This window comes from Triticum urartu, chromosome 5A (genome assembly GCF_056163025.1).
Source record: "Triticum urartu cultivar PI428250 chromosome 5A, HENAU_Tu73, whole genome shotgun sequence".
Taxonomy (NCBI): domain Eukaryota; kingdom Viridiplantae; phylum Streptophyta; class Magnoliopsida; order Poales; family Poaceae; genus Triticum; species Triticum urartu.
Window position 1 is genome coordinate 71,272,513 of NC_141877.1, and position 72,089 is coordinate 71,344,601.

The window sequence follows — 72,089 nt, forward strand, 5'->3', positions numbered from 1 at the left end:
TAAAACGTATCTCGGCCGGCGTACTTTCCATCTTTCCCTTATTACATGGAATATGCTTCTTTTTTGTCTGCGTATGTGTCTTCAACTCGTGTTATTGGGCAGTAATTGTTTCCTTTCTACCTCCTTTTGCAAACAGGGCTATCCATTTCACCTCGTTGCTATTGCGACCTTTTGGTGAACTGCACAAATCATTTTTTTCTTAAGAGTGTTTTGTGAAGTTCCGCCAAAATGTCACACGGGCAACATTTTTACACTTCTGTGGGACTGCAGAAAGGGAGATTGGTTTTGCTATCCTCCTCATCCAACTTTGTGCATAATCTTCTCCAACAAGTAGTTAGTCCTAAAGAGAGATCGCAGAGGTGATCGGATTCTATTTGTGTGTGTTATGTTTCATCATCTAGTTCCACTATTATTGTAATCACACTGACTGAATATCTTTGCAAACAGGGATGATCAGCTCGATTTTAGTGGAGCTGCATAAAATGATCGGATTGTGATATCCTCCATACACCTCATTTTTCACTACGGAGCTGGGTGAAACTAGCTGCCAACCAATGAACACTGTGCCTAGGAAATGGAGCCATGCCTATGAACAACATCGATCAATTATATATTTTTCTTTATTTGTACACCTTCTCACAACTTTGTCTTCAGTTGTGATGTGAATATTGGCGCTGATCTGCGAACCATTGAGATGCAATAGTAGCCATGGTAGTTTCATTTGTATTTGATGGAATGTTGTAACGAGACAATCTTGAGTCAAGAGGACACACGAATCCTATGTTGAGACCTTTTTTTCCTGCGGGAACCAAAGTCAAAACATTCATAGCATCACAGTACAATTTCATTAAAATTATGCGTACATATAATCAAATCTTGAAGGATTGATAGCAATGCTAGAAACAATTCAACTTCGTTTCGCCGACATGTGGGACATCCTTCATCCGGCTCCACCTGCCATGCAACAATATTGAATGCACAACTATAGGGAAAGATTCACCCCGGTCATTGTGCCGTAGTAGTAATGACTAGTGAGCAGTCAAATCACAGAGCCCCACCTTCGCCACAGTAAGTTTCTCGGATGAAGCAATCATCATTTCTCTATCTGTTGAATCCGCTAGTACTCCCATATTCCCAGAGTAATAAGTTGCTTGGGCGAAGCAACCATCACTTCACCTTTCCCACAGTAAGTACTACCTCATTTTTTATTATTCTAGAAACAACCACACACGAATATTGGAAGGTAGCAGCACAACAACTGAATCAAAAATCGAAACTAACCAATGAACTACCGATAATGGTGAGCATTTGCTAGTATCATGTACTCCGTTTGTCCACATATCTAGGGCTTAATGCGTTTTTCGAGACTAACTTTGGCCCTGTTTGTATCCATGGGTTAGAGTTAGTTTGAGCTAGTTGGGGCGCAAATAGCCCTAAGGTATCCAAACGTGAGGGTTAAATTGGAGCAAGTTTCACCAAACCCACCAAAAAAAACTATCCCACCCAAGAGGTGCTAAGTGGAGATAGTTCTCATTGGGCCCACTGAAAAATCACTTTTCTCTCTCTATCCCACCAGCCAAGTGGTGCTAGTTGGAGCTAGTTATCGTGAGGCCCACAGAAAATCACTTTTCTCTCGCCATCAAGTGCATTTATTGTCAATCTAACCCTGTCATCCAAACACCTCTTTGGCTACAGTTAGTTCAGGGTTAGTCATGAGTTAGTCTAACCTCTAGCTAAGTTAGAGTATCCAAACAAGAGCAGTATAGGACATGCAAGTTGCTCAAAGCATATCGTCAAATTCGTACGTGAAAGGATCTTTTTTTGAAACAGAACGTGAAAGGATCTTTGAATCATATAGTTTTCAAGTTATATAAAATCTTATCAGTAGTCAAAGGCAACATCGAAGAATACATTAGGCCCTATATAAAATCTTACTCATCAATAGTCAAAACCAAGTGTTACTACTACACCAAACAAGTTCAAAACGAGAAACTGGACCCACTCACGGCACGACACGACTGTCTCGTTTGGTTTGTCAGCAAAAGCGCATCCTCTTCTTGGCATAACAATAGAGTACAATATATTTTTAGAATGCTCTTGGCACGTCGCTAACATGTGATGAGTTAACCGACCTCAATAGACGGCAAAACCGCCAACCGGCCGCATTTTGAGAGAGAGGAGGAGCGAGAAGCGATACAGGCTGGTGGATTACTAGAGCTAGGTGTCACACGGAGGCCAAGAAATATGGTGATAGCATGGGTTGTCCATGTATGATGTAACTACACTGGGTTGCCGTGTTTCAGACTCTTCTGGTCTACTATGGAGAAGATTGGGTAGATTTGATATCACCGAATAATAAAGAGTCCAGACGCTCCACCGCAAGGTTTCTTGCTCCTTCTTGGTCGTCAAAAGCATTCTTCTAAGTTTTGTCGACACGTGGGACATCCAGCATCCAGGTCCACATGTCATGCAAGAAAATGGAGTTAAGTATAGTAGCAGAGACTCACCAACGGTCACGAATGTAGGTGGAGTACGTGCACGAATCACCCGAAAAAAGGAATACAAGCATGAAGAGAAGAGGTGCAGGCACCGACGCAGGTACTCTTTGCCTCTTTCCCTAACATTCACGCGCGGGTACACAGTGAGCTCATTTCTGTACGAAGAGGAAGCTCATCAGATAATTTGGCGAGTGTATTACGTAGTTGTTGCTACCTCTTGAGCATGCGTTGGTTTTCCCTTGAAGATGAAAGGGTGATGCAGCAAAGTAGTGTAAGTATTTCCCTCAGCTTTTGAGAACTAAGGTATCAATCCAGTAGGAGACAACACACAAGTCACCTAGTACTTGCACAAACAATAAAGAACCTTGCAACCAATGCGATAAAGGGGTTGTCAATCCCATCAAGGTCACCCACAAAAGTGAGATCTGATAAGGATAGTAAGATAAATATTTTTAGTATTTTTGTAGTATAGATTGGAAAGTAAAGATTGTAAAATAGTAAATGAGATGCGATGTAAATAAAAGAGATGCAATATAATAAGAAAGAGACCTGGGGGCCATAGGTTTCACTATTGGCTTCTCTCAAGATAGCATGTATTACGGTGGGTGATCAAATTACTGCCAAGCAATTGATATAAAAGTGCATAGTTATGAGAATATCTAGGCAATGATTATGAATATAGGCATCACGTCTGTGTAAAGTAGATCGAAACGATTCTGCATCTACTACTATTACTCCACACATCGACCGCTATCCAGCATGCATCTAGAGTATTAAGTTCATAAGAATAGAGTAACACATTAAGCAAGATGACATGATGTAGAGGGATAAACTCAAGCAATATGGTATAAACCCCATCTTTTTATCCTGGATGGAAACAATACAATACGTGCCTTACTGCCCCTACTGTCATTAGGAAAGGACACCGCAAGATTGAACCCAAAGCTAAGCACTTCTCCCATTGCAAGAAAGATCAATCTAGTAGGCCAAACTAAATCGATAATTCGAAGAGACTTGCAAAGATATCAAATCATGCATACAAGAATTCAGAGAAGAACCAAATAATATTCATAGATAATCTTGTTCATAAACCCACAATTCATCGGATCTCGGAAAACAAAGCGCACAGACTATTACATCGAATAGATCTCCAAGACCATCGAGGAGAACTTTTTATTGAGAATCAAAGAGAGAGAAGAAGCCATCTAGCTAATAACTATGGACCCGAAGATCTGTGGTAAACTACTCATGCTTCATCGGAGAGGCTATGGTGTTGATGTAGAAGCCCTCTGTGATCGATTCCCCCTCTGGCAGATCGCCGAGAAAGGCCCGAAGATGGGATCTCACGGGTACAGATGGTTGCAGCGGTGGAAAGGTGGTTTCGTGGCCCTCTACGATCGATCTAGGGTATAAGAGTATATATAGGCGAAAGAAGTACGTCGGTGGAGCTACATGGGGCCCACGAGGGAGGGGGTGCACCTCCCCCCTGAACGCGCCCTCCTGCCTCGTGGCTGCCTCACAGAGTTCCAGACTTCCACTCCAAGTCTCCTAGTTTGCTTTCGATCCAAGAAAGATCATCGTGAAGGTTTCATTTTGTTTGGATTCCGTTTGGTATTCCTTTTCTGCGAAACTCTAAAATTGGCAAAAAAACAGAAACTGACACTGGGCCTTCGGTTAATAGGTTAGTCCCAAAAATAATATAAAATAGCATATTAAAGCCCATTAGACATCCAAAACAGATAATATACTAGCAAGGAACAATCAAAAATTATAGATACGTTGGAGACGTATCAAGCATCCCCAAGCTTAATTCCTACAAGTCCTCGAGTAGGTAAATGATAAAAATAGAATTTTTGATGTGGAATGCTACCTAACATAATTATCAATGTAATTCTCTTTATTGTGGCATGAATGTTTGGATCCGAAAGATTCAAAACAAAAGTTTAATATTGACATAAAAATAATAATACTTCAAGCATACTAATAAAGCAATCAAGTCTTCTCAAAATAACATGGCCAAAGAAAGCTATCCCTACAAAATCATATAGTCTGGCTATGCTCTATCTTCATCACACAAAATATTTAAATCATGCACAACCCCGATGACAAGCCAAGCAATTCTTTCATACTTTTGATGTTCTCAAACTTTTTCAATCTTCACACAATACATGAGCGTGAGCCATGGACATAGCACTATAGGTGGAATAGAATGGTAGTTGTGGAGAAGACAAAAAGGAGACGATAGTCTCACATCAACTAGGCGTATTAACGGGCTATGGAGATGCCCATCAATAGATATGAATGCGAGTGAGTAGGGATTGCCATGAAACGGATGCAGTAGAGCTATAAGTGTATGAAAGCTCAAAAATAAACTAAGTGGGTGTGCATCCAACTTGCTTGCTCATGAAGACCTAGGGCATTTTGAGGAAGCCCATCATTGGAATATACAAGACAAGTTCTATAACAAAAATTCCCACTAGTATATGAAAGTGGCAAAATAGGAGCCTCTCTATCATGAAGATCATGGTGCTACTTTGAATCACAAGTGTGGAAAAACGATAGTAGCATTGCCCCTTCTCTCTTTTTCTCTCATTTTTTATTTTTATTTGGGACTTTTCTCCTTTTTCTTATGGCCTCTTTTTTCATTTTTTTTATTTTTCGTTTGGAGTCTCATCCCTACTTGTGGGGGAATCATAGTCTCCATCATCCTTTCCTCACTGGGACAATGCTCTAATAATTATGATCATCACACTTTTATTTACTTACAACTCGATACTTAGAACAAAATATGACTCTATGTGAATGCCTCCGGCGGTGTATCGGGATGTGTAATGATTAAAGAGTGACATGTATGAAAGAATTATGAATGGTGGCTTTGCCATAAATACGATGTAAACTTCATGATCATGCAAAGCAATATGACAATGATGGAGCGTGTCATAATAAACGGAATGGTGGAAAGTTGCATGGCAATGTATCTCAGAATGGCTATGGAAATGCCATAATAGGTAGGTATGGTGGCTGTTTTGAGGAAGGTAAATTGTGGGTTTATGGTACTAGCGAAAGTTGCGCGGTACTAGAGAGGCTAGCAATGGTGGAAGGGTGAGAGTGCGTATAATCCATGGACTCAACATTAGTCATAAAGAACTCACATACTTACTGCAAAAATCAATTAGTTATCGAAACAAAGTACTACGCGCATGCTCCTAGGGGGATAGATTGGTAGGAAAAAAGACCATCGCTCATCCCGGACCGCCACTAATAAGGAATCAAACTACATGCTCCGACTTCATCACATAACGGTTCACCATACGTGCATGCTACGGGAATCACAAACTTTAACACAAGTATCTCTCAAATTCACAACTACTCAACTAGCATGACTCTAATATCACCATCTTCATATCTCAAAACAATCATAAGGAATCAAACTTCTCATAGTATTCAATGCACTTTATATGAAAGTTTTTATTATACCCATCTTGGATGCCTATCATATTAGGACTAATTTATAGCCAAAGGAAAATACCATGCTGTTCTAAAGGACTCTCAAAATAACATAAGTGAAGCATGAGAGATCAATAATTTCTATAAAATAAAACCACCGTCGTGCTCTAAAAAGATATAAGTGAAGCACTAGAGCAAAATTATCTAGCTCAAAAGATATAAGTGAAGCACATAGAGTATTCTAATAAATTCCGATTCATGCATGTCTCTCCCAAAAGGTGTGTACAGCAAGGATGATTGTGGTAAACTAAAAGGCAAAGATTCAAATCATACAAGATGCTCCAAGCAAAACACACATCATGTGGTAAATAAAAATATAGCCTCAAGTAAAGTTAGCGATAGACGAAGAAGAAAGAGGGGATGCCTTCCGGGGCGTCCCCAAGCTTAGGCTTTTGGTTGTCCTTCAGTTTTACCTTGGGGTGCCTTTGGCATCCCCAATATTTGGCTCTTGCCACTCCTTATTCTAAAATCCATCAAATCTTTACCCAAAAACTTGAAAACTTCACAACACAAAACTCAACAGAAAATCTCATGAGCTCCGTTAGTATAAGAAAATAAACCACCACTTTAAGGTACTGTAATGAACTCATTCTTTATTTATATTGGTGTTAAACCTACCGTATTCCAACTTCTCTGTGGTTCATACCCCCCGATACTAGCCATACATGCATCAAAATAAGCAAACATCACACAAAAACATAATCTGTCAAAAATAGAACAGTCTGTAGCAATCTGTAGGTTACGAATACTTCTGTAACTCCAAAATTTCTGAAAAATTAGGACAATTTGTATATTGATTAATTGGAGTTGGAATTTGTAATTTGTCGCTCTCTGGTAAAAAATGAAAATTATTTTCGTGAGCGCATACTTTCTGTTTTTATCAGCAAGATCAAACAACAATCACACAAGAAGATCCTAAAGGCTTTACTTGGCACGAACACTAATTAAAACATAAAAAGAAAATCATAATAGTGGCTTGATGAATTATTTATTACTAAACAGGAACAAAAAGTAAAGAACAAAAATAAAATTGGGTTGCCTCCGAACAAGCGCTATCGTTTAACGCCCCTAGCTAGCCATAAAAACAAGAATAGATCTAGGTACTGCCATAATAATGATAAGGCAAATCGCGAAAACCCATCTCATACTCCCTACGTTCAGAAGCAAGTTTTCTCTGTGGCAAGCAAAAGTAATCAAAAGGACTAAATTTAATGGGACAAAAGTCCCCAAGATCAAGCTCGGGGGGGATTGGTTCCTCCTTTGGCCCCTCATATTGCACAACCAATTCATCATTATAAGAATTCTTTTGGAAAAAAGTCATGAGCCTTTGTTCAAGAGTAAAACCTAGCCCATTGTTCTAAATAGGAAAATTATCATTAAGTTCAGAAATCCTATCAACTAGAACATCGGTAGGAACCTTTTTTCTAAGGTTTTCATTATAAGCAACATGATCTCAAGATCGTAAACGCATTATGTCTTCTTGATAAAAAAGGATTGCTTCCATGGGAGGACGGCCAGCATCTACCCTATAATGCGCAAATATTTCATTGGCCTCCTTTATTATAAATCTGAACTCATGAGCTAAAAAGATGGTAGCCGCTCGCTTAATAGAAGAATGCTCAATATTGGAAAATTCTAGAATAATCCTTTGTATGAAAGGATGCATGTGGATAAATTGTCTTTCAAGATCAACTACGAGCAAAGATATAGCATCCGCAACACTACTAGTTCTATGATGAATAGACCCACCCATAGTGGGCAAAGCACCGGCACAAGTAAAGAAATCTTGAATAACTCCTTTCCCAGTAATATTACCACTACCAATCTGAAACTTTTTAGTGTGTAAGATAGTAGGTTCTTCATGAGGATTATCAGAAGCATCAAAGTTTCCCCATCGTTACTATTATCCTTTGCAATGATAACCTCCCCAGTTTCAGACATGATGGCAAGAAACCGAACGAACACACAAGAGGCATGCAAAAAGAGGTGAATGGAAAAGGGGCAAAGAAAAGGCAAAGGTTTTTTAAAATCGTTTTAGAAGTGGGGGTGAGCAAAACGAGAAGCGAATGGCAAATAATGTAATGCGAGGGAGAAGAGTTTATGATGGGTACTTGGTATGTCTTGACTTGGCGTAGATCTCCCTGGCAACAGCGCCAGAAATCCTTCTTGCTACCTCTTGAGCATGCGTTGGTTTTCCTTTGAAGAGGAAAGGGTTATGCAGCAAAGTAGCATAAGTATTTCCCTCAGTTTTTGAGAACCAAGGTATCAATCCAGTAGGAGACGACACACAAGTCACCTAGTACCTGCACAAACAATCAAGAACCTTGCAACCAATGCGATAAAGGGGTTGTCAATCCCTTCACGGTCACTCGCAAAAGTGAGATCTGATAAAGATAGTAAGATAAATATTTTTGGTATTTTTGTTGTATAGATTGGAAAGTAAAGAATGAAAAATAATAAAAGAGATGCGATGTAAATAAAAGAGATGCAATAGAATAAGAAAGAGACCCGGGGGCCATAGGTTTCACTAGTGGCTTCTCTCAAGATAGCATGTATTACGGTGGGTGAACAAATTACTGCCGAGCAATTGATAGAAAAGTGCGTAGTTATGAGAATATCTAGGCAATGATTATGAATGTAGGCATCGCGTCCGTGTCAAGTAGATCGAAATGATTCTGCATCTAGTACTATTACTCCACACATCGACCGCTATCCAGCATGCATCTAGAGTATTAAGTTCATAAGAACAAAGTAACGCATTAAGCAAGATGACATGATGTAGAGGGATAAACTCAAGCAATATGATATAAACCCCATCTTTTTATCCTCGATGGCAACAATACAATACGTGCCTTGATGCCCCTACTATCACTAGGAAAGGACACCGCAAGACTGAACACAAAACTAAGCACTTCTCCCATTGTAAGAAAGATCAATCTAGTAGGCCAAACTAAATCGATAATTCGAAGAGACTTGCAAAGATATCAAATCATGCATATAAGAATTCAGAGAAGAACGAAATAATATTCATAGATAATCTTGTTCATAAACCCACAATTCATCGGATCTCGGCAAACACACCGCAAAAGAGTATTACATCGAATAGATCTCCAAGAACATCAATGAGAACTTTGTATTGAGAGTCAAAGAGCGAGAAGAAGCCATCTAGCTAATAACTATGGACCTGAAGGTCTATGGAAAACTACTCATGCTTCATCGGAGAGGCTATGGTGTTGATGTAGAAGCCCTCCGTGATCGATTCCCCCTTCGACAGATCGCCGGAAAAGGCCCCAAGATGGGATCTCACAGGTACAGAAGGTTGCGGTGGTTGAAAAGTGGTTTCGTGGCCCTCTGTGATCGATCTAGGGTATAAGAGTATATATAGGCGGAAGAAGTACGTCGGTGGAGCTACGTGGGGCCCATGAGGGTGGGGGCGTGCATATCCCCTGGGCGTGCCCTCGTGCCTCGTGGCTGCCTCACAGAGTTCAAGACTTTCACTCCAAGTCGCCTGGTTTGCTTTCAGTCCATGAAAGATCATCAGGAAGGTTTCATTCTGTTAAGATTCCGTTTGGTATTCCTTTTGTGCGAAACTCTAAAATAGCCAAAAAAACAGAAACTGGCACTGGGCCTCCGGTTAATAGGTTAGTCCCAAAAATAATATAAAAGAGCATATTAAAGCCCATTAAACATCTAAAATAGATACTATAATAGCATGGAACAATCAAAAATTATAGATACGTTGGAGACGTATCAGTTGTTCATGGGAACCACGCGTGGACGAATCAAAGTTCGATCATGACGCGGTGGCGCGTTTTTTATAAATTAAGTTATTCTATTTGATGTCACGTACGCAACATTATCTATATCTATACAACTATATAGTGTACGAGTTTTGAATTGTCTCATCGGCATCAATCCTAGCCATTGGTCTCATAAATCTAATGGTTGAGACTGAAAGGATTTGCAAGGAACAGTAGCCCACAGATGCATCTGCTCATGTCTGGAACAATTGCGTCACACCTCCCCTCTTCTCGCCATGTTGCATGTGCCAGTGCGTCAGGCAAACAGCCGAGACAGGGGCGGAGACAAGTGAACATTTTAGTGAGATGTATACTGTACATCCGCTACTGGCCGCAACTAATTGCATCATTAGTCCAAATAAAAACGTATTCATGGAACCAGCTACACCGAATATAGAGAAGACCAAAGCCTAGCAGCTCATATATGTAGGTGTGGCTAACTATTGTTTTGACCTTGGACAATATTGATTGGTCCGATAGATTGATTCATCCACGTGCATGTTCGGCTGGACCATTTGGGGCGTTTTCTGTTGCAACCAAGTGAAATGCAAAAGACCACCACAATAGCGATTTTATTAGCAGAAAACCACCACTTTATAATTCATGACAAAAATCACCACATGGAAGAATTAACAGCGGTAAAAAACACTGATGATAAATGCTAAATTGCTTTAATTATCTTCAAGACATGTTTTTGAAATAGAATAAATACAATTTTCTTTGACATTGTATGATTGTAAAGAAAAATAGTTGTGAGTTTGACATTATCAACTTGTTCAACACTTGTCATTGTAGAGCTCAAATTAAGTTACTCCCTCCATTTTTGTATACAAGGCCACTATCAAAATTACAATTTGCAGCTATACAAGGCCACTAACACCAATCGAGATAAAATTTATGAGGTTTGCCTTGTACTAGGAACCGAGGACATTAATACCCAATGCATGCATGTGAGTGTGAGAAGGTTGGTTTTAATGCATCGCATTAATCAACCAACGAGGAGTGAGAGACTGGTCTTGTTGTGTGTTGGAGAAAAAAATATACATTAATTAACACGTCAAGCGAGGAGAAAAGACTAGTTTGCAACATTGGCTTAAGTGGCCATTAGTTTCTACCTTGGTGCCTGTAATATTAGTTTGTGGCCTTGTATATAAAAACTAAGGGAGTAACAGATATGTAACATTCTTTTGTAGTTCCAAATATATATTATGATGATTTGTCATCAATGCTATCACGAGACTTAGTATATCGTTATGTTCCGTAACATTTGTGAACATTAATTTTTTGCCTCCCTCATACCCAAATCCTGTCTCCGCCCTTGTCCGAGAGTACTAGAGATGTATGGTTTGAGAGGAGAAACAAAAGCAAACAATTTGTGGGTCCACGTAAATATTCATGTTTTCCCTAGGGAAATTTATGGGTGTCATTAGTTCACAAAATTTGTATCATGTCAGTTACCAATTTTCATACATACACTAGCAATATTTATTTTACTTTGAATTCACCGTAGAGTACTATATGTTTCTTACTAGAATCATAGGAACAATACTATTAAGACGTGCATTGCACGTGTATACATACTAGTTTTCTCAATGGAACATGAATCGCGCACGCACTGAATGACGGAGGACGAGGAGAAGCTTTTGCTTTACGATAGTGTATAGACGGTGGACGTGTCGCAGTTCATTCGGTGTCAGATTGCCAGAAGTATCTATACTGTAGTACCATCATCATTGTTTCGACTTCCGGAAGAGGTGAAGAGCCAAGTGCACGGTAACCTACTCACAGTATAACCGGCCATGTTTGCACGAATTTTTTAACGTAGTACAATCTGAGTGGATTGCTCTAGTGGCATCACACGTGAGCCAATCGATTTGCACCCTTCCGCGCTCCATTTTGTCTTGCATTCCTTCCTCTATCCAACATGCTGACAAGTGGGCCCCATGCTCATGTATGCCAACGTTGTAGTCAATTATTTTGCCAGAGTCAGCTATCACATCCTTTCGATGCCATGGCAATGTACCCACTAAAAACAAGTTAGACTTGTTCGGTTAAACCACCTCCCTAGGTGTTTCGAGAGGAATTGGCTATCGTGCAGCGGTTCTGTAGGTGGGCAAGCGGCAAAAATAGGGGAAAACGCGCGAACCAGGTAGAGAGAGATTTGGTTGATTTTATATCGCTGAATAATATAAAATATTATGAGTGCAGATGCTATACCGCGAGGTTCCTTGCTCCTTCTCGGTCGTCGGGAATCTATGATAATGTTTGGTTCATGTCCACACCACGTAGAATCTATGAGATGAGTGTTTGGTTCAAGCCACACCTTAGTCAAGCCACACTTGGACCCCACATGGCATATACACACAAAATATGGTAAGATTCCCCTAGGCTTGCCAACTTGTGGCTCTCATTTTGATGAACTAACCTTAGGAAAGCTTAGCAAAAATGTGTGTTGAAGTGTGGCAATGCTAGGCCTAGAACCAAACAACCCCTTTACCACAACTAACCTTAGGCAAAGTGTGGCTGCCAAAAAAATTGTGGCTATGGCCACCACAAGTTTGGCAAGATTTGGCAAATAACTAAGCCTATGACATGTGGACCATATAACTAGAGAAGGGTGGCAAGCCACAAGTGTGGTAATGAACCAAACACATGTCTAAGATGTTGTGGCATGACTAAGGTTAGACGTGACAACCTTAGGATGGGAACCAAACATGCCCTATGTTCTTCCACTATTTTGTTGACGTGAGATTTGTTCATCCTTTTGCCAACACGTGAGACATCTAGATGCGGGAGTAATGAGCTACGAGCTAAAACATATTGCAAACGTCAGAAATAATATAATGGGATTAATATATATCGCACATGTGCGTTCTATTTCTCATGAGGCGCAAAAAAAATTAAAAAGGGAATGCAACACGAGGACTTCCCAGGAGGTCACCCATCCTAGTACTACTCTCGCCCAAGCATGGTTAACTTCGATGTTCTGATGGGATCTGGTGCTTTAGTGCTGGTATGATTGCATCCAACATGTTACCCACGGCCTGTTGATGGTGATGATGAAGTTACAGACGCAGGGCTTCGCCTAAGCACTACGACAATATGACCGAGGTGGAAAACTATGGAGGGGGGCACCGCACACGGCTAAAGATCAACTTGTGTGTCTATGGGGTGCCCCCTCCCCCGTATATAAAAGAGGGGAGGAGGAGGAGGGCCGTCCACAAGGGGCGCACCCAAGGGGAGGAATCCTACTCCTAGTAGGAGTAGGTTTCCCCCTTTCCTAGTCCTAGTAGGAGAAGAAGGAAGGGGAGGAAGAAGAGAAGGAAAAGGGGGGCCCGGCCCCCTAGCCCTAGTCCAATTCGGTTTGGGCTAGGGCGGCACGCGCCACACCTTGGCCTGCCTCCTCTCTTCCACCATTAGGCACATGAGGCCCAATAACTACCCGGGGGGGGGGGTCCGGTAACCCCCGGTACTCCGAAACTTATCCGAAACAACCCGAACCATTCCGGTGTCTAAATGTAGTGTTCCAATATATGAATCTTTATGTCTCGACCATTTCGAGACTCCTAGTCATGTCCATGATCTCATTCGGGACTCCAAACAACCTTCCATGCATCAAATCACATAACTCAAAATACATATCGTCATCAAATATTAAGCGTGTAGACCCTACGGGTTCGAGAACTATGTAGACATGACTGAGACACATCTCCGGTCAATAACCAACGGTGGAACCTGGATGCTCATAATGGTTCCTACATATTCTACGAAGATCTTTATCAGTCAAACCGCACAACAACATACGTTGTTCCCTTTGTCATCGGTATGTTACTTGCCCGAGATTCGATCATCGGTATCATCATACCTAGTTAAATCTCGTCACCGAAAAATATCTTTACTCATTACATAATGCCTCATCCCGTGACTAACCCATTAGTCACATTGCTTGCAAGGCTCATAGTGTTGTGCATTACCGAGAGGGCCCAGAGATACCTCTCTAATACACGGAGTGACAAATCCTAATATCGATCTATGCCAACTCAACAAACACCACCGGAAACACCTGTAGAGCATATTTATAATCACCCTATTATGTTGTGACATTTGATAGCACACAAGGTGTTCCTCCGGTATTCGGGAGTTGCATAATCTCATATTCTGAGGAACATGTATAAGTCATGAAGAAAGCAATAGCAATAAACTAAACGATCATAGTGCTAAGCTAACGGATGGGTCTTGTCCATCACATCATTCTATAATGATGTGATACCATTCATCAAATGACAACACATGTCTATGGCTAGGAAACTTAACCAACTTTGATTAACGAGCTAGTCAAGTAGAGGCATACTAGGGACACTTTGTTTGTCTATGTATTCACACATGTACTAAGTTTACGGTTAATACAATTCTAGCATGAATAACAAACATTTATCATGATATAAGGAAATATAAATAACAACTTTATTATTGCCTCTAGGGCATATTTCCTTCATCCGGTGCTTTAGTGGAGGTATGATCAACATCCGACATGTTATCCCAGTTTCATTCCTTATATGCTTCCCACTCCTAGGTCCACTACAAAGACGACCATACATTCTTACTACCATTACAACCATCGCCTAATAATGGATAATTCCCTATACTACTTACTCTCTCGCTGAACTACGGAGACGAGTTTACCACGGTTTCCACCCCTCCCTCTATACCGCAGCAACACATATTTTACACCCCTTTCAGAACGCGCATTTTGCGCCCCAACTCCACCTAGACGCGTGACTAATGAGCTGCAAGCTAAAACATATCGCAAATGTCAAAAATAAGATAACGAGGTTAATATATATCGCGCATGTGAGTTCTGTTTCTCACGAGGCAGAAAATAATAATTAAAAAGGGAATGCAACATGAGGACTTCCCAGGAGGTCACCCATCCTAGTACTACTCTCGCCCAAGCACGCTTCATGAGGCGGAAAATAATAATTAAAAAGGAAATGCAACACGAGGACTTCCGAGGAGGTCACCCATCCTAGTACTACTCTCGCCCAAGCACGCTTCAAGAGGCAGAAAATAATAATTAAAAATGGAATGCAACACGAGGACTTCCCAGGAGGTCACCCATCCTAGTACTACTCTCACCCAAGCATGCACGCTTAACTTTGGATTTCTGATGGGATACGGTGCTTTAGTGCCGGTATGGTCACATCCGACATGTTACCCCTGGCTTCATCCCTTATGCTTCCCACTCCTAGGTCTTCTACAAAGACGATTATACAACCATTACAACCATTGCCTAATAATGGATAATGTCCTATACTACTTTCTCTCTCACTCAACTGTGGAGATGAGTTTACCCCGCTTTCCGCCCCTCCCTCTATAGCGCAACAACACATATTTTACTCCCCTTTCAGAACACGCTTTTCGCGCCCCAACTCCCCTAGACACATGAGTAATGAGCTGCGAGCTAAAACAAATCGAAAACGTCAAAAATAAGATAACGGGGTTAATATATATCATGCACGTGCGTTATGTTTCTTATGAGGCACAAGAAAATAATTAAAAAGGGAATGCAACATGAGGATTTCCTAGGAGGTCACCCATCCTAGTACTACTCTCACCCAAGCATGCTTAACTTCAGGGTTCTAATGGGATCCGGTGCTTTAGTGCTGGTATGATCGCATCCGACATGCTACCCCTTCTTCATCCCTTATGCTTCCCACTCCCAGGTCTGCTACAAAGACGACTGTACATTCTTACTACCATTACAACTATTGCCTAATAATGGATAATGCCCTATACTACTTACTCTCTCGTTCAACTACTGAGACGAGTTTACCACGGTTTCCACACCTCCCTCTATACCGCAGCAACACATGTTTTACAACCCCTTCAGAAAGCGCTTTTCGCACCCCAACTCCCCCTAGATGCGTGAGTAATTAACTGCGGGCTAAAACATATCGCAAACGTCCAAAATAAGATAACGGTGTTAATATATATCGCACATGTGCGTTCTGTTTCTCACGAGGCTCATAATAATAATTCAAAAGGGAATGCAACACAAGGACTTCTCTTCGGAGTTTTGATGGGATCCGATGCTTTAGTGTTCGTATGATCACATCCGACATGTTACCCCCGACTTCATCCCGTATGCTTCTCACTCCCAGGTCCGCTACAAAGACGGTTGTACATTCTTACTACCATTACAACCATTCCCTAATAATGAATAATGCCCTATACTACTTACTCTCTCGCTCAACTACGGAGACAAGTTTACCACGGTTTCCACCCCTCCCTCTGTACCGCAGCAACACATATTTTACACCCCTTTCAGAACGCGCTTTTCGCGCCCCAACTCTCCCTAGACGTGTGACTAATGAGCTCCGAGCTAAAACATATCACAAATGTGAAAAATATGATGGCAGGCTTAATATATATCGCGCACGTGCGTTCTGTTTCTCACGGGGCGCAAAAAAATAATTAAAAAGGGAATGCAACACGAGGACTTGAGTTCTGTTTCTCACGAGGCGCATAAATAATAATTAAAAGGGAATGCAACACGAGGACTTCCTAGGAGGTAACCCATCCTACTACTACTCTCGCCAAAGCACGCTTAACTTCGGAGTTCTGATGGAATCTGGTGCTTTAGTGTTGGTATAATTGCATCCGACATGTTACCCCCGGCTTCATCCCTTATGCTTCCCACTCCCAGGTCCGCTACAAAGACGACTGTACATTCTTACTACCATTACACCCGTCGCCTAATAAAGGATAATGCCATATACTACTTACTCTCTCGCTCAACTACCTAGACGCATGAGTAATGAGCTGCGAGCTAAACCATAACGCAAACATAAAAAATAAGATAACGGGGTTAATATATATCATGCACGTGCGTTCTGTTTCTCATGAGGCGAAAAATAATAATTAAAAAGGGAATGCAACACATGAGGACTTCCTAGGAGGTCATCCATCCTAGTACTACTCTTGCCCAAGAATGCTAACTTCAGAGTTCTTATAGGATCCAGTGCTTTACTGCTGGTATGATCGCATCTGACATGTTACCCCCGGCTACATCGCTTATGCTTCCCACTCCCAGGTCTGCTACAAAGACGGCTGTACATTCTTCCTACCATTAGAACAGTTGCCTAATAATGGATAATGCCCTAAACTACTTACTCTCTTACTCAACTACAGAGATGAGTTTACCACGGTTTCCACCCCTCCCTCTATACCGCAACAACACTTATTTTACACCCCTTTCAGAATGCGCTTTTCGCACTCCAACTCCCCCAAGACGCGTGAGTAATGAGCTGCGAGCTAACACATATCGCTAATGTTAAAAATAAGATAACGGGGTTAATATATATCATGCACGTGCGTTCTGTTTCTCACGAGGCGCAAGAAAATAATTAAAAAGGGAATGCAACACGAGGACTTCCTAGGAGGTCACCCATCCTAGTACTACTCTAGTCCAAGCACGCTTAACTTCGGAGTTCTGATGGGATCCGGTGCTTTAGTGCTGGTATGATCGCATCCAATATGTTACCCCCGGCTTCATCCCTTATGCTTCCCACTCCCAGGTTGGCTACAAAGATGGCTGTACATTCTTACTGACATTACAACCGTTGCCTAACAATGGATAATGACCTATACTACTTACTCTCTCGCTGAACTACGGAGACGAGTTTACCACGGTTTCCACCCCTCCCTCTATAGCACGGCAACACGTATTTTACACCCCTTTCAGAACGCACTTTTCGTGCCCTAGCTCCCCTAGACCCATGAATAATGAGCTGCAAGCTAAAACATATCGCAAACGTCAAAAATATGTTAACGGGGTTAATATATATCGTGCACGCGCGTTCTGTTTCTTACGAGGCGCAAAAAATAATTAATAAGGAATGCAACACGAGGACTACCCTTTAGATTTCTGATGGGATCCGGTGCTTTAGTGCTAGTATGATCGTATCCGACATGTTACCCCCGGCTTTATCCCTTATGCTTCCCACTCCCAGGTCCGCTACAAAGACGGCTGTACATTCTTACTACCATTACAATTATTGCCTAATAATGGATAGTGTCCTTTACTACTTACTCTCTCGCTCAACTATGGAAACAAATTTACCATGGTTTCCACCCCTCCCTCTATACCGCGACAACACGTATTTTACACCCCTTTCAGAACGTGCCTTTTGCGCCCCAACTCCCCCTAGACGCTAGAGTATTGAGCTGCGAGCTAAAACATATCGTAAACGTTAAAAATAAGATAACGGGGTTAATATATATTGCGCACGTGCGTTCTGTTTCTCACGAGGCGCAAAATAATAATTAAAAAGGGAATGCAACGCGTGGACTTCCCAGGAGGTCACCCATCCTACTACTACTCTTGTCCAAGCACGCTTAACTTCAGAGTTTTGATGGGATGTGGTGCTTTAGTGCTAGTATGATCACACCCTTATGCTTCACTCTCCCAAGTCCGCTATAAAGACGTATGTACATTCTTACTACCATTACAATCGTTGCCTAATAATGGATAATGCCATGTACTAGTTACTCTCTCGTTCAACTATGGAGACGAGTTTACTACGGTTTCCACCCCTCCCTCTATACCAAAGCAACACGTATTTTACACCCCTTTCAGAACGAGCTTTTCACGCCCCAACTCCCCCTTGACGCGTGATTAGTAAGCTGCGAGCTAAAACATATCGCAAACATTAAAAAAAAGATAACGGTGTTAATATATATCGCGCACGTGTGTTCTGTTTTTCACGAGGCGCAAAAAAATAATTAAAAATGGACTGCAACACGAGGACTTCTCAGGAGGTCACCCATCCTAGTACTACTTTCTCCCAAGCACGCTTAACTTCATAGTTCTGATGGGATCTGGTGCTTTAGTGCTGGTATGATCGCATCAGACATGTTACCCCCGGCTTCATCCCTTATGCTTCCCACTCCCAAGTCCACTTCAAAGATGGCTGTACATTCTTACTACCATTAAAACAGTTTCCTAATAATGGATAATGCCCTATACTATTTATTCTGTCGCTCAACTACGGAGATGAGTTCACCTAGATTTAAACTTTGCATCATAGTAGGTTGTCTAGATATGCAACTAGGTGAGCAACCTATATGATGCAACAACAATAAGTACACAAGCAAGCAAGGGATGTAACACAAGATAAGCGTGCACGAGTAAAGGGCAGATATAACCAAGAGTGGAGCCGGTGAAGACGAGGATGTGTTACCGAAGTTCCTTCCCTTTGAGAGGAAGTACCACTGCTGCACGTCGGTCCTAAACAAACAGTTTAAAACCCCTTTCCGCGAAGGCATTTGGAACCGTCGCTAAGTGAGTGTGGGCGATAGGGCGTCCTTCCCACACGACCCAGAAACCGTCGGGGATAGGGCCCCTATAGTACTCCTACTCGTTTCTGCTCGCATTTCCATCACAATCGGTATTCTGTGGTACTACGTTTACGATGCGCGGCCCATCACAAATGGTTCACTATTATAGAACGTGTATGATGAGCAGTCCATCACAAACGGTTCACCGTTAAGAAGATTAGCTAATCGTCTTATGAGTGTCGGACAGGATTACGAAACGTCGGACCGTCGTAACATCGTCGTAGTCGACAACTATCACACACGCTATTCTGTGGTGCAACATTTACGATGCATACTTCATCAGAAACATTTCATTGTTGAGAATCATGTACGATAAGGCAACTAAGACAAACGTTCAGTTTGCCCGCACCATTTGTGATATTGTCTGACATCGCACACACTTTGCAAACGGCAACTGTGTGCATGCCTACACACCTTTCCTCCCTGTGAACCGTCTCAGATTATGGTGCATATCGCAAATGTTTGTGTTTTACCAACTGTGTGTGCCGTAAAAACTTGGAGAGCATAATTTCACTGTAATTTAAATGCTTCTTTTCCAAATTGTACCGGATTTGGATTTGAATTTGAATTTGAATGCATGCTACAGCTTTATACATATCCATTAGGTTCAAACAACCAATGCATTATTCGATGCATAGGTACATATGTTCAAGAATTACATAAGAACCAAATAAAGAATGATGAACCACAGTTGTATACTTGTACTATTAAAGACGGTAAATAAAGAGGCGAAATATATTCTGGTTGCTGAACAAGGTGAAGCAGAATGCCCATATTGTGCCCTCCTCCATGCCGAAGGCACGCACGACTCTAGTCCAACCCCTTGTGATGGTCGACTGCCCATCCTTCACGGTCTTCATGAAAACATCTAGATAATCATCATGTTCTGGTAGAAAAACTTAAACTTTGCATGCCCACCAATCATGTAGTGTGAGAGGTAATCTTGAGTAATCTGGTTTGGCAACCACTGCAAAGGAATAAGATTTCAGACATTGTCATCTAACACAATTCATTATGGGCAGTAAAAAGAAGGCTGCAGAGTTCTTAATTACCATCCCGCAGTTCGCTGTTGTCTTGGATAAAGTGTAAACAAATAGTTTAATTGCCATCTTTGGACCCATTTTACTAACAATCTTTATCATCTTCCTCACTTGATGCTGGTTCATCGATATCTCATTGCCCCATACGCAAAAAGGGTTGAAACGCGGATCTTTACCAATGACATGTACCTAAAAGCACCAAGTTAATATTAGAAGCTAAACAACAATGGCTCAATGATGTAGTACAACACTCTTTTATAATATGTCTATATACATTTGTATGTGGTAGTCCCTTTGAAATCCCTAAAAAGAACAAATATTTAGGAACGGGGGGAGTATCTTATAACATCCAATATACTCACATATTTGATGAATTAATGTCTTATATTTTGGGCCGGAAGGAGTTTAGTTCATTCTTAAAAATTATCTGCTACTGTATCCACGGGTTACAGTTAGTTTGAGCTTGTTCGGGCTCAAATAACCCTAAAGTATATCTAAACATGTGGGCTAGTTTGAGCTAGTTGCATCTATAACCCACCCAAAAAAACTAGTATCCAACCCAAGAGGTGCTAATTGGAGCTAGTTCTCCTAGTGCATTTATTGTCAATCTAATCCTGCCATCCAAAAAACTCTTTGGATGGAGTTAGTTCAGGGTTAGTAATGAGCTCGAAACTAACTCTAACCTCTAGCTAAGTTGAGTATCCAAACATGGATGTGTTGTTGTTGTTGTTGCTGCAGCTGCTCTTCTACGTATATCTAGACATCATTAGAACATTAATGTAACACTCTTCCTTGTTGCTATGTAGCCTAGGATTGCATATTTAGACATTAAGTACAGTGCATGTTGCTATGTAGCCTCAGATATATTACATATGGCCCTAGTTAACCTAAGGAAAAAAGGGTTGCAGATATATTCAGTTAAAAGTCTGATTCACCGATTAGTCCCTTATCAGCCGCCGGCCTATATGGTACCAGCAACGGATATCCTGAATAGTGAGCAGATATAAGCCATGGGATGAAACTAACCTCGACGGAAAACAACAGTCGTTCCCAAAATTGTTCTGTGTAGGTACATCAAGAAGCATGTTAAGCACAACAGGCTAAACATCAACCAAAATTACACATGGCAGACAAAATAATCTCCAAAAGATAGCTTCAGTGTGCAGGTTTAAGCACGCCAGTAAAGCAAAACAAGTGGAAAGGTGTGCTAACTGCTACAGACCTAACATTTAACAACAAGCAAACATGGTCATTCAAACTAGTATTGTGCCGGCCTAAGTACACTGGTTATGGTTAAATAAAAATGGAAAGGCGTGTTAACTATAAGATGCAGCAACCAAATGTAGTCATTCATAGTGGTATTGTTGAAATTGGTACTGATGAAATTGAACTGCATAGTTTATATTTGCACATATAGAACATCACGTTGTGAATAACTGGAATAAACAAGGCATACTACGAACAACCAAAGATAGCATTTGAAACTGAACATATGCTAACTACAAACAACCGAACAATCAAATTTTTTTAAAAGAGGCATATGCTTGCTATAACAGGCTTAACAATATGCAAATATATGCATTCCTATTGGTATGTTTAAAACTAGATTGATGAAATGTACCGCACAGTAAATAATTGCACATATAGAGCATCACATTGTGAATAACTGAAATAAACAAATCATGGGTTTCCTCACTTGTCATAGATGGGCTCGTTCCCGTGGGAAGAGCACGGACCCTGGATGCGCTCCATGTTGTCACAGATCGGCTCCTTCCCCTTGGAAGAGCAGATGGGCTCTTTCCCCTTGGAAGAGCCGGAGAGGGTGCCCTCCTCGTGGTCGCCGTCGATGAGGTCTGACTTGGAAGCTGTGGATCCCAAGCCAGTGTCGCAGAATGTGTCCTTCAGAAATGACAAAAGGGGCTCGATGGCGATGTAGAATGGCAAATTGTTGACAGCGAGCCAGAGGAGATCAGTGGCGGGGCCATGGATGCGATTGACGGAGGTTGAACCCGAGGGGTTGGGGGTTGGCCACTTAACCTGTGACACAGCCCGCCTCAGGGCGTCGCTGTCAATGACCTCGATGTCATAGGTGGGGGACGAGACATGCCCGCGTACTCTATATCGCTTGTCGGGTGGTTGGTGCGACATATGCCAACGGGTGGCTTATCATTGTGGGAGCCAATAAAACATCGTCGGTGCCTGGAAACGGGATAAGGCGAAGACATGCACGCCGGCGAATCTTACCCAGCTTCAGGGCTCTCCGTGGAGATAACACCCCTACTGCTGCTCTGCGGGGTCTCCGCATGGTCACTAGATTGGCAAGTAGCTACAAGAGGCTCCTTGAGCTGTTTGGTGAAAGGATGAAGAGGGGTAAGGCTTTCCTGCTCCTCCTCTCACTACGGTGTCTAAAAACTATCCAGAGAGAGATCTCCCCTTGCATGGGTGCCCTAGGGAGTTTATATAGGCCTACCCCCAAGGGTACAATGGTAATCCGGTGGAGCGCGGGCCCCAGCCATCTATTTCTACGCTGGCCGGCTTCTCCGCCGACCGATGGGCCCGCCAACTGGTAGGCCCCGCCTGCTGCCGGCCCTCTGGTCGACAGGCCGGCCCCACCTCTCGGGAGTCTTGTCGGAGGCTGGTTACTATTGCCTTGCCTCTAGTGACGAGGGCTTTGTCGTGGTAAGCATGGCTACAGTGCCGCCACGGGGCGGCCCATCACTGTAGCCTTACCTTGTCTTATCTCCTTAAGGAGGCACCTCCTTCGAGGGAGAGAGCTGGCCGGCTATCGGGAGCCGGCCGCACCCCTGGCCGACTGTGGGAAGTCTGGCCGCCTTTGGGGTCTCCCTGACTGAGGGGGCCCGCCACCCACGGGTCGTACTGACCGCTCGCCATGGGTGACGTCATGATCAACGTGGCAACAGTGCCACGCCAGACAGGTGATGGCCGCCCCGTACGGCGCACTGTAGCCATGCATGCCCCGGGATTCGGGGGTGGCAGGCTTCACTGTAGCCACGCCCCGTCTTGTCGCCGTTATGTGGGTGCAGACTTTGAGGGCAAGATCTTAGCCGCCTGCTGAGGGGCCGGCTCCTGGGAGTCGGCCTTATCATGGCCGGCTTCTTGAAGTCGGCCTTCTCGTGGTCTTGATTCTCAAGGATTTCAGGGTTGGGCCGCCTTTGCGCAGCCGGCTTGAGAGGTAGCCTGCTGGGGGAAGGCGGCCCCATGTCTTGGAAGCTTGGAGGCTCAATCGGCCTATAATTTTTCTGAAGTGCTAGGGGAAGCCGGCTAGGCTACCTGTGGTCATTTACTCCGACAGTAGTCCCCGAAGCTGGTTGGGCCCCGAGGCAGAAAAAAGACAAGGAGCTCAGTCAGCTTCCTATCTTGAGGGGCCGAGAATTGGGAGCCGACTTTGACTAGGCACGCCATCTCTTAGAGATTTCGAAGCTTGAAAGCGGGTTCCAGTTGGCGCGCGAGTCAGGCTGCAAGCTGATCGTTCGTCGCCTGCGCGCCACGTGGCACCCCGCGGCTAGAAGGACCTGCCAACCCACGCGCGCGACGGGACGCCGCCGCAGTCCGGGGCCCGCCACTATAGGGCCTCGGCCCACGCGCGGATCTTCTGCGGCCCGGATGGACCGCGCGCGCCCCAGCGGTGGTTTCCTCACGCCGTGAAGGCGCAATAATTGCGGGGCATGAGGGAGTGGGTGCAGTTAATCCCACGTCCCCCCACGCCATGCCTCCTCGGCTTCGCCGCACGAGGCTATAAGTAGGGGGAGAGGAGGGGAGCGCCAGATGCTCGCGCGCTCTCCCTCGCTCTGCCCCCTCCTTCTTCTTCCTCCTCTCCGCCATGACAGCTACCTGCCGCCGCTCGGCCTTCTCGCCAATCTTCTTGGCTTGCCGTCGCTTCATCGTAGCTGGGTCATGCGCCTTTCTTTCGCCGCACCTTTCTCATCGCCCCGTTGTCCCCATGGCATTGTCAAGCTCCTGGGATGGCTCCAACATCCACGACGACCACGTCGACTTCCTCCGTCGGACGCAGCGGCTGCCGGGCGCGGATCTCGTGCGGGTCCGCCTTGCGCCGGAGAGGGAGATCTCGCCGGTGCCGGAGGAGGACGAGTGGGTAATCTTCCGCTCGCACTGCCTGCGCGGCTTCGACCTACCGGCGAGCGGGTTGCTCCGCTCCATCCTCGAATTTTATCATCTCCAGCCGCATCACCTTACTCCGAACGCGGTGATGCTGCTGTCAGCCTTCGTCGCCTTGTGCGAGGGTTTTCTCGGTGTCCTCCCCACCATCGAACTGTGGGGAGAATTCTTTCAGTGCGAGCTCGGCACTGTCGTCGCGGGCGTGCCCGCCCCATGCAGCGCCTTCATCGCCATGCAGAGGACGAGCGACAACAACCAGTTTCCGCCCATCCCGCTAATCCAATCAGTAACGCTCTGGCAGAAATCCTACTTCTATGTGAAGAACATCGCTCCCCAAGGCGACTTCGTCAATCTGCCACCTTATGTAGCCGGACCGCCGGCTGGGAGGCAGCCCTCATGGTCCTTCCGGGCCAGGTCGCTGTCTCGGGGTGGGGCCGCCTCCGTTGCACGGCTCCGGTTGATGATTCAGTCGGAGGGCCTGATCGGGTCTGACCTAGTGGCCGTCTTCATGGAGCGCCGGGTGCTCCCGCTTCAGGGCCGACCTCACATGATCTGTCAGATGAGCGGCCACTTCGATCCATGCCGGCTAAGCACCAAGGAGATGCCTCATGCCGAGGTGTCTTACATGGTGAACTACATTTCCAACTGCAAGCTCACCAAGGAGTGGCAGTACGGCAAGGTGTCATACTCTCGCGCCAATCCTCCGCCGGTAGTAAGTTTCTCTTCTTTTCTTCTTTCTTTATCGTCGGGTTCATGATGGCCGACTCCTAACCAGTCGGCTTGTTTTGGCAGAATCCCATGCTTCCGCTGGCAACCTGGGCTGCGGGGGTGGAACGCTAGTTCCTCCTTGACCGCACGATGGACAATGTTGACAACCCGGACCTGGGGGCGGCCGCCATGGAAGAAGACGTCGCAGGGGAGGGCGGCGAGGCAGGCGGCTCTGGGCTCGGGGCCTCCTTCGAGGATTGGCTGGATGATGCCGAGGCCGAGGTTGTTCCGCGCCGTCAGCCGGCGCCCGATCATCAAAGCGCGGGCCCATCCGCCGCGATGGCTACCCATGGCGGCGCGCAGAAACGTCGGGCCGCGTCAACCCACTTCGGCAGTCGGCCTAAGAAGCCCAAGAGTACCGCGGTGGTGACCAAGCGGGATGAGGCGGACGCGAAGGTGGCCCACTTCCGCAAGGTGGTGAAGCAGCCGCAGTCGGTTTCAGCGTAGGTGTTGTCGCTCTTACGCCTTTCTTTTTCTTCTTCGGTTGATATCTTTCTAAGCCTTCTTCTTGACTTAAAAAACAGGGTCCCACTTTCTCTTGAACGGGCCCCTGCCGCCTCCGTAGTCGGACCCGCGGGAGGGTCCTCAAGCTCCTGCCGTGTGGATCCCCGTGCCGACCTCCTAGAAGCGATGGAGCGAAACACGCAGGAAGCGCGGGAGGAGCGGGAGGTGGAACAGCGGAGGGCGGCTCGGGAGGCATGGGAGAAGTCGGCGGAGGCACGTGCCGACGCGGCTTCCAAGGCCCAGGCGGAGGCCGTGGCCATGGAGGAGGAGGGGGAGGCCCAACGGAACCAACCTCCGCTACTCGTCATCCCCCTTCGTGCCGCGGCACCCGACACTCCAGTGCCCCCGATTGAGGAGACCAGCCGCGGCCAGCCGGCGAAGGGGAAGGAGGCGGAACTGACGCCGCTGACTGGAAAGGGCCAAGGTGGCCGGTACGACACGCCGCCCGCGCAGCCGGCTGGAGGTGAGCCGACTGTCGGGGCGGACCTTGTGGTCCTGTCGCCGTCCCGTCGGCGTGAGGAGAAGGCGACTTCAGCGCCAGATCCTCACAACGCCGCTAGCGCCGGCCAGCCGGCCTAGGACCTGGAAGCGGCTAGCGATAGCTCGTCTGGGTGGACGCCGGGCGGTGGGACGGCCGTGCTGAATGTGGCGGCGCAGGACGTCCGGAACCGGCTTCAGGCTCAAGCTACCGCACTGAAGCAGTACACCCAAGAATTTCTCACGACGCGAACAGTGACCCGGGTGAGTCCTTCTATTTTTCGTTGATTGCTCCTGATTTCTTCCGTGGGGGCGCGTCAGCGCACCCACTGGGTGTAGTCCCCGAGTTCCGAGTCGGCTACTGAGCAGGCGGCTTGGAACTTCTTGGTAGACTCTAATTGTCGTCTTGTTCTTACTTGTATCACTTATCTCGTCTACAGGAGTATCATAACCTCCGCGCGGCTGCCTCCAACTCCCAGGCCCAGGAGTTGAATCAGAAAACCACCGATCTGACCGAGAGCCGGAGTAAGTGCTTCATCTTTTGTCTCAAGTGGGGGCGCATCAGGGCACCCACTGGGTGTAGTCCCTGAGATTTGGGCCGACTGCTGAGTAGTCGGGTCGGATCTTTTCCTGACAACTTCTTTCTTCATATCTGCAGGGGCCAATGCTGACTTGAGGAGACAGCTGAGCGGAGCCCAGACCGCCCTTCGCGCCAAGGAGGCCGAGTGCGCCGCCCAGGCTCAAGAGCATGACCGCCTGGCCAAGAAGCTGGCCGACCAGGAGGAGAGCCACAAGGCGGCCCTGAAGGAGGCGCGGGATAGCGAGGTCGCTGTCAAAGCCGAATACGAGACCGAGGCGGTGAACTGGGACGAGGCCAGGCAGGCGCTGAGTCAAGGCTACAGCCGGGTAGAAGATTTGATCGACGGTGACCCTCCCACTTCGTTGTTTCTTTGCCTGCCTCCTACTATCTAGTTCGTCCTTTGAATTTGTGCCACTGCTTTCTTCTTTGTGCAGATTACTTTCCCGGTTACTCTGCTGCCGCCACTCAAGCCATCGAGGCCTATCGTGAAGCGCGACGGCAGGTGGGGGCTGAGGTTGCACCGGGTGCCAGCCGGTCGCTTGAGGAGCAGCTTCTGGTGCTTCAAGCCCGCCTGCAGTCGACCCACCGCATGCTCCGCCGTCTTCAGCGCGCCGGGGCGCAAGTGCAGGCCGCCCTCTGGCCCGGTGAGGTGATCCCGCGCACCCCAAGTTGGACCGCTGACTGGCTGGAGGTCGCAGTCGGCCGCTTCGAGGCTTGGAAGGCGTTAGCGGCCTGGTCCGGCGCTGGGCGGGCACTGGAGTTCGTCTGAGGTTGGTATCCTGGGCTGAACTTGGACCAGCTGAGCACCAGGCGGCAGGAGGCTGACGAGGAGCTGGAGGCGGTGCGGCCGGCTATCATCCAGCGCGCCTCGGCGATCGCCGAGTATACCAACACTAGCGCCTTTGCTCCTGAGGTGGATGACACCGGCGTCGCTCAGCCGGAGGAGTGGTTTGGGCTGAACCCGGCCGATGGTGAGGACTCGGTGGAGGAGATTGCCTCCAGTGATAAGGGCGAAGGGGAAGAGGGAGAGGATGATGAAGACGCTGCGCCGGATGGTGAAGCGACCAGCCCGCCTCAGCCCGATCGTGCCTCTAGCAACGATGCCGAGACTCGCCAGCCGGTCACTCCTCCAGCCGGCGCCGCCGACTCCACCAACCTGCCCAACTCGCCCGTCGTTCCCCTGGCTTGATCCGTCGTCCTTTCTTTCTTGCTTGTTACTCTTTTGAACAATCTTTAAATTTGCGCAGTTCCACCCATTGGGGGTGTATTCAGACTATGTCGAATGCTGGCCTTTCGAAGGTCTTTTGTGTAAATATTATGCATGTGTTTGGCTTCCGTTCACTTTGCTTTTCATTCTTTCGGCTTTTTCCTTCGCCGTCTTTCCTTGGCCGCCGCCTTCCTAGCTGGACATCTGCTCTACAGTTTGTGGCTGGAGAAGGACTTGGTTGTTTTGGGAAGGCAAGTACTCGAGCTTTCTTAGATTACAGCAAGGTGAACGGGAAGCCGGCCAGCCGACTGCTCTAGTAGCCGGCTGGCGGGGCAGGAGGCCGGCTCGCGTTATATTAGTTCGTTGGTCCTTAGCTGTTTTTCGTGTGGGCATCCTTTCCTGCCCTTGACTCTAACCAGTCGGATAGTCGATTCTTCGAGCTGCGACTTTTGGCAAGAGGGGGCTTGGGTGCCGGCACACTACTTGTCTGACTGCAGGCAGAACTTTATATATAACTTAAGGCGGCAAGTCCCCGGGCCGACTGGTCAGGCCTGGTGCCGGACGAAAAGACAAATGTAGTAACATATTCATAGGCATGTTACCCATTAACCATAGATAAAAAAGGGTAGTCCCCGAGTGCTCCTCGGGGGACCCTTTGTCTCGTACTTAGTACAAAAGTTAGCGTGATACATACTGCTTTTTAACTGTAAAATGTTTGGAGGAGATTGGCATTCCATGGTTGTTCCAACTCCTTGTCGGAATCATCTTTCTTGCTTTCCTTCGGCTTCTGCGTGTCGATTAGGTAGTAGGAGTCATTGCCTAGAGCTCTGCTGATGACGAAGGGGCCCTCCCAAGGGGCCGAGAGCTTGTGCTGGCCGGCTGTTCACTGGATCAGCCGGAGCACAAGATCACCCTCTTGGAAGGACCTTGGCTTGACTTTCCGGCTGTGGTAGCGGCGCAGACCCTGCTGATAGATGGCGGACCGGCTGAGGGCTAACAGCCGGCCCTCTTCCAGCAGGTCGACGCCGTCTTCACGTGCTTCCTTGGCCTCCGCCTCCGTGTACATGGTGACCCGTCTCCATGTTTGATGGAAGCCATTCCTTGACCACGTTGACCACGCCGCGCCGAGAGCACCAGGGCAGTGGATGACGACGAGGCCTAGGAAGGGGACAAGGCGGAGCCGGGGAAGACGCGGCAGTGGATGCCCACACGCAGAGGAGTATGAGGGTTCGCTCATTCGGCTGCGGTGTGAGGCTGCCGTCGCCGCAGAATAACAGGGGGTGTGGATGCGTAGAGGGATGGCCTAGCCAGCGGTGGGAGTAGTAGGGGGCGGTGAGGCCTCTGCGGCATCACAGCCGGCCACGGGCGGCAGGAGCAGGCGGCACGACCGGCGCTGCTTTGGGCGGCTGGAGCAAGAAGACCAGAGGTTGAAGAAGCACTACGACCGTTGGATGGACATCGTACGGTCACTGGAGCTAGAATCGTTCATATATTGACTAAAGTTGACAAAGGCCTCCGTCCCAGTCAACTTAGTAGGCCCACAAGTCAGCCTCCCACCAAGGTGGGTCCCAGCTAGCAGGGAGTATTCATTTTTTTGTGCGTAATAAGGAGGCACTTCCGGTGGGTCCAAGCTGACAGCGGGGGGAACATTTTTTTCACGAAATACGGTGGCCCGTCCTATGGGTCCCAGCAGTTAGGGGGAAACATTTTTTTCGCGAAATACTGGTGGCCCGTCCGGTTGGTCCCTACTGTCAGGTGGAGGAATAATTATTTTCCGCGTAATAAGGAGACACTTCCTTGCGGCTGCCGTGGACCCAGCTGTCAGCCTCTCCACGTACAGTACTCTTCCGATGGACGGTCGTTGACCACATTGACCATGCCGCGCCGAGAGCACCACGGCGGTGGACGATGGCGAGGCCTAGGAAGGGACGACGCGTAGCCGTGGAAGACGTGGCAGTGGAAGCCCACGCGGAGAGGAGTAAGAGGGTTCACCGGTTCGGCTGCGGTGTGAGGCTGCTGTTGCTGCAGAATAACAGGGGGTGTGGGTGAGTAGAGGGATGCCCTAGCCAGCGGTGGGAGTAGTAGGGGCACTGAGGCCTGCGCGGCAGCACAGCCAGCCACGGGAGGCGGGAGTAGGCGGTCCCGCCAGCACTGCTTTGGCGGCTTGAGCAAGAAGGTCAGAGATTGAAGAAACACGATGGCCGTTGGATTAACATCCAACGGTTATGTCTGCTAGAATCGTTTGTTGACGTATATAATAACTAAAAAAATCTTGCATACGCGTCAACTAAACAGGTCCACAAGTCAGACAACTCCCTCTTTTTTTTAATAATTTATGTATAGCTCATGGCAACTTCTTATGCAATTTATTGCAGTCGTTTTTTGGTTGGCCAGGGCCAATTTTGCATATTTCTGTGGGTTCCAAACTATTTTTAATACCGAAATGTCGAGCTAGATTTAAAGCACTTTGAAGATATATTTAAATTAGGTTAATGCCTAGTGAAATAGGAATCTGAAAATGTGAAAAAATTCAGAAATTATAAAGTAATTGCCAATTTGTCATCTGTTTTTATATTTACAACCCATTTCATACTACTTTCAAGATTTGCAGGCGTCTTGAAAGAGTTGCAGCCCATCAGGGCATAGAAAAATAAGTATTCTTCAGAAAAAATAAAATGGGCTCATTTTCACAAAGAAAAAATAGTTGGGCTGGTCACATGGTGAACATAAAATATAAGCCTTGGCTAGACGGGCCACAGCCCAGTTCAAACCCTACTCCGTCTCAACAATACCAAACAAAAAAATACTGCTCGAGTAGTTACGTCCCAGGTGTCAGCCGATCTTGTGTTGTTCTCTTGTCTATTGACTATATACGCTCACAATGTCGTGGGTCCCAGATGTCAGGAAAACACAAGGAGGAAGCATTTTATTTTTACATACGCTGACGTGGTGGGCCCCTATTGTCATCCTCTCCACGTACTTCTGCCGATTCATGTTGTTTGTTGACCATGTTGACAACGCGAGAGGGCGGCGCTGCGGCGAGCGCACCAAAGCGCGTGGAGTACGTCGGCGTTAATGATTTTGGAGACGGTGGGGCGGCGATGCGTGCGCTGAGGCGCAGCCAGCCGTGGGAGGCAGAAGCAGGCGGCCCCGCCGGCGTTGGTTTGGTTTTGGCGGCTGGAGGAAGACAGGACCGAAGAAACACGACAGACTATAAAAGCAGCAGGAGTACTTAACAACCTTAACTGAAACCAGCAGGGGCACTTAACAACCAAAGCTGAGAGCAGTATGAGTACTTATACAGGTTCAACCGTACAAAGCACGCCTCGAACAGTGCTACTTTGCCTACAGTTAACCAAGGGTGAGGCCGCCAAGCCCTCGGACAAGGCCCAGGCGCCACCCCGCGCATCCACAACCTTCTAAAAGCGGCTTCATCTCGCAACGTGGTCAATAAACAGGATATTCTCTTTAGAGCCATGGAAAAGCATGAACATAATCTTCTGTCCTATTCTCCAAGATGGACGGGCCTTCATTATTTGAGACCACCCATGAATAAGTATCTTTTCACCTCCAAGGGGAATTGAGTAGGTCGACATAAACATCATGTTGTAACCAAGCGCATGTCTAACCCGACCATGGTTAGGCATCTGTATAGGAACAATAGAACTCGGCAGTTCCTGTTTCAAGAAGATCACAGTTGTAAAACTGTGTATAAGCAATAGTTTAAGAACAACATATATAACAGAAAACAGCTCGTACCATAAGTTTCTCGACACAGTTGGACCTGTTCAACGAGTGCAGCAGTGGCACACATATCCCACGTGGCCTTCCACCATTGAAACGCCCCACAAGGACCTCAAGACGATCAATAAAGTGTAGGAACTTGTGGATGTCGATCCAGTCAACTCCAGTGCCATTAGTAACAATCGAGTTATTACAGAGTAACAAACGAGCAGACTGCTTAACTCTGAAAAAACCTACACGTGCCACCAATTATAAGAAAATATTAGTTAGAAGTAGCATCTTCGTGACAGTTTCGTTGCTACTTCGAAACTTAAATTGTGATTAGTTAGACAGAATAGGTGGATTAAGAAGTAATCGAGGCAACAAGCAAGAACCAGATACAAAACTAACATGGATGAACAATTGGAAAGACGTCGGGGTGGAAGATCGCAGTGAAGATTAGACCAGGTTCTTCTATTTCCATCAACATTCGTGCGCCAACTTTCAGTCCGTAACACTTGAGAAAGTTTATCCATGTTCGGCCATAAAAAAAGCAGCGATCTTCTTGGTTCATGAACCCAACTCAGAACTTATATCCATGGCTTGTCTTCACTGTGACCTTTAAACTAGTGTATTCAGTTATGGCAAGGCCGAGCATCTTGAGTACATGTGTTCTGGCAGAGAAATAATACACTGCAGGAAAAATAATATGAGAACACAGCATGTTCAAAAAAACCCCACCCTCCCGGATAGAAAAGAGGATTCTAGGAACGTACTATGCGCGTTTCAAAATGTTGTGTTAGGATGAGAAGGAACAAGTGTGGTTTCTCGCCGAGGGCGCAGAAACCTGTAGGGTACTCGCACTTTGGGCACTGCAAATGAAACACACTAGATTCAGTAGGAAGAAAAATGCATCAACGGCGGCGGCTGCCATCCTAGGATTACCTGCGACCAAGGGACTTGGATTTATCGGGGATGGATGAAGAATTCATACCTGGTTCTCCATGAGAACACCCTATGCAATTGCCGAGAGGGGGTTTTCTTTGAAAAAGAAGATGAGGGAGAAGGGGATTCAGGCCCAGTGAAATATTTCTGCTTCGTCCGTCCAGCTTACTGCTAAAGCTGGAAAGGGGGGTTGTGATTTGACGGCTCATTAGGCATTACTGCGGCGCTACGACCGGGGTGTGTCTACCGTGAAGTTGTGCACTCTAATTTGTGCATATGGCACGTGGACCCCGTTGCCGGTTGCCCCACATATCAGCGAAAGGAAGTAGAAAGACAGGAGTAACTAGTTACACGTAAATATATTTTTGACAGAGAGATACTCACTCTGTAAAGAAATATACAAGTCTTTTATATCATAGGCTCACCTTGCCGAGAAATATACTCCATCTGCAACGCATGGGCATTATTGGGGTTCAGCTTTTTTATGGGGGTTCAGCTGAGAATATAATACTCAGATAGGCTCACGGTTCTGGACTTTCGGCCGCAGGCTGACCCTGCATGTTTGGGGGCCCATGTGTTCTACCTCAGCGCTTTTCATATTGCAAGCGATCGGTACGGCGCTGGTTTTAGATGTTGTCGCAAGGCGAATACACAAAATTGAATAAAGCACGACAGCTGTTGGAATGAAATCGAACGACAGTTCCTAACCAGCAATCAGAGTTGCAAATCTATCAATGATATACCATGTGATAAATAATACTGTCGTACTACTTATACACACAGGACACTTGTTTCACCATGCCAGATTATTACATCAAAATCTCTCGAGGGATAGATCATTTCGGCAATTGCGTGCTGCTATTGAAGAATTTCAAAGTTGATTTGGACCAGCTCTCCTTGCCGAGAAATTTCGATTTTGACATCATCCCCTACCGCAAGATATGATTTAGATTTGAATCTTGACCATCCTTTAGCATCAATCATCATGCGACCATCCTTTGTACTTACGGTATATTGAGCGGGTTCATTCACACCAAGGCTGCGCATGGTAAGAGAAACTTGGCCGCGGTCGCCCGGATTGTTGAATGACTCCCTCGTTGCTCTCGGAATTCTCTGTTTGCAAACAAGAAGACATACCCAAACAGTTAGATCAACACAGTGAATCATGTGAAACAACATGGAAAGAAAAAAGAACGAAGCACTTGGGCGGCCAATGCTTACCAAGAAGGTGGACATGTAGGTTTTTGTAAAGACTTTGGTATATGAAGTGCGAACTGCAGCCCAGTCTGTTGCCGGTGCAACTGCACGGGCCGGAGCAGATGCAAGTGCAAGTGTTGGTGCAAGTGCTGAAGCTGCTGCTGCTGCCAGAGATGGTGCTCCCTGTAGAGCTGGTGCCAGTGTCGGAGCAGGTGCCGGTTTCGATGCCCGATCCTCTGGTAGATCAGACTGATCCGCTGACGCGGTCGGTGCCCAATCCTCAGCTGCATCAGACTGAGCTGCTGCCACTATCAGTGCTAGAGAAACTGCTGGTGCTCGATCTGTGCGAAACAGCGGTGATCGTGTCTGGTCTGCTATGATCAGCTTTCTAACTTGACTAGGATCCGTGACCGTGATCCAGTTTTTTTCTTCATTTCTTTTAAATGCGACAAGGACTAATTATGGCGTTTTTGTTAAACCAAATTGCAGTTCATCATAGGGATTCATCTTCTACTCAGACAACAGACTGATCCAATTTTTTCCAGTAATATAAGTGATGTACAATGCCTTCATTACTGACACGACATAAGAAGTGAAACCTGCAAAAATAGCCATCGTAGAGCAAACCAAACGGTTTATTCTATGATGAATGTCACATGGCAAAATCTGCATCATAAAATTGCAGGAAAAGAAAGAAAACATGACATTAATTCAATAATATTTAGACAGTAAATCAATAAGATTTACTTGATGTGACACGAGTGAATCCTTACCAGGAAATCACTATGTTGAAGTACTAAACTGAAGATTGATAGTCCAACTATGTGTGGCATGCAGGGGCCCCGCCTACTCCCACAAGCAGGACAGTCCAAAGGTCGTGACAAATTGTATGGACCGAACATCCATGGGATTGGAAATCCTGGTGGGTGCGATAAACCCTGCAATGCATACAGATATTGGAGTGTAACCATAATTGATAAACCGTCCTCACAAAAAATATGATCTGTATAATTCAAAATATACAGACTGAATTGAGTGGACAGACATTAACATAGACCGTTCTTAGGATTGACCACACACCAAAAGCGGCAGTACTAATAAACAATACAGGGTTCACAAACACAAATCAAGTGCTGAACAATAGTACTTACTATAGGCAAGCAAAGTTGAACTAACTAAACTCTACAGACTATTTCTTGCCACCGACCTACGGGATGAACCCCGCATAACTGACTAGGCCATGGACTTCGTGTGAGATGTCTACATGCACTATCACCATCTTGTCAACCTTGGAGAACCTAACAGAGTTGTCTTTCCACACATAAACATGATGATGAAGACAGGCCGCATTAGATTTGTTGGGAAGCTTTACAAGAACCATACCCTTCGTAATCAAAGGCATAGCCAGGAAATTGTTGTGGTCAAGTACAGCCTCGAGAACACGCCTGACAACAATGCTACAGGAAAACACTAGTTCAGGACACGTGGCGACAAGGACAGCAGCTGGATAGTTCAGCAGTAGAACTCATCATCAGGTCTTCCAGTTCAAACGGCATGACTTTGAGAACTTCATCTCCACTGCGGACCTGGTTCTAATTCAAACAGAAACCATATTTTGTTACCACCTCCGTTCAGAAATATAAGATGATTTTCGATATTATACTCCATATATGACTACATATACACACAGAAATGAGTGAACAAAGACACCAAAACATGTCTTCAAAGGCATGAGAGCAGAGGGATTACATGCAATATCCATAACACAAGTTACTGAGGCAAATATACCCTCTTAAAAGGTAGCATTGATGATCGTAAAGTACTCCCTCCATCCCAAAATTCTTGTCTTAGATTTGTCTAGATACGGATGTATCAAGTCACATTTTAGTATTAGATACATCCGTATCTAGACAAATCTAAGACAAGAAATTTGGGACAGAGGGAGTAGTTGAAAGTAATCTATAAGAAATCAGTGTCAACCTCTTGCATGTTTTGGTCAAAAGAGGAATTTAGAACCGTCATTTGGCACACTAAAATCACATGCAAGATCACCCAGAAAGTTGTACTGCCAGTACTAGTACTGCATGTTAGATTAAAAAACATGATCAAGATCGAGAAAAAGATTGTCAACAAGAGACATTACCTGGACTTGCTTAATGAGGGATCCCGGAGAGGGGGGCTTGGACAGGGCGATGGCTTTGAGCTTGTCTGCGGTAGTCTCGGCGGGGTGCTTGCGCTTCTTCGTACCATGAGCCTCAACGGTTTTGGCCAGAGCCATCGACATCATGTCGGCCCGTGCTCCGGCGTCCATCCAAGAGAGGAAGGTGAGAAAGAAGAGTGAAAGGAGGAACGAGATGAGGGAGAAGGGAAGCGAGTGGGGGTTTTCTTCAAGAGAGGAAGCTGAGAGAGAAGAGTGAAATGATGGTTGCTTCGTCCATCCAACTTACTGTTGGAAAGGAGGGGGTTTTGTGATTTGACGGCTCATTGGTCATTACTGCAGTGGTTCGATCAGGGTAGTCTACCGTCACTCTACTACGGAGTACTTTAGTGCATGGCTGGTGGACCCAGGTGCTGGATGTCCCACATGTCGGCGAAAGTGAATAATTTAGTGCATGGCTGGAGGAGGATCCGCATGGTATAGCGTGTCCACTATTTTTCTGAAGAAAAAAATGATTACAGCAAGCATTTCCACTCTTACGACGGAGGAGTGCGAAACACGACAGCCACTTGAACATACATAGTGCTCCTACTACTAGGCATGTGCAGTGGTTCATACGTGAGTACTACACAATCTTGCTGCTAGTGTAGTAAGATATGACGATAACAAATGATGTTGTGCGCATGTCAACTACTCCTATATGTAACATAGTACCGCTTTTTCGACTGTCCGGTCGAGAATGAACGGTGAGATCAATGTTAACAAAACGGTCCACAGCGCACGGAGAGTACGGTGCTACAATACTCCACGAAACATGAACCATATGAAGCACGAATAGTGTTAGGCAGGGTGTATGAAGGGTGCACAGGATGGGAGCAAAAGTTCCCTTCTCGACCCACTTGTGGGTGTTTGGCAGAGTGCATGAAGGGTGCATGAGTCCACACTAGTAGGTTGACAAAAATACACGAAGAGGAAACAACTATATTGAGATGAGAATGCAACCAAACACACCCACACGCTTTGCGCTACAGTGACTGATCTGCCCCGTCTGAGTTTGATCCAACGGTCATGTTGCGCCGAGACATGGACATGCCCATGCAGAGGGCGCCTAAACACCACCGAAGTCCCTCTACTTCTCGGGGCGCATGACGTTGGTGATGCAGGGCGCAACCGCCGGCAGAGCCCACTCCCGGTCGACGGGAGCCAACTCGTCAAAGACGGCGTCCAATGGCACGAGTGGATTCCGGTGACGGAGCCCTGAAAGGATTCGCCCGGCAACGGTGACGGCAGCCCGAAACCCCTCTGTCGGTGTCAAAACCGGCGGATCTCGGGTAGGGGGTCCCAAACTGTGCGTCTAAGACAGATGGTAACAGGAGGCAGGGGACACGATGTTTTACCCAGGTTCGGGCCATCTTGATGGAGGTAAACCCCTACGTCCTGCTTGATTAATATTGATGATATGGGTAGTACAAGAGTAGATCTACCATGAGATCAGAGAGGCTAAACCCTAGAAGCTAGCCTATGGTATGATTGTATGTTGTCCTACAGACTAAAACCCTCCGGTTTATATAGACACCGGAGAGGGTTAGGGTTACACAAGGTCGGTTACAAAGGAGGAGATACACATATCCGTATAGCCTAGCTTGCCTTCCACGCCAAGTAGAGTCCCATCCGGACACGAGACGAAGTCTTCAATCTTGTATCTTCATAGTCCAACAGTCCAGCCAATGGATATAGTCCGGCTGTCCGGAGACCCCTAATCTAGGACTCCCTCAGTAGCCCCTGAACCAGGCTACAATGACGATGAGTCCGGCGCGCAGTATTGTCTTCGGCATCGCAAGCCGGGTTCCTCCTCCGAATATACCACGGAAGAATTTGAATACAAGGATAGTGTCCGACCCTGCAAAATAAGGTCCACATACCACCTCAGAGAGAATAATATTTCCGCAAATCTAATTTGCTGACTTGTTTTGGCAACACGACATTATGTCATGGCCCGGTGATTATTCGAACAGTTTCCTTTAACTAGCCCCGCACATAACGCGAGGCAGTTTTTTGACATGTCTTGTCAAAGCAGAGATCGTGTCCCCTTATCACGGGATTCTCATCAATACGGGTGTGGGTAACCCAACTGCACCATCGATTACGGCGCTTGGGGGATAAGCCAGTTTTACCAGGCTAGTGGGGACACATAGTTCTGTCCACCCAGATAAAGGGATAAGGATTCACCTTTTTCATCCATGCCTTCTTCCTCCTTTGCCATCCATTTTTGCACACTCGAGCTCCAGCGCCCAAGTTCGCATTTCCCACCTCGACCTTCTCCAACCATGTCCGGAGCGGGAGGTAGGTGGATGGTCTCCTCCGTCACAGAGGGACACATCAAGAAGCTGAGCAGAGCCGGATACCTGCCCGACGACATCGTGCACCGGCTCCCAGAAGAGGGACAGCTCATCCCCACCCCCAGGCCCCATGAGAGGGTAGTGTTCCTTACCCATTTCCTTCGCGGATTGGGATTCCCTCTCCACCCATTCGTCCGGGGGCTCATGTTCTACTACGGCCTGGATTTCCACGATCTGGCCCCGAACTTCATCCTCAACATCTCGGCGTTTATCGTCGTGTGCGAGGCCTTCCTCCGCATCAAGCCCCACTTTGGCTTATGGCTGAAGACTTTCAATGTCAAGCCGAAGGTAGTGAGCGGCCGCCATGCGGAGTGCTGAGGCGCCATGGTGGGGAAGATGCCCAACATCACATGGCTCGAGGGCTCCTTCGCGGAGACCATAAAGGGGTGGCAATCGGGGTGGTTCTACATCACCGAGCCGCGTGACCCTAAATGGGCAGTGTCCCCCGAGTTCCGATCTGGCACCCCCATGCGGCTCACCTCCTGGCAAGAGAAGGGCCTGTCCTGGGGTAATTCAGGAGAGCTGACCGGTCTCCAAACATTTATTCAAAACATAGTGAACAAAAAGCTCAAACTCGTCAACGTAGTCCAGGTCATGCTCATCCGCCGGATCCTCCCGTGCCAACAACGGGCTTTCAACTTGTGGGAGTTCGAACCGGCCCAGCACCGAACTCTAAACAGGCTGTTCGACACAACACACGAGGATTCCTGGAAGGTGATATTCAAGGGTGTCGAGGTTCCCCCTCCCACTACCGAGGATCGCGGATTCAGCGGAAGCGCCAAGCCAGCGCGGTAAGCTGTTTTACCTTTTACATGATACTTGTTTTTCATAGTTTGACTCTATGTGGGATCTAAGCTCCCGTACCTTTCACAAGACTGGCAGGAGACGGCCGGACAGATCGACTGTCCGGCTCCTTTGCCCGAAGGCCCAGCAGACGCTCTCGTGGCGAAGATGCTGACTCCGGCTCCTTACACATTGCTGGAGAAGACCAAGAAGGCCAAGGGAACCTGAAAGAGTTCCCGACGCCAGGCGTCATCGGACTCACCGTCTGATGACTCTATGGCGCACTCCTCCCCTGAAGACGAGGAGGCAGAAGAAAATGATCCCCCTCCAGACGAGGGAGACAAGAAAAGGAAGGCCGCCCCAACTGGGGAGGCCGAAGGGTCCAAGAAGGGAAGGACTCTCCTTCCGGACAGTTCTACCACCGCCGCCAATGGCGAAGACGAGTGGCTGCCCAGGGCCAAGCCCCTGGGGAAGTCGTAAGTATTCGGATACCAGAGTAACTCATAGCATTCCTTTGTCGCACTGCTTCACCTAACGCCGAATATGATTAAGCAGGCTGCCACGAGCCCATATCGATGTATCATCGGACGGCTCCCTGGGCTCGTCGGATATGGATAGCGATCCACTTCCGACCGCCACCTCCCCTGGCCCTACGGACAATGCCGATGTATTGTCTCAAGAGGCACCGGGTCGAGGGGAGACAGTCCCAGAGGCGCCTCAAGGCAACCTTCCGGACTCTGGGAGCAGAGGGGACAAGGCCCCTGAGGGCTCCGAGTTCGGCCCTCAGCCGAACACCGCGCCGGAAGCTCCAGATGTTCCGGACTCAGGCAGGCGGCCTCCTTCCAAGAGGGGCAAGACGCCTGTACCGGTGACCTCTGTCCATCCAGAGGCGCCGGACAATCTGCTGGAAGCGCTTCGCAGTGCTTCCATCAACGAGGAGCACCGTACTATTATGAGTGCGGTGGTCCAGAAGGTTCAGTCCGCCAAGAGCGGACTGACTGAAGCCTGTGCCAGCCTTCTAACAGGCTTTGAGGTACGTGTTTAAAATATAGGAAAAATATTACCACATAGACAGTAGCCCCTGATGCTCTGTTCGGTGTTCACAAAGAAAAGCCGAACAGAGGATCAAACAATATCGCAGGAGTCTAATATAAGTATGTCAATATGCATATGCAGGCTTCGCTGCTGGCTTCTGCCGCACTGACTGCAGAGGTGGCCATACTGAATAGGACCATAAAGGGTCCAAGGACGAGCTCGGCCTTACCGAGAGGCAGCTCGAGGAGAACAATGGTAAGTAGTACCTAGTCTTTGGATATGTATAAAAAGAATGCGATTGCAAAATGACATGATCATCATGAATTTTCCAGGGGCCACGACCGAAGTGGCGACCCTAAAGCAAGCGTTGTCCAAGGCCGAAGATAAAGCGCCAAGGAGCGCACCGAGCGAGAAAGGCAAGAGGCTCGGGTGGGCGAGGTGCAGCAAGAGCTCCAGGCTCTCGTGACGAAGCATGAGGTGTTGGAGCTTGACTCGAAGAGGCGAGAGTCTGAGCTTGCCACGGCCCTCGAGAGCGCAAAGAGTGCCAAGGCCGAAGCCCAAAAGGCCCTCCAGGAGATCGATGCGATGAAGAAAATAGCGGCGGGTAAGGCATTCTATATGCAAAGCAAGCATGTAAAAGTAAATTACCGATTACTTACCCGAATCCGGAGCTCTCCAGGAGCATTCACAGATATATCCCGCAGCGTGTCGGATGCCGCGAAGTTTTACTGGGCCGAGGATGGAAGCTCAACGAAGAAGTTGTTCTGGACCCAGTATACTGGGACCGAACACCTAGTGTCTGTGAGCGACCAGCTAAAGCAGCTGGTTGAGCTACACAAGGCGCCCGAACAGGCCATGAAGGGCTTTATAGTCCGGCTATGGCCTGGCAACGCCCTTCCGAACAGCTACTTCGGCCTGGTGAGGCGGCTTGTGGATGCCTGCCCATGGCTGGAAGTCGTCAAGCGGTCCTTCTGCATCGAAGGTGCACGCCGAGCTTTCGCCAGTGTGAAGGTGCAATGGGCCAAGCTAGACGCCGTGAAGCTGATCAAGGAAGGACCGCCGTAGGGCAAGGAGCATCGCACCCCCGAAATTTATTACGAGGTTGTCCTGAAGGGTGCCCGTCTTGTAGCGGACGAATGTTCCAAATATGTAATATTTGAATAAACTTGCTCATGTGATCTTGTATGATGAAAACTTGTTTCATATGCGCTATGCAACGCTTGTTTGAATTTAAAATATTACCTTCTGTTTGGCTGTTTATCCAATCTGAGAGATGGCTAGTCCTCGGCTTCTGCCCCCATGCCGCGAGTGCTGGGGTGTTCGGGATAAACCTGAGCACTCTTGTTCCCATTTTTGGGTCCTTCGAGGGAGGTGCTCAGCACAGTGAACAAGGCAACCAGACTAATAATGCTTTATCACTCTCACTTAGCCATAGAATGCAATAATAGTCGTAATGTTATGCATTGTTTTATTCAAAAAGGTGCGTTAAAGCAGAATGATACAGATAGTGTGATAAGCAAAAAGTGGGACTATGTCCCTTCCAAGGGCAAGCTGAGGAATAGTATTAAAGCAAATATTTCACTCGTTATCGTAATCCATCTGGGAGTTCCGTGGTGTGACTTAGCTTTCTGCCTCCTTGGTTGCTGCATCATGTGTTCGGCAATCATGCTGCCAGACAGGGTTTCCAGAGGATAAATTCCTGAAAAGAGAAAAATAACAATGCGGGAAGCCCCTAGTGCAGTTTAAGCCGCGTCTTGGGGTGTGCCGTAGTTGTGCCCCCCTCCCGACCTATGCCCATGGTATTTTTAATCCGTAATTATGTACGCGTGGCATGGATTTTGCCGTTTGGCTGGGACTGGGGTGGGGGCCGCATTGCTACGCGAGCTCAGATTGTGCCAGGCGGTCTAGTTGCCGATTACTCTGAGCGCGCTTGAAGGTGTCCGGGTCTTGAAATGCTGAACTGGTGGATTGCCTTGAGAGGCTGTTTTGCGCTTCTGCTGCGAGGGCCGTAGTGTGCTCCTCCGTTCGGAGAGAGCGCTCAGTGTTTCCATTAACTGTAATGACCCCCCGAGGTCCTCGCATCTTGAGCTTGAGGTATGCATAATGCGGTACCGCATTGAATCTCGCAAATGCGGTTCGCCCGAGCAATGCATGATAACCACTGCGGAATGGGACTATATCGAAGATTAATTCTTCGCTTCGGAAGTTATCCGGGGATCCGAAGACCACTTCCAGTGTAATTGAGCTTGTGAAATGGGCCTCTACACCTGTAATGACGCCTTTAAAGGTCGTTTTTGTGGGTTTCATCCATGAGGGGTCTATACCCATTTTGCGCATTGTGTCCTGATAAAGCAGGTTCAGGCTGCTGCCATCGTCCATAAGGACTCGAGTGAGGTGAAATCCGTCAATGATGGGTCTAGGACCAGTGCGGCAAATCATCCATGACGGATACTAGTGGGGTGGTCCCTACGATCGAAGGTGATCGGACAGGAGGACCATGGATTGAACTTTGGGGCACTGGCTCCAACACATATATGTCCCTGAGCGCACGCTTCCGCTCCCTCTTGGGGATGTGGGTTGCATATATCAGGTTCATCGTCCGCACTTGTGGGGGGAACCTCTTCTGTCCTCCGGTGTTCGGCTGCCAGGGCTCTTCCTCATCATCGCTATGTGGCCCCTTATCTTTGTCTTCGGCAATTAACTTGCCAGCCTGCTTGAATACCCAACAATCTTTGTTGGTGTGGTTGGCTGGCTTGTCGGGGGTGTCGTGTATTTGACACGAGCGATCGAGTATACGGTCCAAACTGGACGGGCCCGGAGTGCTTCTTTTGAATGGCTTTATCCGCTGACCTGGTTTAGAGCCTTTGAATCCGGCATTGACTGCCGTATCTTCAGTATTATCGCTATTAATGTGGCGCTTATGTTTGTTGTGACGTGACCTACTATTGCCGTCCTTGGTATCCGAAGTACCATGGTTCTTTGACATATTGTTACTACGAGCCAGCCAGCTGTCTTCTCCCACACAAAAGCGGGTCATGAGTGTCATGTGGGCTGCCATAGATTTCGGCTTTTCCTGACCAAGGTGCCGGGCTAGCCACTCATCGCGGATGTTGTGTTTGAAGGCTGCTAGGGCCTCTGCATCCGGACAGTCGATGATTTGATTTTTCTTTGTTAGGAACCGAGTCCAGAATTGCCTGGCCGATTCTTCTTGCTGCTGAATTATGTGGGTCAAGTCATCGGCATCTGGTGGTCGCACATAAGTGCCCCGAAAGTTGTCGAGGAATGCGGCTTCTAGATCTTCCCAACAGCTAATGGACTCTACTGGCAAGCTGTTAAGCCAATGCCACGCTGGTCCTTTGAGCTTTAGTGGGAGGTATTTGATGGCGTGTAAGTCATCACCGCGGGCCATGTGGATGTGGAGGAGGAAATCCTCGATCCATACCGCAGGATCTGTTGTGCCGTCGTATGATTCAATATTTACGGGTTTGAAACCTTCTGGAATTTGATGATCCATTACTTCGTCTGTGAAGCATAAGGGGTGTGCGGTGCCTCTGTATTGGGCTATATCGCGACGTAGCTCGGATGGGTCTTGCCCGCTGTGTTCGTCCCGGCCGATTTACTTTTACTGTATCCGGCGTGACGTTTATCGTCTCGCATAGTGTAACGCCCTCGTGATCCGTAGATCGATCTTGCATGTTTTGCTTTGTCCTCCAATACGTCTCGCAGGTCTGGTGTGTTTCCCCATGCTTTTTTATTTGAATGGCGTCGGGATGCAGGCTGAGCTTTTGGCTGGAATGCCTCTCTATCACGGCCACAAGGTGGCCGATCAGCCGGGTCATACGCTCCTTCCTCTAGTCGAGGAAGCAACCTGCATTTTGGGTAACTCTTGGAGGGGCGCTCGAGTTTATATTCCTCGGCCGCAAGTACTTCGGTCCATCTGTCAGCTAGCAGATCTTGATCAGCTTGAAGCTGCTACTGCTTTTTCTTAAGGCTATTTGTTGTGGCCATAAGCCGGCGCTTGAAGCGCTCTTGTTCGACGGGATCCTCTGGCACGGCGAATTCGTCATCGCCGAGGCTTGCCTCGTCTTAGGAGGGGGGCATCTAGTAATCATCCTCCGCCTCTCCATCTGCCGCTCTCTCAGGAGGGCTTCCTCCTCCATCCTCCTACTCTAACTCTTGCGGGAGGGGGTTGTTGTTGCCTTCGGCACTATCCGGAGTGTTATTACCTCCTGTGCCGGTATCACCACTTTTGCTTTGGCGGGACTTAGAGCGGCGTCACTGAAGTCGTTGCATGGGTTGCTTCTTGGAGGGGTCATCCTCCACTGTCTCGTCGCCATTGTCTTCTTTGGGTGTATCCACCATGTATATATCGTATGATGAGGTGGCTGTCAAGTGCCCTATGGGTAGTGGTTCCTCTTCGTCTCCCGCATCGTCGTCCATACCGTCGATGTCTTCAGAGTCGAAGTCGAGCATGTCGGTTAAGTCATCGACAGTGGCTACTAAGTGGGTGCTGGGTGGGCCACGAATTTCTTCGTCGTCCGCATCCCAGTCCCGCCGGACATAGTTCGGCCAGGATCCTCCTGACAAGGAGAGAGACCTTAATGAGTTCAGTATATCACCGAAGGGCGAGTGCTGAAAGATATCCGTGGAGGTAAACTCCATGATCGGCGCCCAGCCAGATTCGATAGGAACGGGTGCCGGCGATTCGGAGTCCGTGGCTGGAGAAGGATCCGGCAGTTTGACAACACGACTCTCATGCAGGGTAAGGTCGATGTTCGGCTCGATCGCCGCTGAGAGTAAGGCCTCCGTGGTGGGGTCCATCCACCCGTCCATGGACGGCGAAACTAGCTCCCAATTAAGGGTCGGAGCGGCTGCCGGTGCGATTTCTCGAATACTGCCTGATGGCAGAGCTAAATCGTACTCGTCGTGACCGTGTGACGCATAAGGCAGGGGCTCGAATCCGTCGAAGATCAGGTCTCCACGTATATCGGCCGTGTAGTTTAAGCTTCCAAACCTGACCTGGTGGCCAGGGGCGTAACTTTCAATCTACTCCAGATGGCCAAGCGAATTGGCCTGCAATGCAAAGCCGCCGAATACAAAAATCTGTCCGGGGAGAAAAGTCTCACCCTGGACTGCATCGCCATCGATGATCGTAGGAGCCATCAAGCCTAACGGCGACGACACAGAGGAACTCTTAATGAAAGCACCAATGTCAGTGTCAAAACCGGTGGATCTTGGGTAGGGGGTCCCGGACTATGCGTCTAAGGCGGATGGTAACAGGAGGCAGGGGACACGATGTTTTACCCAGGTTCGGGCCCTCTTGATGGAGGTAAAACCCTATGTCCTGCTTGGTTAATATTGATGATATGGGTAGTACAAGAGTAGATCTCCCACGAGATGAGAGAGGCTAAACTCTAGAAGCTAGCCTATGGTATGATTGTATGTTGTCCTACGGACTAAAACCCTCCGGTTTATATAGACATCGGAGAGGTTTAGGGTTACACAAGGTCGATTACAAAGGAGGAGATACACATATCCGTATTTCCTAGCTTGCCTTCCATGCCAAGTAGAGTCCCATCCGGACACGAGATGAAGTCTTCAATCTTGTATCTTCATAGTCTAACAGTCTGGCCAATGGATATAGTCCGGCTGTCCGGAGACCCCCTAATCCAGGACTCCCTCACCCTCCTTGTCCAGCTCAGCCCCCACCATCACGTGGAGACGGCTCAGCTCCTTGGAGATATAGGTGAAGAAGGAGACTAGGTCAGGAAGCCGTAGCTCGTTGAAGTCGACCGGGTGGTCGAACGAGTTTTGCCCAATGGCCGGCATCATCGCGCTGGCACAACGGTAGGCATCGCGCAGCCGCCACACGTGTGTGGCAACTTGGTTCACCAAGTGGCTGAGGCGATCCTGGACTTTGTCACGATCGGCCCGCTCGTGCTCCAGCCGGCTCCCCTGACGACCTATCGTATCTCCCGCTTTCTGCAGCAACGCCGCTGACGCCTCGAGCATCTTTGTGGTGGACGCCAGCCGCTTTTGAAGCTCCGTGAACTCCCGCACATAAGGGAGGAGCATGGCACTCCTCTCCTCCTTGATCTCACGGAGCTCCACATCCTTGGCCCTGAGCTCCGCAACCTTGGCATGGAGCTCCTATGTCAGGAGCCTCACCTCGGACTCTGTGATCTGCTGCGCCGCCATGGCACCAGGTAGAAGCAATGGGGAGAGGAAGCAAAGGGGGCGAAATGGCTGAAAGGCAATGCAATCTACGGGAAGGTGGAGGGAGCGGGGAATCTTTTGGTTTTCACCATGGTAAAACACCAGTCGATGACTTCTCACATCAAGGAGCAGTGGGTTTTTATAGGCGGAGTCATCGTGACTAATTGCTGCCGCGCCTGCTCCCGTCAATCAAAAAATTAAAAATCCTGCCGCGCCTGCTCCCATCAATCAAAAAATTAAAAATCCTGCCGCACCCAAACACTTGAGCAACACCGTGATGGATATTTGAATTTACCTGCCGGCAAGTAGATAAAAAAGGGGTGAAAAAACAAATGTGGCGGCAGCCTAGCTAATCGGTCGAACTAGCCCAACTAGCTAGCCACCGTGCTTCACTGATGTACTCGGCGGGAAAGGTGGTCTTTCGTGATTTGACGACTCATTTACTTGCTTCAGCGCTACGACCGAGGAGGACCTAGAAATCGCGCGGTAGGGCGTCCCACGTCAGGATGAATTTATGCGTGCACCACCCGGGAGGACCCCGAAACCGCGCGGTAGGGTGTGCCACGTCTCGGCATGGAGGAAAAATGTGCGTGTAAAAATATACTGTATCAGACGTAGTACCTATCGTTCGACCTCGGGACCCAGCCAGTCGGTCGAAAACACCCCACTAGCCACACAACTTCATCATGCAAACATGGCACGGAGGATAGATGTGGTTAGCTCCGTCTCGACCAGCCACAACATCTCTTGTTCTAGGTGATTCTTCTATTTTCCAAGCTTTTTTTAGTTTTAATAACACCATGACAAGCTAGCGCCGTTCTTCGTGTGTGCCCGTGCAAAGGTTAGACGATGGAGAGAAGAGAGATTGAGATCGCAGACCTAGGACCCACTAGTAAGTGAGACAACGGTCATGCACGTGTTGACGAGGCACTCCCTCTACTCTACTCAACGCAAGTACTGTATAAAATCAAGTTATGGGACAAAGCCAACAACAGTTCATTTTTTCATGATATCGACTTACGCTTTGTAGTCCAGGTTGCTAGTTTAAATCTCGTCTTTCAGATTTGTTAGTTTTAGGTCCAAATTTGATTAATGACAAGTGGAACCCTCTTGTGTTGTTCCGATATTTCAGTGTAGGATGGTTTTTTTGAACAAACAATTTGCGCGGTTAGACAAGTAACGGCACGAGTTACACGTATTTTGCAAGTTTACAAACAAAAATGACAGTGGCATAGAATATCACATCCACCCCGCAGCTTAGATACTATGGTGATACGAGTTTTTACACCGTTGGAAGTGAGATCCAATGGCTTCGGAGTAGTCTTTGTAATTATGCGCAATTTCCAAACTCTCCAAAGTTTTTTTTGCAAATGAAACATTCAGGCCTCGTGTGTGCCGCTGCATGTTCGATCCAACGGCTCCCTGGTGCTCATATTAGGTGCTCCCCGTAGCTTAATTACCCGCTACGGTGATATGAGCATCTAGGTCGTATGATCAGTGATCAGATGGCAAATGCGTAGTACTTGTACTTTCTGCGCATTTCCCAAACTCTATCAGCCGTATATTGCAAAAATATTCAAACATCCTACTGTGGGACGTTAGATCTCAGTGAACTCGTATCACCATAGAATCTACGGTGCAGGAGCACCTCATACTCTCCCGTGCGAGAAAACATAAGGTGCTATTGCAGCTTGGATGCTACGGTGATACGAGCTTGGAGGTCATTTGATCTGAGATCCAATGGCATCTGAGCAGTCTTTGTGCTTGTAAGCAGTGGCTGAACTCTTTTGGGGCTTTTCTGCAAAAAACCATTCGAACCATCGAGGAGGTGTTGGGTCACAAATCCAACGCCTCCGAAGATCTTGTATCACCAAAGCATCTAAGGTGTGGTAGCACATGATATTCTTACATACAGGAGAATATGATGTCCTCCTTCATCTTAGATGCTATGGTGATACGAGCTTCGAGGTCATTGGATATGGGATCAAAGGGCATCTAAGTAGTTTTTGTACAAATTGTGTGCAATTCTCAAACTCATCAAGGTTTCCTACAAAAATATTAAGACACGTCATGTGAGCTGCTATATCTCAGATCTACAAGCTCCAAGCAACTCGTATCGGCATATAGCATCTAAGGTATGGGGGCACATGATATTCTCCCAGGGAAGAGGGGTGGGGGTGCACAACCAATCGGTGGTTGGGAGGGTGGGGACAAATATAATCTAAACAACTCTAAACAGAGCTCCACAATTTTATCTAAGGTCGAGGGGTTGACCCCCGACAATCATAGCTCCGCCTAAACACAACATTTGCATGTACTGTAGTACTATACTTAATATTCATGTTTTAGTTTCATGTTCATTTTAAATATTGAACTGAGGACCATGGATGTCTTACATTTTACTGCCTTCGTTCCTAAATATTAGTCTTTTTAGAGGCTTCAAATGGACTGGCACATACGGATGTATATAGACATATTTTAGAGTCTAGATTCACTCATTTTGCTCCGTATGTAGTCACTTGTTGAACTCTCTAAAAGACTAATATTTAGGAATAGAAGGAGTATTTTTGAATTCGTTTCATACATGCATGGTTTGGAAAAATAGATGCACTATACTAATTGGATTGTTGTTGTGTTCGTGCGTGTGTGTGTCTCTCTCTCTCTCTCTGTGTGTGTGTGGTCATATGCTTGATACATACAAAGTTTTCTCACCTCCATATTGTTCATCTTTTAAATTTGAATTTGCATTGGAAAACTTACTAGGGATACCATGAAATGTGAAATCCACGTTGAGATCACTATATCACAAACTCACTCTAATTCAACAACTCGTCATAAATCAATTACCACGTTGAGATTAGTATTTGCAAGGAAAATACGGGTATTGTAATACACATAGATTCGTTTGGCAATTTAAAAGGTTCCTTTCGTATTCTCGAATGGTAGGACCCAATGGCGTACCAGCCAGACCTTGGCTCGTGTTGATCCTAAAAAAACGGGCTCATGTCCTACGGTGGCGTGTGTGGTATGCACATTAGGCAACCCCAACCAGTCGAGCCTCAGCGTTTCAAGTCAAAATATCTGGCGGCCAAAATTCCAGCCCTAGGAAATTCCCCTCATGTCCCCGGTCCATAATGACTACCGATGAACAACAGAGGGATGCTTTAGTAACTAGACAACATTACCTACCGTGCCGAGCATGGTTCAATTCCCTCGGTCGCCCCTCGTCGAGGTCACCCGTCAACTGCATTTCCTAGTACTACTACTACTACTACTACTACTACTACTACTACACCAGGATGAGCGTAGAATTGAGCCCGTTTGTTCGTGCCTAGTACTTGAGTTAATATATCGGGCAATGCACTGGTACGGAGGGATTATCCTTTTACTCTGCATATATAACTTGTCTGAAGTCTAACTAAGCAAAATGTTTGACCAAATCCTTTCTTAAGAAATACAACAGGACAGATGTACAACTTGAAAATTTATTGCATGATGCAGGTTATGATATTGTTTCGAATCCTAGATCTTACATTTCAGAAAATCCAAAAGTGAGCATAAATTCTTGAAACTAAGCATGGTCACGTGATATGGCACAAATATTACTTCGTAAGTTTTTTTCTTCAATTTGAGACAAGCTGCTTATGAAAAGTTGCACAAATGAAGAGCCAAGGTATTTTGGAACAAATACATGTCACGTTAAGGCGAACGCTTTCACTATTGAAACCGTGGGCGTTTACGTGCCGCCACGAGTCCCCGCTTCTCATCGGCAGGTGTCGTCCGAGCAAGCGTGTGAGTCGACGGGAGGCGTGCGAGCAGACCGCTGCGCCGACTGTCAGGGAGGCGTGCGAGCAGACCGCAGTGTAGGCTCATCGGGAGGTGAGCCCTTTGACCAGGCTCCGCCGCCCACCGTCGTCCCAAATGCTCCCACTTTTAATGTCGCCGGTGCCGCAGTTTAAAATCTGCCCCGCACTACCCGGTATCGCTACAATCCTCTCTCTTCCTCTCCGATTCTCCTGTCGTCTACCTCCAACTAGCCTGACCTAAAAGTACGCCATGCCGCATCACGATGGTCTGCACTTAGTGTTCTAGTTTCCTGAGGAAGACACCTAGCCGGAGTCTCAAGAACATAAGGCGCTTTGGGACGAGCTTGAACTGGACTTAGGGGAAGATGTCGCTCCTGTCCCCGCTCCCGTTCCGGCTCCCGTCGCCCCGACTGCGCCAGCGCCCATCCCCGTGCACCTGCCTGCGCGTGCATTGACATGCACACCCGTGCCGGTTCCCGTGCACTTGCCAGCGCATGCACCTGCGCGTGCACTGACATGCGCACCCGTGCCGGTGCCCGTGCACACGAATGTCTCCGCCGCGCCGTTGACAGCTCATGTCCCCGCGCGGGTGCCACCCTCAGTGGCATGGATGGCCACCGTCGACTGCTTCCTTGCACCAATGCCAGTCGCCTCCTCCCGCCAGTTGACTCGCTCCGAAGTCCAGAACATTTTGGCCTTCCTTGAAGCTAGGCCAACGTCCAGGAGTACGCCAATAATGGCGCAAGACGCCGCCGTCGCCGTCGGTCAGTGGCCCGACGACACACAGAGCATGACAGAGGAGCCGCTTCCCACCGCGAGACGCCCCCACCACCGCCGCGTAATCTAAATTTGCCATGAAAAACGTTCGGATTGCCATGCTTAAAATCCGAACGATTATCATTTCCGTTTATTTTATATCGATCGTCGTATAATTTGAAGTCGGAATCAGACTGAACGAAATGTATGGTTTGATCGATTGAATGTTCTGCTAGAGCCATATCAAATTAAATATAAAACGTCATCAAGCCACATGTATTCCTTGTCATCCAACAACCTAGACTGCTTCAATGTCGAGCTCTCAACACGTTTAGCGTGCAGTTAATTTCATGCCAAAAATAGTGCTAATCACATGACAACACGCAAATAATATCCTAGTAGTTAATATCCGCATGCACTTAATATACTTCCAAATTAACGTGCATTGCACGTACACACTAACTAGTGCTGCTAGTACGTGAAACTGGTGCCGTGACTTGTGAACGCGTCGAGATATGGTCAACGGCAACATCGTCTGCGAGTTCTTCCTGTTGTCCCGTGCGTCTAAACGAAGAAGGGGAGGAGAGAGAGAGCACACATGGAACCCACCAGTAAGTGAAGGCGAATATCACTAAAAATAATATTACATGTTATCCATTAATTAGGCTATGGTAATATAAAAACATTATGTGAACAAAGGGGGTACAACAAACATTGCTATTCTATGTATGTTGCCTATTGACGTGCGGCTTGAAGGCCCGGTCGCATATTCGATCCTCGTCCTTTATTTTTTAATTTGTATATGGGTCCAAATTTGTTTCATGACATGTGGGCCCCTCGGTGTGTAGTTTGTAGCACTTTAATTTGTGGGTCAAATTTTGTTCATTCCAAGTGGACTATCGGTGCGTAGTTTTGTAGCTTATTTATAATAATTAAAGAGAACAACATAGTTTTTTCAATAATACCATGGTGCGACGTTGAAAGCGAGAAAGGACGTGCAAGAGAGCGATGACCGAGCCAGAGGGAATCAACTAGGGGAGTTGCGTGGGTTGCAACGGTGTTTGGAGTAGTTGTGGGCCGAATGCTACGAAAATATAATCTAAACCGACCAGAACAAATGCCTACACAAATTAATCCAAGGTTGGAGTGCCCCTCGCAATGTAAATAGCTCCGGCTTTGTGAGGGATGGAGAGGTAGTAGCTTCAACGCGTGGAAGATATGGTGTGAGAAAGCGAGGTCAATCGAGAGACATATAGATAGAGAGAGACAAAGTGAGTGTGGTCTGACATTCATTGAACAAATATATATGCTCTGGAGAGATATTGTCCGATTGAGCTTTTTGGCAAGGGTGAGGGATGTAAGATAGAGCTTGAGAGATGATCCAGTCACAGACGTGTAGATATATTTTGTGCGTGGGAGGAAGCAAGGTCAACTGATCACATATGGTCGTCGTGCGATCGAAAGAGTGAGACGGGTTGGAGAGAGTGACCTAGATAGACGATGTGCGTGAGAGAGTATACAATGTGAATAGGTCGAATTGGGCTCAAACATGGTGATATATCGTTTTTGTCCGAGAAAGAGCGAGGTCAATCGAGACATACGGAGAGAGAGAGAGAGATTGAGTGAGCATGGCCCACCATGAGGTCAAAAGAGTGGCGGCGGCTTGGATGGACTGACCTAGATAGACATCTCCGTGAGAGAGTATAGAGTGTGTCGATCGAGGCCCGAACAGGGAGATATATCATTTGTGTGTGAAAGAAAACAAGGTTAAACGAGACTCAGATAAAGAGAGTGAGATTGAGCGAGTGTGGCCCGCCGTGCGGAAGAAAGAGTGAGACAGTCTCGAGGGAGTGACCTAGATATACAACGTGCGTGCGTGCGCACGAGAGGTTGGGGGCTAGATAGGCAATGCATGTATTTAGCGCAAGAGGGTGAGAGGGAGAGGGGGGGAGAGAGAGAGCTCGGAATGGGGTGCAATGCCGGGTGTGTGAGGTAAATGCATTTGGTAACACAGTGGAAAAAGGGGTTGTGTAGTTGAGATACTTTGAGATCGAAACATGGAGAGAAAGAATGAACGTGTGTTGGAAACCGATAGCTTCCTAAGGTGGTTAGGAGAGGAAGATTGACCGATACAGGAAGTATGTAGCGTTTGTGCGGGGGGGGGGGGGGCTAAAAACAACATTTGAATGTACATAGTACGAGACTTAATATCGATGTTTCAATTCGGTGTACATTGTAAGATTTGAACCGAGGACTAGGCATACGGGTAATTATTTCGAATTTGTGCCATACTAAGTTTCGAAAAGTTGACGTTGACTCAGTTTGTTGTGCTATTTTGTAGGTCATATGTTTGAATCCATCCAAAAGTTTTCTCACTACCATGGTGTTCATCATATACATATGAATTTGTATTTAAAAAGCAGCGTGGTTACAGTGAAATGCGAAATCCACGTTAGAATTGGAGATCGCTACCTGACACACACTCTAATTCAAATAACTAACTACATGACACACACTCTAATTCAAATAACTAATTATGTGACACACACTCTAATCCATGTTAACGTGGGTACCGTTTCGATTTTTTTTTCAAATAACTCCTCATTAATTAATGTATAGTACTCCCTCTGTTCACTATTATACGACCTTGAAGACATTTCAGACAATGTGCAAAACAGTTCATTTTAAGTTGTCTGAAACGACTTACAAAAGTGAACGGATGGAGTATCTCATTTCGAATGACTAATAATTGCAAGGAAAACACGGGCATGGTAATACATACAGATTCGTTTGCAAATGAAAGAAGATTCATTTGCATTCTCAAATGTAGGCGCACCATGCAGACCAGGGTCGTGTCGGGATGGACGCTTCTTCGGTGCCTTAAAGGCAACTGCCTTTGGGTCACTGACATGTGGGCCAGCCACCTATTGGGCCCACATGTCATGGACACAAAGGCAGGTGCCTTAAGGCACCGAAGCATAGTCCTATTGGGGTGGTCGCGTGTGTCGGACGGACGCATAGCACCCAGCCACCCACCCCCTCCCCCCCCAAAAAGGACGACGACAACATAAGTTCGCGCTTCCACGTTTCGGATTGAAATATCTGGCAGCCCCAATTCCAGCCCTGCAAAATCTATCTTCTCCACCATCCCCTTTCGCGCCCAGATTGCTCAAATCCCTAATTCGTCGCCAACCCTCGAATCGCCCCTCGTCTCGTCTCTTTCCCCACCGTTCCCCACTTCTGTGCCGGACGTCGACGACGAAGACGACGGTCGCGCTTCACCACCGCACCGGAGCTACCTCATCTACGCCCTCGTCCACCGCACTGGGTGGTCCACCGACAATGTCGGCCGCCGCAACCGACGTGCCTCACAGACACCGAGTTCCACCGCATCAGGTGCGCTTCACCGAAGCTGTCTCCCAGCTCACCGGGGCTACTTCACTGAGCACATCGTCGCACCTCCGCCCCTCGAGGCCATTGGGGCTTCACCAACGGTCTCGTCCACCACATCGTAGCGCTCCGCTGCCAGTCAAGATCTGCATCCGTGCGCGGCCAGCCAACGCCAGCGCATCACCCTCAACGGCTCTGAAGTGACCCGCACTCTAGCTAGGCGAGCATGCCCAAACGCCGGCCTGAACTAGGTATCCACACATCACTCCCTTGTGCACTGTTCCAACGATGTTTGGATATCCTTTCACTGCTCTCTTAGCTTACACGCCTATGCAACTCTGACTGTAACTCTTATTTCTTCTGGAGATATCATCTGAAACAAGAAAATTCATTTTTTAGCGAAGCATGACGGCGCTATGGGATCTGGTACACATCATGCACACCCGTATAAGTTTGTAAGTATCTGTCCTCCGGTACGACATCAAGGTCGATTCCTCTTATTTGATCAACCATTCGTCGTGTAAAAAATGTAGAGGGAGATGCAAGGAGCACAAGGCCTGCACATCCAAGCAAGTGGTAACATGGGCTTGTACATGGAACATCCCAAGCGCAAGCAGATCTGCAGTGAGCCTGTACAACGAGCTAGCGTAAGTCCCTGCATTTCATTTAATTCATACTGGCATTCGTGTATGATTTGTGTGCAGTGGCTGATCCACGAATTCAAGTTACCAAGGGCGAACATTTAACTTAAAAAATGCAAAGGCACTTGCACTCCGGAAATCAACATAACTTGAGAAATATGAAGCTACATGCACTTTGAAAACCAGCTAATGATCCAAAGTAGTTCAGATTATAAACACTAAATGATGCAAGCACCAAAAAACACAAAATGCAACATGGTGTACAAGGACTACAAACTTTGTCTGTACCTGCTTGAATTATTCGTTCTCTGGCTAGAAATATCAAAGTGCAATTGCACGTATAACCAGTGAGCAAACCGCATATCAATATATCTATCCTGCACAAGTATGCCAATAGTTTCAAACAACAGATTAGAAAAGTATTTATGCTATGTTGTCATGATACGGGGACTTTCTGGTAGATGGCATCGACGTTTCCTCAAGCTATGAAAATGCACTATAATTTGCTTGTCATCAATGCCTGCAAATCTCTGTCTCTCTCAACATAGTAGATCATCATTAGACACTAAATCCTTCAATGAGCTTGCAAAATGCTTGCATTAGATCCCTCATTAGACACTATATGTTCATCACCAGGAGCATGTAAAATGTTTGCATCAAATCCTTCATTAGCAGTCTGTTCATTAGACACTTCAGGCTCAAGAACAACATGAGCTTGTATGTTTGCACCGGAAACATGATTAGATACATCAGATTCAGTCAGTTCAGTATTGATTGGGGGAGTTATAAAATAAGTAGAAATTGGTTTCATTTTCCCATAGATTCCCTACATACAAGCAGTTTTATAGCACCATCAGGTTTAACTATTGTCCAGAAATTGAAGAGTTGAATTAGATATAATCAGGGATGTGATGTACCTGCTCGTTGAGCATGCTACCCTTGCAAGCTGCGACTGTCCATTTGTGCAAGCTCGATGCCATGCCCGTGCTGCCGCCGCTGCCTCCCACGCAAGCTACACCCAGGGTTGGATCTTAATCTTCTTGTCCTTCCGTTCGCTTGAAGCCCGGCGACCGCCCTCCAACGAGGGCACGAGGAAGTGTTGTGTCGGCCTGTCCAGCGGCGGCTAGGTTAGGAGGGAACCAGACTGGAGGCTGGAGCGAATGAATTGGGATTTTTCCTACTGTCGATTGATATTGGCCCATCCAAATTCAAACAATTTTCTTCATTTTTTACATTGCCTGCTCGTGCATTGGGACGAACAAAACTAGCATGGGCCAACCAGAACGACTCAAACTAGGTGCACACTTTCCAGCCACCTGAGGCGGCCGCCCATACCAGCCCCTATGGTGGCGTAGCCCCTTTTTGCGTGTATGATTGGATAGTGAAAAATATTCCATTGGCGCTTTTGATTTACCCACAGAATGGTTGAATTGCCTGTGTCTACGAACAGAGTTCACCAATAATGTGAAGGATGCCAGTCTTTTCATCCTATTGTAGATTGCTTAGATCTTGATATGCCAAAAGTAATCGCATGAAATATACAGTAAAAGCTAGTGTGATGTGTTTGGCTACAACTAGTCTGACTACACATCCTCATATAGCATATCAAGGACGCACCATCTTACCAGATTAACCATTCGACTTACCCATGCAGTGTGGGAAGAAAGAAGTATTGGGACTGCGTATCCAAGCAATTGATGTCATGGACTCCTTCGTACAACCTTGTAAGCGAAAAAGAAGTTGCAGTGTGCCTGTACAAAGAACTAGTGTAAGTTCAGTTACCTGCTTCTCGGAATTTTAGTTAGCCACTTATTGCAAAATTGTTCAATTACGTTGCTTGGCTTAATTTAGTTTGCTACTGATTACATAATGGCATAGCCTGTTAATCATATTGTAGACTGCGCCTATCTATGTGTTTGATACTTACTGTTAAGAATTACCTATTTGCCTTAACTTAAATATCTACTTGTTTGTTTAACTGCTTTGCTGCTGCAACAGCGGGTTACAATGATGTTAATAACTACTTTTCAGCATCCAATTGAAACTCTTTAATTCCTTGTTTGTTTAATTGGTTTGCTGTTATAACTCCCAGTTGAGATGTTTTCCTAACTTCAACTTTTCTGAATCCAATCGGAACTTTAATGGCAAAACAGGTTAGCCCAAGATCAAAGAGCGAGGTCCCCATGGACATTGCGTCATCCCACAACAGTGGCATCGGCCCAATCGTGCATTATGAATTGCCAACTGCTGATGCTCTAGAGGTTAAACTAGTGGTAGAAAGAGATTCTGCTTCTGCACTTAGAGATGAAGTTGACATGTTGAGGAAGCAAACAGCACAATCACAAGTAGTACTCAAGACAACCATTAAATATTTGGTGGATTTCAAAACGAAGCAAGCTGAGACTGACCAGATTGTTAAGGTCCTGATGGAAAAAAGGAAATTAAATCCCTACTTGGTAAATCATACGTGAAATGTTCTTTCCATAGTTGAATAACCTTTGTGTTGTTTGTTCATGTAATCAATCAAACCATTTGTTTTAGAGATCATGTAATAATTGTTTTTTTTTGGTTTGTAATTTTATTTGAGCACAAGTCTGTATTAATTGATAAGACTCGGAGACATTTCATTTGGATTGTTGTGCCAGACCTACAAATATGCCAATCGGGCTGAATGTGCATTCAGCAATAGTAGTAGTATAGATGGACCATAAGTGGCACGCATCGGAGAGGGCCAAGATGCTAGCTAAAAAGGATGCTGTTGTAGCCAAAAAAAGTAGAGTGGCCTGGCTTATGTATGTTAGTTGATATTATTGATCCATATACTCTATAAGTGTTTATATGTCTGTTAGTTCTGTACATTCTTGGTTGATTGACTCGGTATTTGAATCTTGATACATTGCTTGTGTACATATATAAATGGGAGTACACATTATGCTGCGTGTGACATTTGAGTTGGACATGAAGTATTCCAAATATTCGAATTCACCTTAAACTGGATTCTAGTTTCTGAATTTGAGTATCGGCATTTGTAAACCATATTCATATATGACAGTGGAATACATCTTTGTCGTCCTTTTCAAGATATATAAAAACACATAGAATGATTTATAAAGATTCATATAGGAATACAAAATGGATTCGAATTTAGTTGCCAGAGTAAACGTGGATGCTTATTGTCCCAAAATTCGAAAGAAGCAGCAAAATGTCCACTCCCACGTCGTCTGCCCGAAGCCAAGTGTTTGGGAGATGGAAATTATTGTCTACCCATTACACAGACAATCCATCGGCCCGATTTCCACTGCTCTAAATAGGGGTAGGTTAGTAGCTTCAATTAGACGTGACACGACCGCCTCTGAGCCCATTCCGACACGATGGGCGTCAAACATGGGCAGCAAAACTCATTTGATTCAAGCTTGTCCGAAAGACCTCTGTTTCTCCCTCCATTCCCAATTCATACACGGTGGGTGGCAAACCAAACTCGACTCGGCCGAAATCGATGTAGGCAAATATTTTCAATAGGGGCAGGTTTGTAACTTCACTCAGACGTGACACAACCGCCCTACCTGTCAGCCCCGTTCATACACCGTGGGCGCCAACCTTGGGCGCCAACCACCCTCTCCTCGCCCGAAATCGCTCTGGGCAAATATTGGCGAGATGCGAGATTACCGACACAACCGCCCTACCTGTCAGCCCCGTTCATACACCGTGGGCGCCAACCTTGGGCGCCAACCACCCTCTCCTCGCCCGAAATCGCTCTGGGCAAATATTGGCGAGATGCGAGATTACCGTCCTATCCCCAACCGACGAGACGTCCAAATTTTAAACGGGGGCTAAGTTCGTAACTTTCCCATATTTCAGACAGGCGCGTCCCAAAAACTTGGTTCCCCGTACCTCTCCCTCCATTTTCCCATTCATACACCATCCGCGCTAGAACACCCCATCCCCACACCAGCCTCCGTCCGCCACCCCATCCATTGTCGCCGTCCTCCACCACATCCATCGCCACCGTCCTCCACCATGCCGGAGCGCCTACCAAGACCACGTCGTCCACTGCTAGATATGGACGTTTCTCATCCACGGCGACGGACCAATAGCCTTGCATCGCGTCCTCTCGCTTTATCGACGTCGTCGTCCTCTTTGCTGGGGCCGCTCACACGACCTTCTCTTCCACCGCAACAGGACTTATCCCCCGATGCACCCGTCTACCGTCGCAGATCTGCTTCAACGCCACCGATAGTCATCGCACCCCCGATGCCTACACGGCGCCGCAAGAGACGTGGTACTTCATATCTCCTCAACTTTTTGATCTCAACCAGAAAATAGATCTTAACTTGGTTACTCTACTTTCTTTTCAGCTCTTAGAATTTAGTTCTTAGTTCGAAGCAAACCATGGATGCTAAATATCATTTCTCTAGTTTGCAGCTTCAAATTGCCATGGCACAGCCATAATACGATTTAATTGATCATGCTTAGGGTTTAATTGATTATGTTGGTTCCGTGGTGGTTTCTTTAATAGAAATCGGAGGGGAAACCCTCTTTTGCTAAAAAATATGCTTAGAGTTTCCCCCTTTTATGATCACTATACGATCAGAATACGTGCTTCGTGTCATAATAACACTGCTCCACCCATCAAGCTAAACAAGCTTAGTTGTTCAAATACGAATATGATATTATTAAAACAGAGTTGTTTAATTGGTCAGCTAAATGTTCCTAAATTAGTTTCGAAAATGCATGTTCGCTGCTCGGGTGTGTATCTCTACATGGTGCCCACGGTGAGCCGGCCCACCCTAGGATTTTGGGTCATCCCAGGCCCCGATTCCCCTCTGTTCTACTGCGCGCTTCCGATCTCTACTCGCCCCCAGCCGCCTGCCTTGCCGGCGACTTGCCGTCCCCGGACGACATGACTCTAGGAGGAGACACCGGACTAACAGGAGGCCAGGAGCCGCTCGCCCAACAACGTCACCGCTGCCCGGGCGCACCGCCGTGCCTACCTTCCCAGTCCGTTCAGGGCTCAGGCGTGCATCACCCACCAAGCCAACCCGATTTATCCTAAGATACGTCCTCAACACTCAGCAGCCACTCCTCATCACCCATTTTCTAATTGATTCATTACTCATTAGGCAGGACTGTCATTAGGGTTTGTTGTGTGCTTAGTGCTACCTACACTTAATGGTTCAGATGTATTTCGGTAATCTTTAGTACCTCTAAATTTCACAGAGTTTCCAAAATTCCGGCCCTCGGAATAGAAACTAGTCATTTTGGATTGTTGGTCGTAGTGACATTGACCCAGATTACTACTGCAAGCCAGGTTTGTTGACAATTTTACTTGTCTTTCTTACTCATTCGATATAATATCCAATTATTCACGTCGATTAGTTGCAAACAATAAGTGCTAGACAAACTTCTTCATTCAGATTTTGGACGGTCTCTTACAGCAGTTACAATTCTGCATACTTGTCCTAGTAAGCTCACAAGTAAATGATTGATTCACTACATCTATGCTTGCCTTGTCATATTTGTTGTCAATATTCTTTTAGGGTGGACCACCCTGTTTCTAAATACTGGAACCGTAGACATGAGTGAATAGTATTTCTCTATGTGATCTCTTCCATCATGTGTGGGTAATGAACACTGCATTGTATAGAAACAAAGTGTCATTTCCAGCTTTTACATAGGTTTCGAACTTCTACATGGAATACAATCTGCCTACTTGCTTTGTGTCGCACTACCAACACTCCACCCTTGAAGCTAAACATTACGCCACTCATAATTGCTTAGTTTATTTGTTCAAATACGAATTTCATATGATTCTAATGTTCCTACTTCAATTTTGAAATGTGTGCCTGCCTGTTATAGAGACATAAGGGGTTTGTATTTCTGTGTGTGGTCTGGTCAGCACGGTTGGCGAGGTGAACTTTGCATATGCAGGGGTTTATAGGGAGACACTCTCCGAGTTGAATCCGCAATGCATTCCGTAGATAATCTGACTACTTTTTATGTTTTCATGAATCTCAGATTCTTAACAGCATCATAATGATTATGAGCTTGCGCGCATGAAAAGAATAAAGCAGAATAATGCCATGGCTATCAAACTTGGCATTAAGGGACTGAAATCAAGTCTAGATGCAATGCAATGCAAACACTCTCCACCTAAAGATTCATGCTCAGAATATGATCCTAACAGTGATTCCAAGCTAGAGGGAGACCTAAGTCAATGTAGCTCCCTAGTGGAGGAGTCAGAGGAAGATTCCCTATCTTATTCACCCATCAAGGTACTTGCTCTAACTTTCCAAGGTTACATTGCTCGCACATATCTTGCAACTGATGCTTTGCATTGCTTCTACTTTGTTGAACTGCCATTAGCTTAGTTTACACATCGTGTATGTGAATACGCCCTGCGTATCCATTTTCAGTACATATTTCATCTATCATCATACCATATTTATCCATTCAAATGTTGTTCTTGTATATCAGACGTTCAAAAGGAAGAGGGTGATTGCTGATCGTGGAGGAGCACAAGCAAAGTATTTGGAAAAGGTAGTGGCACCTGATAAATCAAATAGCCCATTAGGTGTAGTTGCAATATCACCTGACCCATAAAATACCCCAACTCTAGCAGACTCTAGCCCTACTACACTGGTCATTTCTGATGCCCCAGCTCAGCAGACCCCAACTGCAACAAACAGTATGATTATGCCAATTGACATTGCACCAGCTGTACGATGCAAAACCCCCATTCCAGCAAAGAGTACACCAAATCTAGTTGCCAAATCCCTTTTCGAACCAGAGAGAGCCCCAATTGCAGCAAATAGGAACCCTGTTCCATTTCTTCCCAGTTTAGAAGACGAAGCTTATGTTGTTGTCAGGAACTTTGTGTACATCTTTCCTTCATGGAAAGATTATACCGCAGACACGGAACAATTTCCAGTCTTCCTCCGCAACTTACACGTAAGTAATGTACTAATGTTATTCATGGTCATTATTGCATATGTTTCTGTTGACAGAAGACACAAGATTTCATTCTTTTAAATAGGCGAGGAGCAAACTGGATTGTGATGACGAGCAAGGGTTGGTTGCGCTTTTCAAGCACTCGTTGATGAAGTATTGTTCCTACCTGAGGCAAGCGCACTTCGATGGCAAGCCTCTGAATGAAATTTCTGTAAAGTCTCTGGTGCTACATTTATCCGACGGTGACAAGAATAATCTTGTTACACATTGGTCTCGACTGTAGCATAAGGTACTGTCTATGATATCACATCACAATTTGAACTACATTTCTGCATTTGCCTTAATGTCTCACTTGTACGAAAACTGTTAGCAGAAGAACATTTGTTCTCAAGGGACCACAGAATCTCGCAACTATACTGCACACTGCATTGCTCTTGTGAGTACCTCTTGCCCTATATGACCATACTTACTTTCATAGATGTTTGATTATGTAGCATCACTGCAGATGTTAGCCTCGTAATAGTCCATTTGGTGGACATTATAAGATCCGTATGGACTCTTACATAAATTTAGAATCAACCCAATGCTTTTGAAGAGGTTTAGCTCTGCAGTCCTCTTGTAAGGACTGAACGTGGTCTATCACTGTACTTACATTAACTGCTACTCCCTCCGTCCCATAATATAAGAACGTTTTGTACAGTACACCAGTGTTCAAAACACTCTTGTATTATGGGAAGAGGGATTGGTTCATTTTGTAGCATTTTGCATCTTATCTCCCTCGCCCACCATTTACTAAAAAAGATCAGATCTATATTTAATCTTACCAACAAAGTAGAATACACAGACAATGCCAGTGCAGAAGTGTAGCCCATTGCTCTTGTTAGTACATTTTGTCCTGTAACGCTTGTACTTCCAGGGATTGGTAGTTGATTACGTAGCATCAATCTGCATCTTATCTTCATTATCCTCTATCCCTTCCAGTATTATCATATCTATAATTACTCTCTACAAAATGTAGAGTACAGGAAATGCTTATGAAGAAGATTCTGTGCTGAAATTCTTGAGTTATCCTTCCCTTGAGATGGAGAAGGGCGTTATAAAGCCGGTGTTAACTGTTAATGTACGTCAGTCCTTCTGAAGCCTTTATCCTCAACTGCTGTTTAATTTGCTGATACTCCCTATCGTTTTTTGCTGTTTAGTTTGCTGTTTCTACCAAAATGCATGTTCGTAAGAACCGTAAGTTCTAAGTTTTACTTGTAAAACCAAATTCCTTATTCATACCATGCACATTACTTAATACTCCCTATATGTATGCTTGTTTTTGTGGATCTATAATCCAGTGTGTGGTGAAGCAGCCCACGTTTGCACCTTGTCATCTCCTATTTTATCTTACTGATGTGGCTGATGATATGAACAACATGCCATGCACATTATCCAAAAATAGATACAATGATTTTCTTTTCCCTTCATCTATGCTTGTTATGTTGACATGGTAATCCAGTAGTGTGGTGAAGCTCCCCGCATTATGAACAATGCCAAATTATGCTATTGATATTTTGAACTTACTATTTATTTTCTAATTTGAAATTGGATAGAATTGACAGAATAGTTATCTTCTTTGTTTATACACGTGCAAAACCTGTCATCTCTCTGCTTTGTTTCAGGGTGATATGCCTGATGGCATGCACAAGTCTGCTGAAGGCTGTGAGACAAACCCAACATATATTGCAGCAAAGAAGGCAAAACATCTTGAAGACAGTGAGACAACCCCAAAGTCTTGTCTTGATGCAGTGTTCAAGTTACTTGAGACTAACAGTCAGACAAGCTCACAGAATTCGTTGTCTGAATCAGTTCAACTTCTTCAGTCCCATGTTCTAGCAGAAAGGCATTCTTCAACTCAACTTTGACTTGAAGTCCTATCTCTAAGAAAGATTGCGGAGAACACCAATGAGAACCTCGTCACTAAACAGCTACACCTGGAAGCTAGGACCGACATGCTAGGCCGGTCTCACATCCTTGCTCAGCAGCTTGCGCAGCAGTTGCCCCGCAAGGCTAACCTTTCTTGAACTATCTTGGAAGTGGTCTCGGTTTAGTATTATTTTGTTACACTACAATGGTGCCCAGTTTTTGTAATCTGCTTCTTCGTTGCGCTTTATGATCACTGGTGGCGAACTTCGATGCCCAGTGGATGTAATATACCTTAAATCCTTTATTGTATAGTGTAGTTTATTCTTAGTTGCTATGTCATAATTTCTTTATTGTATAGAGTAGGTTTGTTCTTAATTCCTACTAGTTACTGCCATCATTCGCTATCTGAAAAAAATCAGATGTAGTAGATCGGACCGAAACATTCGACTCTAACGGGCCAGGTTTTTAGCGGGCCAAAATTGGGCCGGCTTGCGTCTTTCTTGGGCCCGAATGATTGGGGCCATCACACATTGCGCCAGGCCCAAACTTACACCGGCCTATATTTTAGTTGGGCCTTTTGTCGACCCAGCGCTTAGTTCGGCCCAGGTAGCGTTGGGCCATTAACAGGATGAATATTGTACTGGCCTGTTACGGCCGAGATGAAACCACGGGCCTTTAGCAGGCCAAAATGCATGTTGGGCCTCAATTTTCACTAGTCGTCGATGGGCCCTCAGCAGGCCGAAATGTAGACTGGGCCGTTTTGGGCCCAGTTAGCTCATAGGCCGTTACCAGGCTGAAACATATCTCGGGCCTTAGTTGGCCCACTGATATCATGGGCCTTTAAGAGGCCGAAAGCTTAGCACAGGCATCAACGGGCCGAATTACGCGACAGGCCTTTAACAGGCCCAAAGTCATGTTAGGCTTAACTGTTGCCACCTTTAGCACGGGCCGTTAGTGGGCCCGATGTCCCGTCGGACCATATATGGCCCATGGGCAGCACAGGCCATTCCCAAGACGAAAGTCACACCGGGCTGAAATGGGCCCATGTCTACATTAGGCCTCTAATAGGCCGAAAGTCACTGGGCTGTAGTTGGGCCCAAATATTCGGTGAACAATTAACGGGCCAGATCTGGCTTCGGGCCGCAAATGGGCCCAAATATTGGGCGACAATTAACGGACCAGATCTGGCTTCGTGCCGTAAATGGGCCCAAATATTGGGCGAACAATTAACGGGCCAGATCTGGCTTCGGGCCCTAAATGGGCCTTTATTAAGAAGGTCGTTATTGGGCTGGCCCACTAGTACCTGATTAAGATCTATGGGCCTTTGACTGGGCCGGCCTTTCTAACCTATATGGGCCTCTGTTGGGCCCAGCCACGTGTCAACGTATCATAGGCATGTCTCCTCCAATGGACAGGCGACATCTGGCCCACTTACGAGCTGACAGGTGTTCCCTTTGGCCAATCAGAATTTTACACGTGGAAATTTCCCATTGGTCAGGGCTATTAATGGGTTACCGGATCCAAAATCCGACCCGGTAGCTTAACGGCGTTCCGTTACGGTGGATGCCACATGTCGGTCACCCTTGATGAAAGCACTTCTGTGACGCGCGATTTATTGTCATGGAAGTGGACTCTTCCGTGATGATAATTTTGGTAATTTCATGGAACACTTCTACAATAGCACAGGTATGACTATCTTGATTCTGTCAGAAAATCGTCATGGATGTACATGCATGACAAAAAACGCGACCTACTGTGACAAACACGTATCATCACGGAAGTGTATTTTTTTGTAGTGACGAAGGGAATCCTAAGCTATATATGAATGCATGCCCCCCCCCAACCGAGGTTCACCGTAGCAAAGTGCGAAGTAGCTAGCAGCCCCCTCCCTCATGTCGGCACGAAGGGAATCCTAAGCTATGAATGCATGCCCCCCAACCAAGGTTCACCTAGCAAAGTGTGAAGTAGATCTAGCAGCCCCCCTCCCTCGTGCCGGCACGAAGGGATTCCTAAGCTATGAATGCATGCACCCCCCCCCCAATCGAGGTTCACCTAAAAAAGTGCAAAGTAGCTAGCAGCCCCCCTCCGTCGCGTCTACACGAAGGGAATCCTAGCTAAGATATGAATGCATGCCCTCCCCCAACCGAGGTTCATCCTAGCAAAGTGCAAAGTAGCTAGCAACTACCCCTCCCTCATGTCGGCACGAAGGGAATCCTAAGCTATGAATGCACATGCCCCCCCAACCGAGGTTCACCTAGCAAAGTGTGAAGTAGCTAGCAGCCCCCCTCGTGTCGGCACGAAGGGAATCCTAAGCTATGAGCATGCCCCCCAACCGAGGTTCACCTAGCAAACTGCGAAGTAGCTAGCAGCCCCCCACCCCCACGTGTCACCATGAAGGGAATCCTACTTAAGCTATGAATGCATGCCCCCCCAACCGAGGTTCACCTAGCAAAGTGCGATGTAGCAACCCCCCCCCCCACTCACACTTTCAGTCGGCGGGCCAGAGATGCATATATCTCACCAAGATGGATCGTAAAACGTACCAAGAATAATCCACCTTGGTCATACAACCTCTCTCTTGTTGTTGGTCAAAGTGATGGCCATCCATGCGTCCCCGGAGATGGGCTAGCTCGCCAATAATCATGCAAGTAGCTAGTCCCCGAAGACAACCACTGCATGCGTGTGGCCCAAACATATGTATGGAGAGTTGTGTTTTTGAGTAACAATGAAAAACTTTGATGTGGCACTGTGATTTCGAACTAGAAATCCCCACACTGAGTGAGGGTTAGGTTGACGATGTATATGTATGTTACATCACACTTCAAGTCAACGACGGGGATTCATATATGCATGCATGTGTGCATAGTATATGTGCTCAAACTTAATTATGTCTGAATCTCACCATGACCTATACTATGATAACACTAACCAAATGAAGAATCCGCCATGGTAACCTATCTTGTTGTTGGTCAAGGAGATCATGGATGTCCACGCGGGCCCACGAATATATAGGCTTGTCGCCAATAACCACGCGAGGGAGTGTATCGTACGAAGGCAACCACTACATGCATATGTATGGAGGTGATGCGTGCATGCATGTCTGAATACACAACATTGATCTGGCGCGTGTATCAAAAATCGTACACTAGCTCCCCACACAGAGCGAGATCGGTTCATGATGGTGTCGTTGTACCATGTCCTTATAAGTGTGTATATAATGTTGTTGTTCTCTATGAAATCCCATCGCACAACACACATGTCTTATTAGTAGCAACCGTCTGTGTTATTATTGGTCTACGCACACATTTCTGATTACATACCTGTTTGCCGCGTATCACACACATCTTGTTATATTGAACCGTTTCTGTTCTCTTGTCTCAACACAAACAGTTCACCAGTGTGAACCGCATGACGTATACCGCACACACACCTTGAATCTGGCTGACGTTTCTTTTGTTATGCCTAATGACAAACAGTTAGTGATCGTATGTTGTATATCGCACACACACCTTCATCTGGCTGCCCGTTTCTTTTGTTCCTCCTCATCGCTAACAGTTAAGTGGACTAAACCGTATGCCCTATATCGCACACGCAACTTAAATCTGAACCGTGTTTGATGCATCCTCCATCGCAAATGTTTTGCACCTTTTTTGAAAGGTTTTTTACACCACCATTTGCAATTATGGCATCGCACATAGTTTCGTCGAAGGGCCTTTGATCGTAGTTTCGCGTTAGCAACATCCTGCAGTAGTGTAGGAGGCAATATGATTGTACTTCAGTATTGGGTGTAGCTAATATGTGAGTGTGTTTCATGAATGGATCCATGGTTGAGCATGATGGGCTAGGGATAACTTATTTTAGCATTGATATTTTGAAAGACATGGTTGATTGTTGGTATGCTTGAGCATTTAAATTATCATGTCAAAACTAGACTATTGCTTTGAACAATATAAAAGTCCAAATGTCCATGCTATAAATAAAAGAATATGATATGACATGTTAGGCAGCATTCCACATGAAAAATTATGTTTTTATCACTTCCCTACTCGAGGACGAGTAGGACTTAAGCTTGGGGATGCTGATATGTCTCCAACGTATCTATAATTTTTGATTGTTCCATGCTGTTATATTATCAATCTTGGATGTTTTATAATCATTTTATAGTCATTTTATATCATTTTTCGTACTAACCTATTGACATAGTGCCAAGTGCTAGTTGCTATTTTTTCCATGTTTTTTACAACGCATAAAATCAATATCAAACGGAGTCCAAATGCCACAAAACTTTACAAAGATTTTTTATGGGCCAGAAGTAACACAACGGGCCCTGGTTGTACCTGAGGGGTGCCCCCAGGGGAGCACAACCCACCAGGGCTCGCCAGGAGGCCCAGGCGCGCCCTGGTGGGTTCTACCCACCTCGGGTGCCCCTCAGACCGCCTCTTTTCTCTATAAATACCCCAATATTCCAAAAACCCTAGGGGAGTCGACGAAATATTCATCAAGCCGCTACAGAGTCCAGAACCACCAGATCCAATCTAGACACCATCTCGGATGGGGTTCACCACCTCCATTCGTGCCTCTCCGATGATGCGTGAGTAGTTCTTTGTAGTCCTTCGGGGTCCGTAATTAGTAGCTAGATGGCTTCCTCTCTATCTCTCTCTTGATTCTCAATACAATGGTCTCTTGGAGATCCATATGATGTAACTCTTTTGCGGTGTGTTTGTTGGGATTGATGAACTTTGAGTTTATGATCAGATCTATTTTTTATATCCATGAAATTATTTGAGTTTCTTTGATCTCTTTTATGCTTGATCTCTTATAACCTCGTATTTCTTCTATGATATTTGGGTTTTGTTTGGCCAACTTGATCTATTTATCTTGCAATGGGAAGAGGTGCTTTGTAGTGGGTTCGATCTTACGGTGCTTGATCCCAGTGATAGAAAGGGAACCAACACGTATGTATCGTTGCTACTAGGGATAACACGATGGGGTCTATATCTACATAGATAGATCTTGTCTACATCATGTCATCATTCTTATGGCATTACTCCGTTTCTACATGAACTTAATACACTAGATGCATGCTGGATAGCGGTCGATGTGTGGAGTAATAGTAGTAGATGCAGGCAGAAGCCGGTCTACTAATCTTGGACGTGATTCCTATGTAATGATCATTGCCTGGATATCGTAATGAGTATTTGAAGTTTTGTCAATTGCCCAACAGTAATTTGTTCACCCACCATTTGCTATTTTTCTCAAGAGAAGCCACTAGTGAAACCTACGGCCCCCGGTCTCTTTCCTATATATTTGCCTTTGCGGTCTATTTTTTCCTTGCTTTTATTTTCAGATCTATTAAACCAAAAAACCCAAAAATACCTTGCTGCAATTTATTCTTATTTATTTATTTGGCGTTCGATCTATCAATCTACTACAAATTTACCTCACGTCTGTTTGCCTATCTTGAGGTGATGTACCCCGGAAGGGATTGACAACCCCTTTAACACGTCGGGTTGTGAGAAGTTGTTATTTGTGTGCAGGTGATGTTTACGTTGTGTTGCTTGGTTCTCCTACTGGTTCGATAACCTTGGTTCATATCTGAGGGAAATACCTATCGCCATTGTGCTGCATCATCCCTTCCTCTTTGGGGAAATACCGACGTAGCTTCAAGCGACATCAGCGGTACCCGCCGTTCTCTCTGACCAAGCTCCGGCGCGGTAGGCCCTTCACCACTTGCTCGCTGCCGCAGTATGGGCAGATCCCGGCCGCCGGCGCACTCCTAGTTACATCCCGACGACTCAGGTACAACTTCCTTCGCCCTTGCTCCACTGCCCATCTTCCCACGTTGCTGCATGTGGAAAATCCTGCATGTGGATCTTCTCTAGTTGTTTCCTTAAAACATATCTTGGTCGGCGTACTTTCCATCTTTCCCTTATTACATGGAATATGCTTCTTTTTTGTCTACGTATGTGTCTTCAACTCGTGTTATTGGGAAGTAATTGTTTCCTTTCTACCTCCTTTTGCAAACAGGGCTATCCATTTCACCTCGTTGCTATTGCGACCTTTTGGTGAACTGCACAAATCATTTTTATTTCTTAAGAGTGTTTTGTGCAGTTCCACCAAAATGTCACACGGGCAACGTTTTTACATTTCTATGGGACTGCAGAAAGGGAGATTGGTTTTGCTATCCTCCTCATCCAACTTTGTGCCTAATCTTCTCCAACAAGTAGTTAGTCCTAAAGAGAGATCGCAGAGGTGATCGGCTTCTATTTGTGTGTGTTATGTTTCATCATCTAGTTCCACTATTATTGTAATCACATTGACTGAATATCTTTGCAAACAGGGATGATCAGCTTGATTTTAGTGGAGCTGCATAAAGTGATCGGATTGTGATGTCCTCCATACACCTCATTTTTGGCTACGGAGCTGGGTGAAACTAGCTGCCAACCAATGAACACTGTGCCCAGGAAATGGAGCCATGCCTATGAACAACATCGATCAATTATATATTTTTCTTTATTTGTACACCTTCTCACAACTTTGTCTTCAGTTGTGATGTGAATATTGGCGCTGATCTGCGAACCATTGAGATGCAATAGTAGCCATGGTAGTTTCATTTGTATTTAATGGAATGTTGTAATGAGACAATCTTGAGGCAAGAGGACACATGAATCCTAAGTTGAGACCTTTTTTTCCTACGGGAACCAAAGTCGAAACCTTCATAGCATCACAGTACAATTTCATTAAAATTATGCATACATATAAACAAATCCTGAAGGATTGATAGCAATGCCAGAAACAATTCAACTTCGTTTCGCCGACATGTGGGACATCCTTCATCCGACTCCACCTGCCATGCTGCGATATTGAGTGCACAACTGCAGGGAAATATTCACCCTGGTCATTGCGCCGCAGTAGTAATGACTAGTGAGCAGTCAAATCATAGAGCCCCACCTTCGCCACAGTAAGTTGCTCGAATGAAGCAATCATCATTTCTCTGTTTGTTCAATCCACTGGTACTCCCATATTCCCAGAGAAATAAGTTGCTCGGGCGAAGCAACCATCACTTCACCTTTCCCACGATAAGTACTACCTCCTTTTTTATTATTCTAGAACCAACCACACGTGAATATTGGACGGTAGCAGCACAACAACTGAATTAAAAATCGAAACCAACCAATGAACTACTAATAATGGTGAGCATTTTCTAGTATCATGTACTCCGTCTGTCCATGTGTATAGGGCTTAATCTGTTTTCCGAGACTAACTTTGGCCCAATTTGGATCCATAGGTTAGAGTTAGTTTGAGCTAGTTGGGGCTCAAATAGCCCTAAAGTATCCAAACGTGAGGGTTAAATTGGAGCAAGTTGCACCAAACCCACCAAAAAAAACTATCCCACCCAAGAGGTGCTAATTGGAGATAGTTCTCATTGGGCCCACTGAAAAATCACTTTTCTCTCTCTATCCCGCCAGCCAAGTGGTGCTAGTTGGAGCTAGTTATCGTGAGGCCCACAGAAAATCACTTTTCTCTCCCCATCAAGTGCATTTATTGTCAATATAACCCTGTCATCCAAACACCTCTTTGGCTACAGTTAGTTCAGGGTTAGTCATGAGTTAGTCTAACCTCTAGCTAAGTTAGAGTATCCAAACAAGAGAAGTATAGGACATGCAAGTTGCTCAAAGCATATCGTCAAATTCGTACGTGAAAGGATCTTTTTTTGAAACGGAACGTGAAAGGATCTTCGAATGATATAGTTTTCAAATTATATAAAATCTTGTCAGTAGTCAAAGGCAACCTAGAAAAATACATTAGGCCCTATATAAAATCTTACTCATCAATAGTCAAAACCAAGTGTTACTACTACACCAAACAAGTTCAAAATGAGAAACTGGACCCATTCACGGCACGACACGACTGTCTCGTTTGGTTTGTCAGCCAAAGCGCTTCCTCTTCTTGGCATAACAATAGAGTACAATATTTTTTTAGAATGCTCTTGGCATGTCGCTAACATGTGATGAGTTAACCGACCTCAATAGACGGCAAAATCGCCAACCCGCTGCATTTTGAGAGAGAGGAGGAGCGAGAAGCGATACAGGCTGGTGGATTGCTGGAGCTAGGTGTCGCACGGATGCCAAGAAATATGGTGATAGCATGGGTTGTCCATGTATGATGTAACTACACTGGGCTGCCGTGTTTCAAACTCTTCCGGTCTACTATGGAGAAGATTGGGTAGATTTTATATCACCGAATAATAAAGAGTCCAGACGCTC

General features: G+C 46.4%; 1 non-coding gene and 6 pseudogenes across 1 annotated transcript; all 7 read right to left on the reverse strand.

Annotated features, from left to right (window-relative positions):
- Positions 1–12,713: 12,713 nt before the first annotated feature.
- On the reverse strand, positions 12,714–12,832 carry LOC125511944 (5S ribosomal RNA; annotated as a pseudogene).
- Positions 12,833–14,887: 2,055 nt separating this feature from the next.
- Positions 14,888–15,010, reverse strand: LOC125511746 (5S ribosomal RNA; annotated as a pseudogene).
- A 356-nt stretch (positions 15,011–15,366) lies between these two features.
- LOC147968105 (5S ribosomal RNA) lies at positions 15,367–15,485 on the reverse strand (annotated as a pseudogene).
- Positions 15,486–16,348: 863 nt separating this feature from the next.
- On the reverse strand, positions 16,349–16,467 carry LOC125511723 (5S ribosomal RNA; annotated as a pseudogene).
- Positions 16,468–17,219: 752 nt separating this feature from the next.
- Positions 17,220–17,338, reverse strand: LOC147968106 (5S ribosomal RNA). Its single transcript, XR_015606705.1, has one exon. It is a non-coding gene; the product is annotated as a 5S ribosomal RNA (ribosomal RNA).
- Positions 17,339–18,138: 800 nt separating this feature from the next.
- On the reverse strand, positions 18,139–18,257 carry LOC125511734 (5S ribosomal RNA; annotated as a pseudogene).
- Positions 18,258–18,597: 340 nt separating this feature from the next.
- On the reverse strand, positions 18,598–18,716 carry LOC147968107 (5S ribosomal RNA; annotated as a pseudogene).
- Positions 18,717–72,089: the final 53,373 nt, after the last annotated feature.